At 43.6% G+C, this 71,405-nt stretch overlaps 4 protein-coding genes, 1 long non-coding RNA gene and 6 other non-coding genes across 13 annotated transcripts in view; 9 read left to right on the forward strand and 2 right to left on the reverse strand.

Annotated features, from left to right (window-relative positions):
- Positions 1-1,248, forward strand: part of LOC123189732 (diphthine methyltransferase) — a 1,901-nt gene extending 653 nt beyond the window's left edge. The window contains exon 2 of the mRNA XM_044602208.1: positions 321-1,248. Coding sequence (XP_044458143.1) covers positions 321-1,045 — 725 coding nt within the window. The 3' untranslated portion in view covers positions 1,046-1,248. The remainder of the gene's footprint in view (positions 1-320) is intronic.
- Positions 1,249-13,216: 11,968 nt separating this feature from the next.
- LOC123185690 (uncharacterized) lies at positions 13,217-25,968 on the reverse strand. Of its 3 annotated transcripts, XR_006493463.1 has the most exons (6): positions 25,904-25,968; positions 25,767-25,802; positions 24,942-25,211; positions 24,624-24,740; positions 14,195-14,318; positions 13,223-14,065 (listed from the first exon to the last, which is right to left on the reverse strand). It is a non-coding gene; the product is annotated as an uncharacterized lncRNA (long non-coding RNA). The 3 variants fall into 3 exon arrangements; XR_006493462.1 differs by having other exon boundaries at positions 13,217-14,065; positions 24,624-25,211; XR_006493464.1 differs by lacking the exon at positions 24,624-24,740 and having other exon boundaries at positions 13,226-14,065.
- Positions 25,969-26,823: 855 nt separating this feature from the next.
- On the forward strand, positions 26,824-29,668 carry LOC123189734 (uncharacterized). Its single transcript, XM_044602212.1, has 3 exons — positions 26,824-28,320; positions 28,484-28,713; positions 28,818-29,668. The coding sequence occupies exons 1-3, from the start codon at positions 26,976-26,978 to the stop codon at positions 29,466-29,468; spliced, it is 2,226 nt and encodes a 741-aa protein (XP_044458147.1). The 5' UTR covers positions 26,824-26,975; the 3' UTR covers positions 29,469-29,668.
- A 148-nt stretch (positions 29,669-29,816) lies between these two features.
- Positions 29,817-32,793, reverse strand: LOC123185692 (protein trichome birefringence-like 2). Its single transcript, XM_044597532.1, has 5 exons — positions 31,272-32,793; positions 30,963-31,155; positions 30,639-30,835; positions 30,378-30,536; positions 29,817-30,289 (listed from the first exon to the last, which is right to left on the reverse strand). Exons 1-5 carry the CDS (start codon positions 32,720-32,722, stop codon positions 29,944-29,946), a joined length of 2,346 nt encoding a protein of 781 aa, XP_044453467.1. The 5' UTR covers positions 32,723-32,793; the 3' UTR covers positions 29,817-29,943.
- Positions 32,794-33,023: 230 nt separating this feature from the next.
- LOC123185693 (uncharacterized) lies at positions 33,024-36,780 on the forward strand. Its single transcript, XM_044597533.1, has 4 exons — positions 33,024-33,162; positions 35,883-35,944; positions 36,304-36,362; positions 36,446-36,780. The coding sequence occupies exons 1-4, from the start codon at positions 33,077-33,079 to the stop codon at positions 36,458-36,460; spliced, it is 222 nt and encodes a 73-aa protein (XP_044453468.1). The 5' UTR covers positions 33,024-33,076; the 3' UTR covers positions 36,461-36,780.
- Positions 33,525-33,612, forward strand: LOC123038400 (small nucleolar RNA SNORD25). The gene has a single exon (XR_006417844.1). It is a non-coding gene; the product is annotated as a small nucleolar RNA SNORD25 (small nucleolar RNA).
- Positions 33,723-33,810, forward strand: LOC123038399 (small nucleolar RNA SNORD25). Its single transcript, XR_006417843.1, has one exon. It is a non-coding gene; the product is annotated as a small nucleolar RNA SNORD25 (small nucleolar RNA).
- LOC123038405 (small nucleolar RNA SNORD25) lies at positions 33,939-34,027 on the forward strand. The gene has a single exon (XR_006417850.1). It is a non-coding gene; the product is annotated as a small nucleolar RNA SNORD25 (small nucleolar RNA).
- Positions 34,544-34,636, forward strand: LOC123038448 (small nucleolar RNA snR60/Z15/Z230/Z193/J17). The gene has a single exon (XR_006417884.1). It is a non-coding gene; the product is annotated as a small nucleolar RNA snR60/Z15/Z230/Z193/J17 (small nucleolar RNA).
- LOC123038531 (small nucleolar RNA U31b) lies at positions 34,850-34,936 on the forward strand. The gene has a single exon (XR_006417914.1). It is a non-coding gene; the product is annotated as a small nucleolar RNA U31b (small nucleolar RNA).
- LOC123038533 (small nucleolar RNA U31b) lies at positions 35,539-35,621 on the forward strand. Its single transcript, XR_006417916.1, has one exon. It is a non-coding gene; the product is annotated as a small nucleolar RNA U31b (small nucleolar RNA).
- Positions 36,781-71,405: the final 34,625 nt, after the last annotated feature.

Here is a 71,405-nt window from a genome sequence, read left to right on the forward strand (position 1 = left end):
TGGATTCAGAACAAGCTGTTTGTAGGCTGCGATATTCTGGGAAGATTGCCATTACTTTGTTGACAACTAGGGTATTGCTGCTGATTGATGATCAGAGTAAAGTTGGGTTGCTCTGCTAGTCTTCCTGAAATGCATTGCTCATATTTTTCATAATATCGTTGTTCGATTAAAAAGTTAGCCTTGTGAATTCCACACTGATGCCGGGAACTGATGTATAGTTGTAAAGTATAACAAACATTTCATATATGTAATATCTTGATCATGTCTAAAAGTACATCCTGAGGGCTGATACAAGTGCTTTGTATGACCAAATTACACAGGTGTTGTTCTCACAGACGTGGTTGCTGGAAACATTTCTTCATCAATGTGCTTGTATGTGGACTGGAACCAAAATGCCGATTCCCTTGCCGTTGCATTATCAGATGGTTCACTGTCTGTGGTTCCCATGAGAGAGGACCGCCTGGAGGTATCAGAACAATGGACTGCTCATCAGTATGAAGTTTGGACATGTTATTTCGATCGTGCAAGACCACACTTGTTGTACAGTGGATCGGATGACTGCTCTTTCGGTTGCTGGGATTTGCGGGAAAGCCCATCGAATGCTGTGTTTCGGAATAAGAAGACTCATACTATGGGTGTATGTTGCATTGCTCAGAACCCATTGGAGGAGAATATGCTACTCACTGGAAGCTATGATGAATTTCTCAGAGTTTGGGACATGAGATCAATGATGAAACCTGTGGACGAGAAGTCCCTAAATTTAGGAGGTGGTGTATGGAGGTTGAAATATCATCCTAATATTCCAGATATCGTATTGGCTGCATGCATGCACAACGGTTTTGCCATTGTTAAAGCAGGGGCTGGAGATGCTACCATAATGGAAACATATTGCAAGCATGAGTCCTTAGCATATGGTGCAGATTGGCAGACAAGTGAAGCAGCGGAACATAACACAGATTCTTCAGTTATCGCTACTTGTTCATTTTATGACCGCCTTCTCCGTGTGTGGCAACCAGAGAACCTAGTCAACCACCCAACCTCTTAAGGCATAAAACATCATTATGCCCAGTTGAAGTATCAATATGGCATGGACCAACCTATTCCCTGAATGAACCAAATTGATTTCATTCAGGTAGCTCTTTGAATTTATGTTAATTTATTTCAAATGATGAGCTTATAGTAGTATGATGTCTAATTTATAGCTAGGCATTCACAGTCAATCAGTATTTGTTGTAAGCTTCCACAAAACTTTGAAGCTATCTGTTCATGTTATTTGAGCACAAACTGTTTTGAAGTTCATCTGGTGACTGGTGCATAGAAGTGATGATTCAGCACCAATCTAGACATCTACCTGGAAGAGCCTCTGACTGAGCTTTTCGCTGGTCATAAACTAATAATTCTGTCTGAAAACTTACAGTATGCTGTATGCAGTGCTTTCTTATTTTTCTTTTTGATCACATTCTGATAACGGCTGGAATGGTTACCGATTTTACTTTTCCAGTGCATGCACTGTTGCTTATATTAACCTACTGCACAGTATGGTCAACATGCTAATCACGATTCTTAAAAGTGTTGGATCATTGTTTTTCTTGGATGAAATTTGAGGTGTTGGGTAGTTGCCACAGCCTCAGCGGGCCAAAACAAGGAAAAAAGTTGTTAGTTACTTTTCTGATAAGTTAAAAATATATTGCGGTCTAGTGGATCTTACTAAGTTACTAGTGACTCATGAAGCAATACTCAAACCACGCTTCAGTACAGCTACTTTATTCTTTATCGTTTGCATTTTCCCAGAAAGTTCTGAGTCCTGCCTTTGTGCTAATCACACATGGCTCAGAAGGCAGGACGCAGATCAGATCAACTGGTCCAGTTTACAGAACTGTTCTGCTCCTATCGGTGAAAATAATGAAGACATGAATCAATTTTGACATGTACATGACAGTGGTAATAACTATGGGTAATATTTGAAGATAACTTCAAAGGATGCTTCAATTTGTTTGTGACTTGTTCTGAATTCATTAGAGGCAAATCATCTACAGTAGAATGAGATACCTTGGTAATAATGGACAAGATGTGATCTGTGTCACTTTGAATAAGCGGGAATGCTGGTTGGCAAGTCAGAGAGATAGAATAATGAGAATCATATGGTTTGCTTGGGATGATAAGTGAAGAAAGCTCTAAGGTTTCCCTTCCTGCATCCTTCTATCTGACACCACTAAGTACTAACTGTGCACTAATAAGAATTATCTGTTTCTACATCAGGTCACCAAGAATAGCTGTATTCTGAATATGAACAATAAAGATAGTGATGTGTTCAGTCTTATGTAGCTAAGTAACCTTTGATGTTTTCTGACCTTTTTCCTTAAAAAGGATTCAATAGCAACTGTTTGTTTAGGTTAGCTACCAAGGGGACTTGAATTTTATTATGCTAGAATGGCTTACACTAGCCGGTTTAGTTGTGCTCTTAGGCCTTCACCTGATGGCTGACATGCAGTGGGTATGTTAATCTACCCTTTAGCTGAGCCTTATAGAGTTGTATTGGATTCATCCCACTGATACACGAGGCATCTAGACCCAAGACGAGGCTATGTGACAACCTATTGCTTGAATTTTCATTGTAGAGAATCTGATTTACTGTCTGACATAAAATCTCTAGTTTGATCCTACTCATCTTTGCAGCCCTGTTGTATTGAATTGACAATATAGTTGACTTTCCAGACCTTATCTGCTGATGTCATGGCCTCCTTTGGTTTCATCATTAATGGCTAGGGGATTTCTTTGACGTGAAGGGGTTCACCCCTACATGGCTAAACCTAATTTATGGATTAGTCTGGTAAGAATACTGTATCTATGTTCCAGACTTTAACTTTCTAAGTAAACACGGGCTGTTTATACATCTGTTTTACTCTCCTTAAGCATGAGAAACCTAATTTCCAACCCTGAACATGATATATATTTTTTGAACGGAAAATTATAGGGGGGGGGGGGGGGTCGACAGTACAAATTTAGTAAAACAAGTACTCCCTCCGATCCATATTACTTGTCGCTGGTTTAGTACAAAGTTGTACGTAGTAATATTTGCAAGAGAGGGCTGTACAGGGGGAGGGGGAGAAGAACTGCTAATCTGGTAAGCCTGCTCATCCTTCATTCTGTAAGAGAGAAGGAAAAGGTCTCTTTTAATGAGGAAAGGCCAGGAGGCTAAACTAGGAGGAACATTATTGAAAAATTCTAGCATTTCTTTGTTTCCAAATGTTCCAAGCTGCTACAAGAAAGGCTTCTCTTGAGAGAGGTTTGCTGAGAGGAAGGAGCAAGGTGAAGATTAATTGAGGCCCAGCAGCCCCTGCTGAAGGAGCAGTTCCAGAAAATATGATCATGAGTTTCAAGGGTCCCCGAGGTACGTAACGCAGCTGGAACCGCCATTCGTATGGAAGTTATGCCTTTCAAGCATATCTTGAGTATTTAGTCTGTCATTAAAGAGTAAACAGACAAAAGCTTTGAGTTTGGCTGAGCATTTGGATTTCCACATCCACGAGGAGATGCTGTATATTTGGTGGCATAATAGCCATTCCCCAATTAGTCAGCTCTACAGCAGCTATATGAATTACCCACATAACCATTGGTAAAAAGTAACTAACTTGGTTAAAAACATAAATCTAGTATCTACTCCCTGTCTGCCTGCCTGCCTGGATTTGATAGAATCAACCAGGTACAGCATGTTCCGTGGCCATCGCCAGTGGTAACCAACCAATCACTACGGTGGGAACCACAAACCTTGGTTCTTGTCTCTGACGTCACTGATTAGTGCATTTCTGCGGGGGCACTCACTATGTGCATCCCTCAGCCATCTACTAAAAGAACGAACATTCAGAAAGTTCGTTCGATTGCTCCACTTGATTGCAGCCAACAATTAAACCCCACTTTGGTGGAGCAGTGGAGCCCCACGATTGGTGGTAGTGATTTCCTCGCTGTCGTACTGGGAGCACTTGTCCACTGATTATCCAGGGATGGCCCAGCTGGGACTCGAGAGTGCTAATCTTACTTGGAAGTTGGAACTGAGATCTGGTGATCATGTCAACTTTAACAGCATCGAGATGGGAGATGATTTAATTAGATAGAGGACTTTCTAATCTACACTCCAGGGTTGGGAAATGCAACACTTCGGATAAGCATGAAGTATTGGCTGAATAGGAAGGCCACATTGCTCTAGCTCCATATTCTTAAAGGCATAGCTTTAGAGGTGGAGTGTGCTTCTTCAGCTTTTTGTAAAGGCTTAGGCTACCTTTATATTTTATGGTAGATTCAGCCCACATGATCAGTTCCTGAATTTTATATTTGTTGGTAAATATCTCTTGCTGAAAGCACTGCTCTGCGAGGAAGGACCTACATAACTGACATTTTTATGAGAAAACACAACTGGTAAATTAGAGGTGCTATTGGATAAAACTGAAAAGGCTAATGTCAATGGAATTATGGGACAAGGAGCGAAGACCAAATGACAAATCAAGGAGATAATGAGGTAAAAATCTGTACCTTGTGAAAAGAGATGCTCACGAAGTTTACCGGTCTAGATGCCCTGGAATTGGATGTTGATTGCAACTGCTGCCTTACCTTTCTTACAATATAGGTTTAACATTGTTCTCGTGAGTAAATAAATTGTTTTGATAACAGTGGGTCTGGGAGTGGAATGGGAATTTCTCTAGAGAGAATGTATGATGAAATTGACATGTAGGGAGGCAACAACGACATCATTGTGAATTCCAGCAATTGAGCACTCGACACAGTAAAGTTTAGTTTACTCTCATTGTCCTTTCTCCAATAATGCATTGTACGCTGGCCAATTTAAAATGCCACCTTGCAGATTCTTGGTCCTTGCACTATGATTTACCTGGCAAAGCACTTGCAGACATCAGCAGCCTCACGAGCATATAAGGCAACCCTTCCCTCTCCTCTTGTCCACAGCCCCTACCGAGTATGGAAGGCACATGGCTCGAGCATCTACATGGCTCTTGAGAGCGGAAGTAGGGTCGGGATGAAGCGCAAAGCTGAGCTCTCCTGCGCAGGAAGTGCTTCAGCTTTGCGGTGCCTCTCCTGACCTCCCAGGTGGTCGCCTGAGGTACGCAAGAATCGGCAAGTCACAAAACGGCAATGGTGAACTCCGGCAGGAGTCCACCCCCTTTTTATCCTTTTCTCTCCATTCAGTTGTATCAGGTGGAAGTCGAATAATCGGAAGTCTGTGTGTGTGGTGAATCCATGGATGCTTCAAGTCCATGTTTTTCCCTCTTCCTTTATGTGTACTCTGGAAACACTACTATAAATGGCTGATGTTCATCTAGCGAAACCACTTTATGGTGTCTTGTTTGATTCGCTTGTGTGTAGTCTTACTGGTTAGCAGGTTGTTACATATGCTGCTTTGAAACAAATTGGTGTATGCTGGTTGTGCAGAATAGGGTGCATATTTTGAACTCTATGTCTCTTTTAAATACGTTTTTTTTTTTGCGGGTAAAATCTTTGCATTACTCAAATCTCAATGTCCATACAATCAGCCTCGGCTAGCTCTAAAGAAACTGATGGGCCTGACCCAACCCAGGTCATTGTTCTGCCCTCTTGTCTAGCAAACTTTGCTAAGCTATCGCTAACCTTATTTTGCGTACGATTTATATGAGTAATACAAGAATCACGAAGAGACATCAGGTGTCTAATTTCTTTAACTAAAGAAGAGTAGATCGATCTATCAATATCCATCGCTTGAATCAGCTTGACTGCAATAATGGAGTCCATCTCAATAATGATCGGCAAGTCGCTTCTCTGAATTGCAAAAGACAGGCCTTCCATGCAAGCACACAACTCAGCTTCAAGAATTTCTCGGCATGAAAAAAGCTCCCTGCAAGCTGAGTAGATGACATTACCTTTGTCATCTCGCAGCACCATCCCCGCACCAGCCGTACCATTTACTGCAAAGGACCCATCAGTATTCAGTTTCACCCAACCCGCCATAGGGGGACACCATTTGACAGGAGTGCTCTCAACTATTCGAACATGTGGATTTTTAAGTGGCCTGTCGTATGTAACTAAGGACTTCCCTTTGCTCGGATCAGAAGATAGATCAATTTTAAGACCAACCAAGGAATCAAGGTAACTCACCAAATACCTCCTGGACGCTTCCATTGGGGGCGCAGGTTTATGGTGTAACACTTCATTACGGATGTGCCAAATCCTCCACAAAGTCATAAGAAGCATGCACCTCTCGATTTCTGGCAATGGGTCAAGGACATGAAGCAGCCATTCCTTACCTGTATTTCTAATAGCAGCCAAGTCAGGTAAGGACCAAACCTCCGACATTGTTGACCATAATTCTCTAGCAAAAGTGCAGCGACAGAGGGGATGGAAGTTATCTTCCGGCTCAACAGCACAAATTGGACAAAGGTCATTAACCTCCAGACTCCTACTGTGCTTCTTCTGCCATGTCGGCAAAGCATTAGTAGCGACTTTCCAAGCAAAGTTTCGAACTGTAGGAGGAACATCGCAAGACCAAATAAGGTTCCAACAAGAACGGCGACCATCCGGACTGGAACTAGATCCCGCTGCATTCATTCTGTGAGCTTCATCGAAGGCAAATTGATATGCACTCTTCACAGTAAAAATACCATATTTGCCTGGACCCCAAGCAAGTGTATCATCTTCCAACCGGGGCGAAGCTCGAATTTTAATAATTTCCAACACATCAGGCGGCAAAAAATACTCCTGTAGCAATCCTATATTCCAAGAACCATTAGCATTCAACAATTCAGACACAAAACGTATACGGCATCTGCCCTGAAGCGTGATAGGTTTGAATGAGAAAGGACGGGGTATCCAATTATCACGCCAGACTCGGATGCTCCTGCCATTCCCAACTCTCCAAACCAAACCTTTTTTCAAAAGCTCCAGCCCATAAGAAATAGCCTGCCAAGATGATGAGGCATTCCCAGAAAAAACAGTGTCCTCTAGTTTCCCTTCTGGATAGTACCTGGCCTTCAGAACTTGTGCACATAAGCTCTCTGGTCTAGTAATTAAACGCCAAGCCTGACGAGCTAATAACGCTTGATTAAACAGACGAAAATCCCGGAATCCAGCACCGCCTTTATTCTTTGGCTGTAACAAATCATCCCAAGCACGCCAATGAACCTTCCGTTTACCATTTGAGGAACCCCAATAGAAGCCCCTCACCATCCTAGTGAGCTCATCACATACAGAAAAGGGTAGTTTAAACACGCCCATAATGTAAGTGGGTAATGCTTGCGCTACAGATTTGATGAGTGTCTCTCGACCAGGCTGAGCGAGGAACCCGTCTCCCCACTGAATAAGACGTTTTGTGAGGCTCATTTGCAAATTTTGGAAACGTCCTTTAGACATACGGCCATCAGGAGTTGGAAGACCCAAATACTTTTCTTCAAAAATAGAACTAGAGACATTGAGAACCTCTCTAACTTCCTCTTGAACAGGAGCAGGACAAGAACTTCCAAAGAGAATGGAGCATTTATTAAAGTTCAGACTCTGTCCTGTAGCATTACTATACAAATCCAGAGCATGCTTAACCTTTTCAGCTTGAACACGTGATGCTTCAAAAAATAACATAGTATCATCTGCAAACAAAAGGTGTGAAATACCCGGAGCTCTTCTACATATTTTGATAGGAGTAATATCACCGGCAGCCACATTTTGTTTAAGAATAGCAGAAAGACCATCCGCCACCAAGAGGAACAAAAAGGGAGAAAGAGGGTCCCCTTGCCGAAGACCACGCGATGGTGCAAATGAATCCAAGAGGGTTCCATTTAATTTAACGGAATACCTCACCGATGTGACACAAGACATAATCCAGTCCACCCACCGACGAGAGAAACCCAGCTTTTGCATCACCTGCTTCAAGAACACCCAATCAACCCTGTCATATGCTTTGGACAAATCAAGCTTATACGCACAAAAACTCCTTGTTGGCTCCTTTTCCTGTTTAATATGATGGATGCATTCAAAGGCCACAAGAGCATTGTCTGTGATCATCCTCCCAGGAATAAATGCACTCTGCTCTAGAGAAATAATGTCATCCAATAGTGGCCTCAAACGATTAACAAGGCATTTGGAAATAACCTTGTAAATGACATTGCATAGACTAATGGGCCTGTAATCAGTCAGACTAGTAGGATTAGAATTTTTAGGAATCAGAACAATGGAAGTAGAATTTACCCCGTCTGGCATAATTCCAGTCCTGAAAAATTCCTTGACAGAACAAATCACGCTGTCCTTTAGAGTGCCCCAGTTCCGCTGAAAAAATCTAGCCGGAAAACCATCCGGACCTGGAGCCTTCAAAGGACCAATCTGAAATAATGCATCTGCAATTTCCTTGTCGCTGAAGGCTGCACACAGCCTCTCATTATCCTCCTCAGACACCCTAGCTTCCAAAAGATCGAGGACGGGGGTAGCATCAAGTGACGGGTCTGCCGAAAAAATTCCTTGGAAATACTCATTTGCCATGGTAGCCATCTCACCGAAATCGGAATGGACAATACCGATGCTGTCGGTCAGTGCACGGATTTTATTCTTTCGAGCTCTCCAAACAGCCTTACTCTGGAAATATTTCGTATTCCTATCACCCTCTTTCAACCATGTTATTCTTGATCTTTGCATCCACATCATTTCCTCCTGATATAATAGTTCATTCATTTTGTCAGTAATTGTACGTATGTCCTGTCTATCCGCATTCATATTCATAAGTTCCTCTAGCTGCGACCGGGATTTAGCTAACTCTCTGGAAACATTGCCAAATTTTTTATTACTCCATGCTCCCAGAGTAGCCATTGTCTTGGTCAAGGCCGATTGAAGTTGCTCTAAACTAGCAACCGACCCCACAGAAGCCCATGCTTCTTTTATCACATCCGGCAAAGCACCATCTCTTTCCCAAAAAACTTCATAACGACGTGTTTTTGGACCCACATGAGCAGTTTCAGGCTCCCCCTTCACCACTAAAGCAACATGATCAGAACATGGCGAAGCAACATGATGTACAGAATATAAAGGAAAAAGATTCCTCCAAGAATTAGTAGCTGTAGCTCTATCCAAACGTACTCTCACATTACTCGCAGCTGCACGCCTGTTATCGTATGTGAAGGGCAATCCACTGAATCCCAAGTCAACATTATCTTTTAAATACGTTGACCCTACAGCGATCTGTGCTGCTATAAAAATAATACTTCCTCCGTAAAGTAGTGATTTAAACGCTCGTATATTAATTTACAGAGGGAGTATGTATGATGTACTCCAAGTCAGACATTTTCCGGAATTTTTTGATAGCTAAGAACCATCTATATGAATGATGGCAATAAGATCTAAAACTGAAAAGAGAAGGGGAACAAGTGATGAAAAGGTTTCCCCCTTCGGGCTGTCTGGAACTTTAGCATATCTTGTGCACAAGTCCTGATTGGTATACTGAAAAAAAAAATCAGCCATGGCGCAAGCCAATGATCTTCATTTGTTCCTTAATGAGATTCTCCCGTTGTGTCTTTGAGAGCTAAACAATCAAAAACACTTTTATATTATAAGATTGAGGGAGTGTCAAAAATGCCCTTATATTATGAAACGGAAGGTGTAACAAACAAATCCATGCACAGAATATACAGGATACGAGCTCTGAACTTCCAGTATCCAACTTCACATGTTGCACCGGTTATTGTGGCCTCCTATTTACATGAACTACCGGGGAAAACATATCTAAAATGCCGCCGCCTTGTGATGATTATTAGCTGCTAACCGGGTCTGACTAACTGAATGCAAGATTTCCTGCTAGTTTATCCACCTCTAATCACAGAACTGAACTTCGTGAACTACCTGTAAACTCTATCTAACCCTTTTACAAGGAAAACAATCCTATTCAACCGACTAATTTCCACCGCTCCATCAGCCACCATTGGTGTCCGCCACGTGCCCCGGTGGTCCCGTCTCACTCCCCATGTCCCAACCTTATCTATCATCTTCACCGAGAATTTTCATCATCATCTCTTCCTCTCCTCTCTCTCTCGTGTACCCGCTGCCCCCGCACTCAACCAAAGACCCCGCCCCATCAGCCGTCTACCACGGCTGCTGATGCTTGCTGCAACTCCGGCCCACGTGCTCCCAGCCTGCTGCTTCTGCTTCTGCATCTATCGTTGCTTCAAGCGCAGTTGAGAAGCACAACAGGGGCCCCGCCTCCCGCTCTGCCGTTGTCGCAACATCCGCCAGTGCATCGCAGCTTCGCCGGAGTCGCCGGAGTCGCCGGAGTCGTTTCTGAAACAAAGCTATTGTTTTTTCACGCAGGTGTTCATGATTCAGAGTGGAACAGAGCTAGTATTTCAGAAACAAGAGTTCATCGAAGATTGTTGATGGGATTTGCTAGATGGAGCTTCAGGAAACAAGAGCATTGTTGCATGAAATCAGAGAAGACCAGATCTTGCAACAAGAGCATTGTTGCAGGAAATGCTCTTGTTGCAAAATTGTGCGGGGTGCAGATCTATCGAGGGCTGGAAGCAAGAGTGCTAATGTTTCTGCAACAGAGCGGTTGTTGCGGGAAATAACTAGTGGGCATGCGGGGCGCAGACAGTAGAACGGGCGGCTATTAGGTCGGGCATCCAACGGTCGTCAAGGCTGCGGATAAAATCAAGAAATCTGTCGGCGGACGCGTAGCGTCGCCTATTTTACAAGCTAAAGGGACAAAAAAATCATGTAACCACTCTAATCCTATCATAGTCTCCAGGAGCCTAAATGATAATTCTGTAATTCCGAAACTAGTAAAGGGCTCGTGGAAATTGTAAAAATAGGAAGGCCGTCATGAATAACAGCGTCCATGGTGGACTCTGTTGCTAATAGCATCCAGGTCTGGACGCTAGTATCGACGGCGTCCAGTCATGTCGTTCCATTGGTGCTCTGATTAGGCTCAATCGAGTCGTTTTGCACTTATAGATAGAGGTTTCATGAGTTATAAAACCTAATACGCATGCAGCCATCGTTTCCTTACCTCGCAGGGTTGTAAGCAAGCTATAGCGCGGGTATCACCCATCATCACAGGAGCAACATCGTCTCACTGGCCGCTCGTCATTAGGATCATCCACTCGACCTATGAATGGCGCATGTGAGTTGTTCCAAGTACTCGTTGAATCTTCTTCGTTTGCTATTCTATCTAATTTATTCAGTGGTTACAAGGGTACATTGTATAGATGACTTGGTTGTTACTCTTGGGTAATATAATTGGTAATTGGCTAGTTTATGAGAATAGATAAGTCGACCTTGAGTTGGCGGCCGCGCTTTTGCCTCTACATGTTGGTGCACCGCTGCCAGTACTTCTGGGAGCATGGCGTGCCGGCGCCGTAGCTCAATGTGAACCTACTGTAAGGGTGCCACCTCAACCTTGATAGGGTTCCGGTGCCAGCCCTGCCGGCCTCAGGTCACGCGTAGCTGACGAAGATCCACCGCCACCCGTGCTCTACTACCGCCGACCTTCGCCGCGACCCAATGTACGCGGTGGATTTGCCAAAGGGGGGTGCGTGGTTCGCCACCGAGAATGGCCAGCGTTGTCGGTAGTGCTTCGAGTGTGCGTACGATGCACCGCATGCACTCACCGCTCCACCACCACTGCCGGTCGTGGCAGGTGGAGCAGCAGCTGGCAGCCTTCTAACAGGCGTTTCCGTGGATGGTGGCGCCAATCTACATCAACCTGACCAAGGAGGAGGAGGACAACGACGATGCTGCCTATATCTACTGCCTGTAGCTGACTGTTTTATAGTTTTCATTTATTTTTTAGATTTTATTACTCCTGTTGGCTGTTTTATTTTTAAAATTTCCAAAAGCTAGCGCAAATGTGAAATGCTTCCGACCGTGTTGGACGCACCTACGAACCGGCAGACAAAAACGAACACTAGCGTCCACCTGACCAACTCAAATGAACAAAGAACGAAGCAAATCCGCGTCAGTTTGTGTCGCCTCGAAGTTTTCCTCGGACGGAGGCCAAGTTCAACACGTGGGACGTTGCTAACAATAACGTCCAGGTGTGGACGTGGTTTGCAACAGCGACCAGGTCTGGACGCTACTAATCATTGCGTCCTTCCTATTTTTCAAAATTTCAACTTATCGTTACTAGTTTTAGAATTACAGAATTATTATTTATTATTAATAAAAAATGGCCTGCCTAGGCACAGTCCTGCTTGGTCGCGGCCGCCGCCAGCAATCTTTTGTAACTAGATCGGCAACGCGCCTTAGCGCGAGGGTGCCGGTCCCAACGATATGGTCAAGCGTTGGAAGATCAAACGACATGATGCATTACTCCGAGGCAAGTTCAACACATGTAACAGGAGAACCAATTATCGAGTTCGGGGATAAGAAGAAACATTCACTCTGTACCAGAAGAGTAACATCATTAAGTTCAACTGTTCAACATGGCCACGACCACCTCGACCCGCCGCTCACTCTTGTGTTGCAGCAGGGTGCTGCATCCAAGGAGCATGCTGCAGGGGCTCCTCTCGACACTCGGAAGGATGCATCTAACACACATCCCGGCGATGGAGTCTCACTTCTGCACGAGATCATGGTCCTTTGATGCGGCCTAGTGGGGAGGCAACGATAGCGCCATCCGCCACTCTCTTCCCGAGGATGGCGAGAGGCAAGCTCGATGGGGAGTGTAGTGGCAGCGGCGAGCTCGGCGACGAAAGAGGAACGGCGAGGAGGGGTGGAAGCACGATGACGGTTGCACGATGGGGAGTGGCGGCTAGGGTTTTTTCCCAATCAGGTAAATGTGGACCAGGAAGAAGAGAAGAAGACGACCTCCTCACCCCTATCCATCTTGAAGCCATCCACACGACGCCACTTACCACCCAACACGCGAAATCACAACTCGATGGGCTTTGAGAATTACACGGGGTGGCTTCCTAGTTTGACACTATTTCAATCTACAATGCTCAACTTTGATCCTACGACCGAGGTCATCCAGGAGGTAGATCCGACGGCCGAGAACGCAGAAAAAAAAAGAATGTGCATAAAAAATACACCCAACAGCCAGGAATCGCTAAACTCCGAGGAGCGAAGGATTCTCCCATGAGTCTTGTGTGCGGCTTGCCACACCCCACCTGTGTCATCAATATCCAACCTACTAAGATATGTTTATATTCCGAAGGTTCGGAAAAAACTAAAAAGATCCAGAGCGCCAAAGCCCATTGCATGCAAGTGCTGCCCAAAGGATGAACGTTCGGTATGATATATTGAAAGAAAGCCATAATTGATAATTCATCTTACTATTATCTCCGGATGATGAGTCACTGGAATAAGAACATCCATCATAGCTACACATTATTCTGTCCTCATCCAGAATTGTATTCATTGGAATTTTACGACAAACTAAATATTTTCATCAAAAGAAACTGCATAAAATTCCAAACGATGGTCTTCAAAACTGCATATAATTCAAGGTGCATCCTTATTTTGATAAGGATGAAAAATAAATATACACTGGAACTCCTGTAAAATACAGATGACCAAAATTAAAAGATATCATAGCTACAAGTAATTCAGTCCTCACGACACAGATTGTGTTCAAAAAAATCTCTTCGATCTTGCAGCAAAATAGAATTTCATGCCATTATAAAACAAGGGAGGAAGAGAGACTAAAGTAACAAACCTAAAATATAGCAATATATTTGCATAGCAGTAACAACCCAAGCAATTAGAATTTCACACTACAGTAAGAAATCATAAGCAAAAAGAATTTTACAACAGAATAGGAGATTACATATAGGCAAAGCATGGCACCAACACATCCTGAGTGCAATAAGCAGGGGGCAAGGGCAAAGCACACAGACCTATCTGGCAGTGTGGTGTGGGGCGGCGGGGAGGGCGACGATGGCAACGGCGGTGGTGGAAACCAGGGAGGCCCCCATTGGTGTTGTTGCCGGCGGTGTTCTTCTTTTGGTCTATCTCGATGGCATGCTCCACACTGCAAAGTAGTTGCGCGAGTAGTGGCCTGCACAACCCTGTCGGTGATGGCAAGGAGAGAGCCGGTGAGGGACACAACAGCGTCCTGCAAACCAAGATAATGGGAGGACCAGTTAGAGGGACATCCCAAAATGAGGTAGAATTTGACAACACAAACTTTTGGAGCCCTTCAACTACACCAAATGGAAGCAAATGATAATGCTAAGCACCATACCATGATCAGGAACATGGTTCTGGTGTTGATGCACATTGTAGCAGAAGTCACCACTGCATAGGTGTAGACCAAAAAAAGCTCTTGCTTGGCCACTCGGAAACGTCACCACCCAACCAGGCTGCTCCTGAGGGAAGACACCCAAATCATAGATACATCAGTCGATATCACACAATGAGATAGTTTTAAGAGTACTCTAATTTTAATAGAAGTAGTGTTCATATAGACATTGTCACGCCCTAAAACATGGTTCGGATCGTAACAGCCGCCACGCATTTATAAACAAAAGATTATAAACGTGTGAGGCCTAAACTAAAACTTTTCACAATAATACACATAATAAGCATGTATTCTTTATTCTGGGGATACATAGTTCTTGCTGAAAATAAACTTCTAAAGTACTTCAATTTATTCCCTCCCGGCGCGTGCTACGCCTACTGCTCAAAGCCAAGCTCAGGATCATTACCACTTTGGGCTGCAAAAATAGAAATTAAGCAAGGGTGATGATTCATACCCAGCAAGTAGCATTTATTCAAGGGTACAAAAGGAGAAAGTGTTATGGATATCACAACGGTGTAATTGAGTTTCAAGGAAATGATACGATAGCAATGGACAGATTTAGCAGCGGAAAATAAAGTAGTGCAAAAGGCTGAATTAAAAGATGATATTAAACAGAGTTCAATGGAATACTGGAAATATTTATAGCGGTGTATAGGGAAAATTATTGGTATCACACGTGACCAGCAAGGTTCCCTACCCGGGACTCACAGGGGTGAATATTCACACTTTTACACTCTTAAGAGGGGTACTCCGACATCGACAGTCTCGACCAGAACCACGTGGGTTCTAGAAGAGCAGAGCCCTTCGACCCCCTGAGGCACGACAACTTGACTTACTAGTACGGGTCGTTCCCAAGGATCCATCACCGATACCCTGTTCGGAACAAGTGTTGCCCCCAGCGGAGAACTCAAACAGTCCCATACCTGAACCATGACCGGTACAATATGTTTGCGGTCGTGACATCAATATAGACAATATGTGAATATGGAAATAAGGAGGTCAGTGGTATGATGAAACTTATGTAGTAATCCTCATGTCTCCACGTAAGCCCAAATAATCATGACGATTACTTGCTCACCGGAACATATTTCTCTTCAACAGTACCGTGGCCAACGAACAGAGGACAGTTGCAGAAGAACTCATATATCACGGTACAGTGGCTAGCAAAATAAATACTAGCAGCAGTATATCTCTAGATCAGTGTAACAGTGTGCAAGTCGCAGGACCCAGCACAACAACGAAATATGAACAGAGGAACTGCTACTTGCCTGACAGCAGTACCCGTCTACCACGCGGTCGCTAGGAACAACACCAGCGAGAGCTCCAACTTCTTCTTCCAGCAGACAACTCTGACTAGTGTGTCAATGGTCCTACGCTACAGCACCTGGTCGCCTTATATACTGGTAACAAGTGAGTAGCTCCTTGTGAACACATTAATCGTCGTCTAGCTGCCGCCATAACTCCTGCTTGCTCCAAAGGATAAGCTAGTGCCCCTTTGCTTCACCTAATGGCTGGTTCAATGCACCTACTAGCTCATGCATGCATATGTTTCTAACCAGAGCAATGACACGTACATTCTATCTCTCAAGGAAAAGACACGTAGCCATGCAACAAGCCTTCTCATTGCTGCATGCAAAAATATCTACTGCCCTAGACGGTGGTACAGTGTAATCCAAGAGCTAGCTGGCATGTGAGAAGAAAATACAGCTAACCTTACTGAGCTAGTCGGCAGGCTACGTACATGCATTACGGCAACGGTGACTAGATGGATGCATGCAGTGCGTTGAGTACAGACCATGGATGTGGTGCATGCCATGCATTGATGCATGCATGTAAATGTACGTGGATTGCTCAAGCAAATGCAATACTCCACCATCTTCTAATACAAAGAAAATCTACTAATGATTGGGATGCACCTATTGGTCTTAAGATATTTATCTCCAAAATTATTTATAAATACTAGCATGCCTGAGTTATTAGAAAAATGATAGTTAAGCAAAATTTAATTCTAAATGACAAATCGATGCATTTTAATTATCCTTAAGTAACACACGGGTGTTACATCCTCCCCGCCTTATAAAAATTTCGTCCTCGAAATTCAATTACCGGTCGATAGAAGATGCGGAAAGTTTTTGTGAAGTTCGTCTTCTTTTTCCCATGTCGCCTCGTCCTCATTGTAGTTACTCCACTGGACTTTGACAAATCGGATAGTCCTTTTTCTCATTACTCGATCTTTGACATCTAGTATTCTCAGGGGGTACTCCTCGTATGATAGGTCTGGTCTCAGTTCCACGATTGGTAGTTGTGTTGCTTCTGGCAGTGTCTCGCATTTCTTCAGTGTGGATACATGAAAAACATTATGTACCCCTGACAAGTTTGGAGGCAGCTCTAATCGGTAGGCTACTGGTCCAACTCTGCCAATAATTTGAAAAGGTCCTACATACCTTGGACTCAACTTTCCTTTCAAACCAAAACGTCTCGTACCTTTTCGAGGTGAAACCTTTAGGTATACTAGTTCTCCCTCTTGAAATTCAACTTCCCTCCGTTTGGTGTCTGCTTGTTTCTTTTGACGGTTCTGTGCCGCCGTTAAATGCTCCCGAACTACTCGTAGTTTTTCCTCTGCCTGTTGAACTAATTCTGGGCCTATATACTTCCTCTCACCAATTTCTTCCCAGCATATAGGAGAACGAGATCTCTTACCATACAAAGCTTCATACGGAGCCATCTTTATATTGGATTGATAATTGTTGTTGTATGCAAATTTGACTAGAGGAAGGGACTCATCCCACTTTTCTTTGAAGTCCAACATGCTTGCTCGAAGCATATCTTCCAGTATTTGTATGACTTGCTCTGTTTGTCCATCAGACTGGGGATGATAGGCTGTACTAAAATTCAGTTTGGTCCCCAAGGTCTTATGTAAACTTCTCCAAAATCTTGAAACGAACCTTGGATCTCGATCTGAAGCAATATTTACAGGGACGCCATAGTTTGTAACTATCTCCCTAATATATAACCTTGTTAATTTTTCAATGGTCATTGTTTTCTTGACTGGTATGAATTGTGCCACCTTGGTCAATCTGTCTACTATAACCCATATAGAATCATATCCTGCGGAAGTTTTCGGCAATCCGGTAACAAAATCCATATTGATATCCTCCCATTTCCAACTAGGAATTCTTAGCGGTTGCAGGAGGCCTGGTGCTTTTTGATGGTCCACCTTTACCTGCTGGCATATTGGACATTCCAGGACGAATCTTGCTATTTCTCTCTTCATATTTGGCCACCAAAAATTTTCTTTAATATCCCGATACATCTTTGTGCTACCAGAATGTACAGTGTATGGAGTGGTGTGAGCTTCTTGCATGATCTCCAATTTCAACTCTGCATTTTTAGGTACACAAATAAGTTCTCTCAACCATATAGATCCATCCATCCGTATGTGAAATTCTGATGGCTTTCCTTGCTCTATGCTTTCTCGGAGACTGACAAGAAAAGGATCTTCCAGTTGCTTTATCCTAATTCTTTCTTGAAGATCAGGTTTGACCTGTAGTGCCATAATAGTGATCGATGGGTCACGTACATGCACCTCTATTCCCATCTTGTCTAAGTCCTCCAAAATCTTCCTTTGTGAGGTGATTAAAGATGCCACATTGCAATCAGCTTTTCTGCTTAGCGCGTCAACTACTGCGTTTGCTTTACCCGGATGGTAATTGATATTGACATCGTAGTCTTTAAATAGCTCGATCCATCTTCTCTGCCGCATATTTAATTCCTTTTGTGTGAAGATATATTTTAAACTCTTGTGGTCAGTAAAAATCTCATAGTGTTCTCCATACAAATAATGTCTCCATATTTTTAGAGCAAAGATTATAGCACCTAATTCCAGATTGTGTGTTGGATAATTTTTCTCATATGGTCTAAGTTGTCGAGAGGCATATGCGATTACCTTGTTGTTCTGCATGAGGACACAACCGAAACCAATTTTTGAAGCATCACAGAAAATAGTAAATCCAATCCCATTTATTGGTACTACGAGAACTGGGGCAGACACTAGTCGACGTTTTAATTCTTGAAAACTTTCTTCGCACTTCTCGGTCCAGTCGAACTTTACTCCTTTGCGAGTGAGCTATGTCAGTGGCGCTGCAAGCTGAGCAAAACCTTCAATAAATCTCCGGTAATATCCGGCTAACCCAAGAAAACTTCTTATCTCAGTAATCGTGGTTGGTCTGTACCAGTCCAACACTGCCTGAACTTTTGTTGGGTCTGCAGATATACCCTCTCCAGAAATAATGTGGCCTAGGAATGATACTTTGTCTAACCAAAAGTCGCACTTCTTGAGTTTAGCGTATAACCGGTGTTTCCTCAATGTTTGAAGTACTGCTCTCAAATATTCGGCGTGTTCCTCTTCTGTCTTTGAATATATTAAAATATCATCAATAAATACCACAACAAACTGGTCCATGAATGGTCTGAATACACGATTCATTAAATCCATAAAAGCTGCGGGTGCATTTGTTAATCCAAACGACATGACTATATATTCGTAGTGTCCGTATCTGGTGTGAAAAGCTGTCTTTGGAATATCTCCTTCTTTAATTTTTAGCTGGTGATACCCCGATTGCAAATCTATCTTTGAAAATACCCGCGAGCCTTGTAGCTGATCAAATAAATCATCGATCCTAGGCAAGGGATATTTATTCTTAATAGTTACCTTATTCAGCTCCCGATAATCAATACATAATCGCCAACTGCCATCTTTCTTCTTTACAAATAATACTGGAGCGCCCCATGGTGACATGCTTGGACGAATAAATCCCTTTTCTTCTAACTCTTTGATCTGTTGCTTGAGTTCTTTTAGTTCTGCTGGAGCCATTCTGTATGGGGTCTTTGAAATAGGATTAGTACCAGGGACCAGGTTTATGCTGAACTCAATCTCTCGGTCCGGTGGAATTCCAGGTAACTCTTTAGGAAATACATCAGGAAATTCTCTAACCACAGGAATATCCTCTATACGTTTCTCCTTTATTTCCAAGTTCCTAACTTGTGCGTACCTTGTTTTCTTGTGGCTCCCTTGGTACACTATTTTCTGTTGACCAGGTACTTGAAGTATCACTTTCTTCCCATGGCAATCAATAGTTGCATGATTTTCAATCAACCAATCCATGCCTAGTATTATATCAAAATCATGCATATCTAGTACTATCAAATCTGCCCGAAGTTCATGTCCCCTTATAATAACCGGACAATTAGTGCATACCCTTCGAGTTATCATCTCAGCCATTGGAGACTCTACCACGATTTTTTTCTTTATAGGTGTACTTTCTATTCCATGGGTACCAATAAATTTAGAAGATATAAAAGAGTGGGTAGCACCAGAGTCAAACAAAACAACCGCATTATGAGAACATACTCGGAACGTACCTGTAACCACATTGCTATCATTGTCCACCTCATTTTGGGTCAAATGATTTACTTTAGCACGAACAGGCTGTTGCTTCCTTCCAGGATTGTTCGTGTACCGAGGAGCAATATTCGCCTTAGGAGGCGGTGCAGGTAGGTACAATGGTGTTTTTGGTGCAGGCAAAGCAAATGACTGATTATGAGTAAAATTCTTGTTCCGGCACTGACTGATAACATGTCCCTCCTTGCCGCATCCGAAGCATTTTCCCTGTCGCTGCTCACACTGGGAAGCCATATGATCTCCATGACAAATAACACATTTATTAACTATGGGCTGATATGTTGCTCGATTATTTGGGCGCCAATTTTGATGTGCCTTCCTTTGCATGTTTCCTTGACCACGGTCGTCGAACCTCATCTTTTTGTTTGGTTTCTCAACTTCAGCACGTTCTTCAAGGTATGCTTGTTCCACTGTAAGAGCCTTGTTAGCTATGTCACGAAATGATTTTAATTCAAATACCTCCACGCGCGCCTTGATGGGTTGACGTAAGCCTTGAGCGAACCTTCGCGCCTTTACTTCATCATTTTCAACGTACGCCATCGCATAACGGGCAAGTCTAGAAAAATTAATTTCATATTCTGCCACGCTTTTATCACCTTGCTTTAGCTGTAGAAATTCAAGCTCCATTTTCCTCTGAACACTTTCAGGAAAATATTTTCTTTGAAATTCTTGCCTAAATATCGCCCAAGTAACCAAATAATTTTCTGGATATTTCTTTTTGTGCACATTCCACCAATCAAAAGCTCCACCTTGTAACATAAACGTAGCTAGTGTCACCTTCTCTTGCTCTGGACAGTGCCTTGCTTCAAATATTTTTTCTATCTCAGTTAACCAGTCATCTGCGTCCATAGGATTAGCACTGCCAAGAAAGGCAGGCGGCTTCAGTCGCATGAATTGGCGCAAGCTGTCCTGTGTCCCACCCTCATGAGAGTTCTCTCCTCGGGGTGACTGTTGTACTAACTGCTCCAAGATTACAGTCTGTCGCATTTGAGTTTGTTCCTGGCGGTTCAAAATCTCCAAGAGCAAATTACTTGGAGGAAGTTGATCTTCTGCGGTCCTTTGAGATCCACCGCTACCTCCAGCGTGGGTAGTAGAAAAATCTCCATGATCGTGGTTAGCCATCTATACAATCATGAAGGATGGAGAGCAAAATAAATAAATAAACTGCCACTCTTCATAGCATGCATCAGTACATAAAAGTTGATTTTACTATATAAGAGGGGTTGACACGTACAACCAAAATTTGCACAGCCTCACCTGACAGGAGTGCTAGTGTCAACATCAAGCTACATGCAAAGGCTAGTAAAAGTGGAAGCAACCTACTACTACTAGGGTTGCTACAGGAGGCAGACATCACATGCGAACTGGATAGGTCACACCATTACACACTAGATACTAGTAGCTCTGCCACTTCATTTATTTAAGCTAGTACGTACGACCACTCAAGTTGTACTATCGCCTGCTAGCTAGTACGTTGCACGCCCTTAGTTCTTTCCTTTCTCATCCTTCATTGCTACAAGCTGCTGACGGAGGCACCAGTTCTCTGCCTTCAAATCCATCATCTCACTCTCCTGTTTGTTGTTGACGTCTTCCAGCTCATCTCTTTCTTGCTTCAGCTTCTTGGTCTTGTGTCCCTCCTCCTCGATCCAGCGATCGCGGTCCTCCACCTCTATTTCATGGTCATGCTTTATTTCATAAAGTTGGGCCTGATGCTCCTGCTCTAACTCGTCTAGTTCTTGCTTCCTACGAACCTCATGGTACTGCTGGAGTTGTGCAATCTCCTCCTGGTGTTGCTGCTCAGAACGTGCCAAGTCCAGCAAAGTCTCCCAGTACTCATAGCTGTGCAAGTCCACTAGGCCAAAGTTCAGACTAAAGTAGAGTGATTTAAGCGCTTCACGAGCCGCCGAGCACCCAGCTTCATGATCATCCTCGCCATAGCCATAGAAGGTAGTGTATGCACCAGGGTCATGTGGAGTGACCTGCACGTGCACAGCTCCCTGGATTCCTCCATCCGAAAGAGCACTAGTAGAGATCACTGGTGGCTCTAGGTGAAAATGATTGGCTACCTCCTCGAGGATTTGCACAAAGTTAAGGTGGAAGATGGTTGGGCCATCCATCCCTGATTCCAACCACACATATTAGCACTAACAAAATGCATGCATAAGAAGTGAAATACTAAATTTCATGACAGGACATATAATCAAATGAGCCACGTAAATGTTAGCTTCACATAAAATAAACACAAAAAAGAGCGTTTCTAACTTACACGCACAAAATAATACCCTGGTTATTCCCCATTAGTTGCAACAGTTTTTAATTTTATTTAACCTAAGCTCTGATACCACTTAAGGTGTCACGCCCCAAAACATGGTTCGGACGTGACAGCCGCCACGCGTTTATAAACAAAAGATTATAAATGTGTGAGGCCTAAACTAAAACTTTTCACAATAATACACATAATAAGCATGTATTCTTTATTCTGGGGATACATAGTTCTTGCTAAAAATAAACTTCTAAAGTACTTCAATTTATTCCCTCCCGGCGCGTGCTACGCCTACTACTCAAAGCCAAGCTCAGGATCATTACCACTTTGGGCTGCAAAAATAGAAATTAAGCAAGGGTGAGTATGATGATTCATACCCAGCAAGTAGCATTTATTCAAGGGTACAAAAGGAGAAAGTGTTATGGATATCACAAAGGTGTAATTCAGTTTCAAGGAAATGATACGATAGCAATGGACAGATTTAGCGGCGGAAAATAAAGTAGTGCAAAAGGCTGAATTAAAAGATGATATTAAACAGAGTTCAACGGAATACTAGAAATATTTATAGCGGTGTATAGGGAAAAATATTGGTATCACACGTGACCAGCAAGGTTCCCTACCCGGGACTCACAGGGGTGAATATTCACACTTTTACACTCTTAAGAGGGGTACTCCGACATCGACAGTCTCGACCAGAACCACGTGGGTTCTAGAAGAGCAGAGCCCTTCGACCCCCTGAGGCACGACAACTTGACTTACTAGTATGGGTCGTTCCCAAGGATCCATCACCGATACCCTGTTCGGAACAAGTGTCGCCCCCAGCGGAGAACTCAGACAGTCCCATACCTGAACCGTGACCGGTACAATATGTTTGCGGTCGTGACACCAATATAGACAATATGTGAATATGGAAATAAGGAGGTCAGTGGTATGATGAAACTTATGTAGTAATCCTCACGTCTCCACGTAAGCCCAAATAATCATGACGATTACTTGCTCACCGGAACATATTTCTCTTCAACAGTACCGTGGCCAACGAACAGAGGACAGTTGCAGAAGAACTCATATATCACGGTACAGTGGCTAGCAAAAGAAATACTAGCAGCAGTATATCTCTAGATCAGTGTAACAGTGTGCAAGTCGCAGGACCAAGCACAGCAACGAAATATGAACAGAGGAACTGCTACTTGCCTGACAGCAGTACCCGTCTACCACGCGGTCGCTAGGAACAACACCAGCGAGAGCTCCAACTTCTTCTTCCAGCAGACGACTCTAACTAGTGTGTCAATGGTCCTATGCTACAGCACCTGGTCGCCTTATATACTGGTAACAAGTGAGTAGCTCCTTGTGAACACATTAATCGTCGTCCAGCTGCCGCCGTAACTCCTGCTTGCTCCAAAGGATAAGCTAGTGCCCCTTTGCTTCACCTAATGGCTGGTTCGATGCACCTACTAGCTCATGCATGCATATGTTTCTAACCAGAGCAATGACACGTACATTCTATCTCTCAAGGAAAAGACACGTAGCCATGCAACAAGCCTTCTCATTGCTGCATGCAAAAATATCTACTGCCCTAGACGGTGGTACAGTGTAATCCAAGAGCTAGCTGGCCTGTGAGAAGAAAATACAGCTAACCTTACTGAGCTAGTCGGCAGGCTACGTACATGCATTACGGCAACGGTGACTAGATGGATGCATGCAGTGCGTTGAGTACAGACCATGGATATCGTGCATGCCATGCATTGATGCATACATGTAAGTGTACGTGGATTGCTCAAGCAAATGCAATACTCCACCATCTTCTAATACAAAGAAAATCTACTAATGATTGGGATGCACCTATTGGTCTTAAGATATTTATCTCCAAAATTATTTATAAATACTAGCATGCCTGAGTTATTAGAAAAATGATAGTTAAGCAAAATTTAATTCTAAATGACAATCGATGCATTTTAATTATCCTTAAGTAACACACGGGTGTTACAGACATATTCAACAACTCTTAATTTTAATAGAAGTGGTGCTCATATCTAAGTTACTTTTTATCATGGTCCAAATGAAACATCGATATAAACCATATAAGCAAAACCATTTCGTTTTCTAAGAGTTATAAAGACAAGGAAATGGCTACCCTGTTACAATCCATCATCTCATCATGGAACAAAGAATAAAACAAATTAGATGCCTACACCGGATAGTATGCACGTTGACTATACCAAATCATTAAAGACTATTTTTTTGAAAGGATGAATAAGAAAAACAATACACCAGTGTGAAAAACAGAACACATGTGTAGTTGGAGAAAATCTAGCGTTACATAATAATTGAATACTCCCTCTATAAACTAATAGAAGATCTTTTATAACACTAAAGTAGTCATCTAAATGATCTTATATTAGTTTACAGAGGAAGTAGTTGCTAAGAAGTTTCAGGTTTATTAATCACACAACTAAGCCTGCCTTCATAAATTGTCCTCCACCAAAATACTCTTGCTTTAGGAGATTAAAAAGGATAGATGTCAATCAGTGGTGATCCTGCCCGGACTGCAAGATACACTACCTAATTATTATGGTGCTAAGCTGATTTCCATGCAATGGTCTCAGTTCTTATAATCCTCTAATCTTCAAGTAAAAAATAATAATGCATACATAGTACTGATGTGAGCAAATGTCTCCGTGCTAGCGCCCTCCATGGGGATAATCTTGCACACGAGGTCACCTCAAGCAATGTATTGCCACCAACATAACTGAAGCACTTGTTCATAGCTTTAGTTATGAGATATGCCGTTAGCTGAGATAGAAATCACAAATAGGTCAGATCACAATCTAAAGAATATAATCTTATCCAAGAAAATAGTCATCAGCAGCAAAGCTTTATTTAGTTCTTTACTAAGAAAGCAAACTTACAAATTACAGCCCAAACAGATAAATAAATGGTTCAGAATAAGCAGAGGTCAAGGTACTTACAGTGAGTGGAGCACAACGAGCTAGACGTCGTTCCAGCGAGATTGACAGGGTCGGCAATTTTGATTTGCAAGTTTCGACCGAGGGGCTTTATGGCACAGAAGAAGGGCGAGCACTCTGTGACAGCAAGCTGCGTCAGTTCTCCAACCTGGCAAATCACAACTGCTACTCTGTTCTGCTGTTTGTGTTGGATGACGAAGGGGCGAAGACTCGGACGTGGTGGGCATGGACTGCAGCACAAATTCGACAGCCAACATTGATGGGACCACATCTCTGAAGTAAACAAATTCACAAGGTCAAGTTGTAACTCGACAGAAGTGAACATAAGAGCAAACAAAACATGTAGACATTAAAATTGATTAATTTGTATTCTGTCTTGTATCACTTTGGCCATCACTTTAAAACGATTTCCCTTCGACCATAGTAGTACTTGACTTCAAAGAACTAACACTAATACAATCGGATCTATGTAGTCTGGATGAACGCCAACACATTTAATTATTCGTTTAACATCTAATTGAGATAAATTTAATTTAGACCTAGAGATCAAATAAGATTAATTAGAGCGCCGAGTGCGCACAACACCAGCAATCCTCCTCCAAAACCATGACCCAAATGGTCAGAATTTTATTGCTTTTTCCTCCTCATTCTGGCAATCATTCAGATTTCTTTCAGAATTAATGATCACAGGGGATTCATTCAGAATTATTCATATTTCTTTCATAATTAATGACCCCAGGAGATCACAGAAGAAAAACATATGTACATCATTTCTGTAATATACATGAAAGGCAAAAGTTCAGAATGATACAGCTGTATCTTATTTACCTTGTAAGAAAATGGAGTATCAGCTCAAATAATACCCTGAAACCATTGCCATGTCAGGAATGGCAGTCCAGTAAGAATTAGAGCATTATGTATAGAAAGCTTTGAACATTGAATTGGGCCAGAAATGGCAAACTAACCAATATGCCCACGCAATGCCGCTCCGACCACGGCCTCTCCTGCCCCACATCCATGTTATGCTCCCCATTGTTTCTCTCCTTCCCCTGACTTTAGCGAGCCCGCCGAGATTGCCACGCTCATCATCTTGTGAATCATTTTGATCCAAGAATCAAGATCACAGATCAATTATCATAGACATTATATACGACATACCAAATGTTGCTATAAACCATCAGAAAGACCATAGAAATAAAGTACTATCTCAAGGGAAATATCTTTAAAACTGACTGGAAAATCTTTAAAACTGAACCGTACAAACAAACGAATATAGCTCCTCCGCACTTCATGGCAGAGAGGGGCTAGCACAAGGGACGGTCAGGAGGAGGAGGGAGGCGCAGAGGAGAATCGGCCGCTCGGGCCGGAGAGAAGGGGAGCGAGAGCGACAGCTACGCCAGAGATGCGAGGGAGAGAGAGAGACGTGGGGGAGGGTGAGAAAACCCTAGCCGTCTCACCCGATTGGGGATGAGGCTGCGAACCAGGGAAAGCCATCTGGCGTCGGGTACGCAAAAAGTCAAAAATGCCCTCGGCGGGAGACGAGTATTTCGGCGGTGGCACGGGATATTTTGCCTCTGGAGAACGCCGACGGGCCAGACAGAACACGCGCCAGCCACCGCAAATGACACTCTGGGCCCACCAGTGACAGACCCCACTCGTCAGCGGGAACCGGACAAAATAGCGGAGTAAGCAAAAGCGTGTGGGAAGCGAAACTATTCATTCTTATAGTGCTACTCCCAGATCCGACGGCAGAGTACGTCCGATGGCTTGATCCGGCGGCCGAAATGCCATCAAGCGAACGCAACGGACGGCCGGATTCGTCTGAGCTCTAAGGAGGCTTGTAGGAACATCTTTCTCTTATCTTTTGATGGAATGTGTTTGTGTTCCTTTCCAAAAAAAAAAACGTAAACGTCCGCCGCCCCCTCCCCCCGTGTTCGTTTAGTAGAAACCCTAACTTAAAGTGCGGCGGCGGCGGCGGCGAGCATACCAGGCGGCAGGCCTGGTTAGCAATCTCAGGCCCCCAAAAAGGAGAGATCGATGGCGGCTGGAGGCGAGGCGCTGACGCCTCGCGAGTCGGCGATGGAAGAGATGGATCCGCAGCCCGGCGTTTTTTCCGAAGCAGAGATCCTGAGGATGGAGATTGCGTCCCTGGTGAGCTTGCTCAGGGAGAAGCAGTCTGACGTTCTTTCGCTGGATCCTGAGACCGTGAGGAAACTCACGTCCCTGACGAGCGAGATGGCGTGCCAGAAGTCGGCAAGGGAGCGGCAAGCCTTGGTGGTTCCGGAGGTCAAACGCACAGCGCCGCGGAGCAAGATCTCCAGGAGTATATACGATTGTACCTGCAATGCTGGTAAACAGATGGCTGGCCAATGTGCTGAGGACCAGAGGACCAAGGAGTGTGTGGAGATGACTCATCAGGTGGAGCACCAGAGGAGCAAGGAAGAGGCGGATGAATCTGTGACAGATTTGGCAATGGACCTTTGCAAATCAAACATGGAGACGCACCACATGGCTGCTGATAGCCAGACGACAGATGACAAAGAGGAACATTTTGTGGCAGCAGATCTGATAAGTGGTCTTTCCGACCAGATGACTGTGCGCTGTTATGAGAACCAGAGTGCTGTGGAGTGCCTGGAGATGACTGATCTCACGGTGGGCAAAGGCCAATCAAGCACGGAGACGCCTGCGTTGAGGATGATGGACCAAGGAAAATCAAGCAGTGAAGGCGAATCAAGTAACGAAGGCAAATCAAGCACGGAGACGTGTGCCCTGGCGTCGAGGATGATGGACCAAGGCAACTCAAGTAGTGAAGGCCAATCAAGCACGGAGACGCGTGCGTTTAGGATGATGGACCATGGAAAATCAAGTAGTGAAGGCCAATCAAGCACGGAGATGCAAGTCCAATCAAGTAACGAAAGCAAATCAAGCACGGAGACGCATGCCTCGAGGATGATGGACCAAGGCAAAAAATCAAGCTTTAGGATGGTGCTGGATTGCGATGAGAATGGTATGCCCAACTGGTGCAAATATTACGAGATGCTCGAATGTGAGGATGTGGAGGAGGAAGATGAGGAGATGACTCCGGAGGGTGTAAGGATGTATAACAAATTCCGTAAGGAGCTATTAGAGATGGAAGCTGGCTTACGCAAGGACCGGGAACAGGATCAAAAGGACGCGCTGAGGTGGGAGCGGGATCAAATTGACACACCGAGCTGTTACACAATGGACCCGATCCCCTTCTCACTTCAGGACGAGGCGGAGGAGACGGAATTCACAAAATCAGACACGGAGGAGATGGAGATGGCGGACAAGTTGTTTGCTTTAGGGCGTAAAGGCTGGGAATCTGCATGGGGAGACGACTGCGGTAACTTCGAAGACAGCAGTAAGTAAAGATAAAATCCATCGATTCCTTCTCATCTTATTAGTCTTCCAAAACAATGGCAACACAGTCAGATTCGTCCCTTCCTATCTTCTTTCCTTGTATGAGTAAGTAAATAATTGATGTTACAACATGTCTTAACATTTGGATTAACTTGCTGCTGCAGCCGTATTGAGTCCTATGCACTTTACACATTGCACGCCGGGACTGATCCCGTACGCTGCTCGCACTGTGAGCACCTTGCAAATCTACTCCGTGAAGATTGTTGGAACAGATGGAAAGTTGAAGTTGCCACTCCATGTTTATGGGATTGTCGCTGCCCGAGATGCCGTGGACTACAACCGCAACATTCTCTTCTCCCGGCGAAGGGAAAACTGCCAAAAACTCACTCCAGAGGTATGTACCATATCACATAGTATTTCTCTTAATTTCCCCCTTTTCTTCCTGCATGTGCATTCGTTCATTCGATTCAACTATAATGATGATTATGATGCCTGCAGGATCATTTTTTGCGCTTGACTGGCCCGTCCCGTGCAATTGTGGCTGTGGACGATGTTGATTTCGAAGTCCAACTGAAAGTAAAGGGCTCATCAAGGTCTCGCGACAGAGCATTGATGAGTCACTGCTTTACTTACGCCGGTGGTTACCATGAAGGTTTACACACCACCTTCTCCAGCAACAGCTTTTGCACAGTAGAGTTTAGCTATGAGCGACTTACAGAAACAGTCCAGGCTACTATCTTGAGTGCGCGTGTTGTTGAAGGGGCGCCTTGGCCTTTTGAATATGGCGGGCGGATTATGTGCTCCTCGCCACCACGGAAAGTTACGGACTCCCTATCCAGGCAAGTTGTGTTGGTTGATTCTCGTCATTCTGATGGTGGCGGAGAAATGCCAATGGGCTTGGATGGTTTCCTTGATCTGTCAAGGCATGTTGTTTCTGTAGAACTTGAAGAAAGCCTGCAGATTGTCGTACAAGCATACTCACAGTCTGGTGATGCTATTGCTAGACAAGGCAGTGTCAGGTTCAGGACCAAATACTGCAACATAAGTCGAGCGATATGTGAGATTGGTGACTCTAAGGTGGAGATAACTGTCGCTTGGTCCCAACTTGCTAAGCACAAGAGAGATATCCTCTTAGAAGGACATGTTTGACGGCTCTTGTGCCGTGGATGTTGTGGACTGCAGAATTATTTGTCTTTGATTAGTAAATCTGTTATGTACCTGTTGCCCAATTTTATCTGTTTTTGTCTTGCATGTGGTTTGCAAAACTGCAGAATTATTTCTCTTCGATTAGTTATTAATCTGTCCAACTGTTTGTGAATCGACTAATGTTATCCGACTATTTGTGTCTACTATACCTTATTATGCTATGTGAAGTACTGCCTCTGTAAACTAGTATGAGACCTTTTAGATCACTAAAGTAGTGATCTAAAGTCTTATATTGATTTACAGAGGAAGTAGTATCTAAAATGCCGCCGCCTTTAAATCACAGAACCGAACTGAATGCATGATTTCCTGCAAGTTTATCCACCTCTAATCACAGAACCGAACTTTGTGAACTACCTGTAAGTCTTATCTACCCCTCGCAAGCTATAAAAAGGATAACAAAATTCATGTAACCATCCTATCATAGTCTCCAGGAACCTTTGCCTGCCTGGAGCAGCGAGGCATACAGCAGCTCATTCCACGTGTCCGGCACGCCCGGCAGGCACCAGTGGCTGCAGTCCTGCTTGGTCGCCGCCGCCGCCATCCGCTCCTCCTCCGTGTCGTAGCGCACCCGGTACACCGACGGGTGGCCGTCCTTCCGGTAGTCGGTGAGCCGGCTGATGTTGAGGTATATCACAGGGGTCTTCATCCGGCTCATGACCTTCTCCAGTACTCTCATCCTCTCGGGGTACTCGGTGAGGTACGTGTGGTTGAATATCGGCTCGGTCTCCCTATGGCATCTCCCTCCCGAGTTCCACTGCCCTCCCCTGCAGTGAAACGGATCGATCATGAGAGTAAGATTAATTGTACCGATGGCCTAATATATGGTTGTGGTGGCGGTCTCTTAATAATTACTTGAAGTGTGTTAGGGAGAGTCCTCTGAACACGATCTGAGTTCTTGTTGGGTCTATGTTCTTGTCGACCCATTTGGCCCATGTGGTCAGTGCTTTCCTGTATGCCTCCATCACCTCAAGGCTGTGGTGAACACGGTAGCCTTCTTGATAATAGTTGAGCCTGTCACAAGCATTTCACCAATCAGGATGTAAACAGATTGGCTAGCAGATCAGCTTAGCCTGCGGAGTTCTGGGGGAAGTGTTGCACTATACACATACAGACCCTTTTGACGTCTTTGGGTGAGTCCACCAGTGCCCGGTGTTGACGACGACGATGTCGGCGGTCTGGTACGCCGGAGTCGTTGCGTCTAGCTCATCCAACCTCAGCTTCTCGTCGAGTACGGTGCCGTTTGGGCTCTCGCGGACCGTCTCTTTGACCAGAAATGTCGATCTTATGAAATCCACAGAGCAATTGTAGTCCTGCAATCAAGTGCCAGTGAGTTGGACTGGCAAGATTCTACCAAGTTTCTCTTTCTCTCCTTTTGAATGTGAGATGAGAACAAAAAAATGTCAGTATTCACTATTCAGTGAGGCAGCCAGTACGTACTCTGAACTTGAAGGAATAGAATCCTCTGGTTTTGAACTGGTTCTTCCCGGACTTCTCGTACACGTTCTTCTTGTTCCTGACGCCATGGCGGAGAGTGCAGACCAGAGACTCCCACATGTTGCGGTTCAGCGAGTCTCCGACGAATATGATCCTCTGGCCTCGCAGCCTCTCCAGGAAATCAGTCACGTTCATCCTGGCCGACGCAACACAAGAGAAGATAACTTAAGTTTCGATCACAGAGTGTACTCTAATGGAATTGCTCGGAACATTTGCGATGACAAGAAGAAGCTAGTCAGAGGATGCATGCACCTGGGAATGTTGCAGCCGGTCGGCTGCCACCTCCAGTTGAGGAAGCCGGTGTCCTGCCGGCCGTTCTTGTGGCAGTTGAAGTCGCCGTCGATGTGGGGGCACGACCGCGGCGGGTAGAAGGCGTGGTTCTCCTCCCTCACCCACCTCCCGCTGAACAGGTCGCACTTGGCGAAGGTCACCAGGTCCTGCACGCCCGACGTCCACACCACCCGGTGGTTGCCGGGCCCGACGGCCACGCTGGTGTTCGCGCCTGCCGTGACGGTGCCAGTGCCGGTGTCATCGCTGTGGTCGGCGGAAGGCGTCCACTCCACCCGGTGGTTGACTGGGCCGACGGCAACGCTGGTGTTCGCGCCTGCCGTGACGGTGCCGGTGCCGGCGCCGTCGCTGTGGTCGGCGGCAGACGTCCACACCACCCGTTGGTTGCCTGACCCGCTGGCAACTCTGGTGTTCGCGCCTGCCGTGCCGGTGCCGGTACCGGTGCCGTCGCTGTTGTCGGCGGCAGCTACTTCCTGCATCGGGTGGACGAACTCCTTCCGTCGCCTGGTCGAGCGCTGCTTGTGCCTCGCCATGGACGCTCTCTTGCGCCTGCGTCTGTCCTCCTTTCGCTGATCCGGCGTTCTAGATGGCAGCGCTGCTCGCCGCGTCGAGTTCGGCGGTACATTGTCGACGCTGGCGTTCGCGTTTCGATCTTCCTTACTCGAAGGCACAGCCGTGTCGGTAGAGTTCCCGGTGGCGCCGTCGGAGTCCGAGGGCTCATCGGGAGCGCCGATGATGGGGTTTCCGGTGGAATTCGCTGCATCCGCTCTCCGCCACGGCGGCGTCGGCATTGCGGTTACATCTTGCGCTTTAGTGCCGTTGCCGACGACGGGCTCCTCGTCCGATCCGCTGATCGTGGCGTTTCCGGCGTCATAGAGGGGACCCTGCGCTTTCCCCATATCCTCCTCCGGCACCAATGCCGGCTGCCCCGAGCCATCGGCCGGCGCCCAGTAATCATCCGAGTTGTTGCTCTGCACTCGACGCGGCGCCACCACGGTTGCGTTGCCAGTGCTACTTACATTAGGAGAAATGGGTGGGTGGGGAGGAGGCGACTTCCTCGGCGACGTCGGCGTGGACGAGTTCGACGACAGCAGCGCGCCGGACGCCGCCGAGGAGCCCGTCGGGGTGGGGAAGGAGTCCTCGGCGGCGGGGCGACCGGTGATGGAGACGTAGAAGAAGGCGATCACGAGGACGACGGAGAAGCAGGCCAGCGCGGCCTTGGTGCTCACGTACGGCCCGCCGCCGTGCCTACCGCCGAGGCCGCTGCCTCGCTTGTGGGCGGTGACGAGGGAGGAGGAGGAGGAGGACGGGGAGAGGAGGCCGTTGAGGTGCGCCTGGAGGGAGCCGCTGCTGCCCCCGCCGCCGCCGCCGCCCCGGTCCAGCACGGACAGCCACGCCTTCCTCCAGCCGGCCATTGTGCCTGGTCAGCGATCGCCGATCACTCCCTCACTCACTCCAGTGCTCTACTGGTCAGTGTGACGGTTAGCAACTGCCGGCAGGAGCGGATCTCGATGGGCAGGCTCAGAGTTTATGGAGAAAAATCCGTTAAGGGCCAGTTGGGCCCAAATCCACGCGGACCGTTGCCGTAAGCTGGGCCTAGCCCACAAATAACCCGGCCCACCGGATCGCACGCTTCCTAGGGTTCGTTCGCCGCCCGCAATGGGCCACCCAGCCCGCGTATATATAGACGATCGTACCGATCCACCCGAATGTCGCATCACGTCGCCGTTCCAAATTGACCTCCGCCACCTTTCCGAAGTGTGTCCACCATGGCCTGCGGCGGCGGCGGCGGCATTTTCAGCCGGGCGCTGGGCTACGTCGTCAACGAGTTCCTCGTCCAGGGCCTCGCCAACAAGTAATGCTCGACCCCCCCTTCCCTCCATCCCTCTCCCCAGAACTTAGATTAGATCTACCCGTCGTCATCGCGCGAGGGTTTCGTCGTCGTTGATTTGATTGGTAGCGCTTCGTCATCTGGTCCTTGGGAGGATCGGTCCTCCGGTCGGTTCCCAGCGGGACTCGTTCCCTTGAAGCCACATCATCTCGTTGTATCATGGGCTTGCCCTCTCATGTGCTCTTCGTAGGGTTACCTATGGCGCAGGGCGCATCAAGCTCTTACATGTACATGCTACTGTTGTTGATTTGTTCTAGCATGTACTAGGAACAAGGTCAAACTTTATTTTGGGCCAAATCCCACAGATTCGTAGGGTTGTGCACGTACGTGACGGTGATGAGCCTTTACAGACCTGTAATGATTCTGGCGAGCATGATCGCTTGATTCAAAGAACATGTAAGGGACTGAGTCGTTGTAGTAAGCCAATGGGGCCGAGTTGAGGTGTCATGTGAATTCTGTTTCCGGAGCTATTGGCTGTGAGAGTCTTGTTATGTTTGATTGTCTAGTTGAAATGACGTTGGCATGGCAACAGTGATGAGTTCTTACAGACCTGTAATGATTCTTGCGGAAATGATCGCACAGTTCAAAGAACATCTAAGGGACTGAGTTGTTATGCAACGTTTGCATTACATGTGTGTGCTGTGTTTCCTTTCCTATTTGCACAACAGTTACTGTATGTGTTTGTGTCCTTTCTCTTGTTTGACTATGAGCTGGTATTCAGTTTGTTTTTTCATGGAAACAATGACTCAATGAGAGTTTTAGCAGACATGTAATTATTCTTGCGGGAATAATTGGAAGATTCAAATCACATCCAAGGGATTGAGTTATAATGGAGAATTTGCACTAGATTTCTCGTATAGTACTCCCTCCGTCCGAAAAAGTTTGTCCCAAGCTTGTCTCTCAAATGGATGTATCTAGCACTAACTTGATGCTAGATACATCCATTTGAGAGACAATTTTTTCGGACGGAGGGAGTACGTGTTTTCTGTCTGATTATATTTAAGGTTCTCAACAAAACCAGTATTTCGCTCATATCTGATCACCTTGGTCGCACCCCTTATCTCGATAATAAAGAACACATTATTTTGTTCTTTGTTGTTGAACGAAACTGTCTGAATTGCTACAGAGGATGGCGAAGATTTATATTTGGTCTCGTTTGTCGTAACTGGCATTTGTTTGCCTTGCCGACGACCTCATTATTGGTTTGCTGTTTTATTTTGTTCGTTTGGCCAATGATTAAACTAAACTAATAGACAAGCATGTGTCTCAACTCTCTTCATGTGGAAAGCATAATTATCAATGAGGTCAAACTCTGTTTGTCTTTGTACTTCCTTTTACCGGTCTGCAAGCTCGGGTGATGATTACAAGTGCATAGTTCAGATGACCATACTGTGATGACTTGAACAAAATAGTCTTTTGCTCCTAGCTGATGACCTTTGTCTGCCTGTTCAATTTTGATTGAAATTGCATTTGAGAAATCATAACCTAGCAAATTAAATTATTTTAACTCGATCAAGGATACTGAAGAGAACATGCTATGTGAACAAATCCATGCGAGCTGTGCCACATAGCCAATGATTTCATTTGGCTGAGTTGTCTTCCTACTTCTGATGCATATAAAGATGAGTTGGTGTCAGCAATGAATTTTCAAGAGGATGATGATTTCATATTTGTCGCCCCAGTCTTAGGGTCCGCTTTAGTGTATCTGTGCTGATTGACATACTTTTGAATCTGACTCTGTAAATGAATTTTTTATATTTATTTCTAAATTGTGATTGCCTTATTAGGTCCTCATTAACTGGTGTGAGTTTGTGTTCTGTACTTTGGATGAGGCGGAGCTTGATTGAGTTTTTCTTTCTTGTGATCTTATTAAATCTTACTCTGATGTTCAGGAACCAAACTCTTGCATGTGCCTTGTGAAGTATTTTTATCTGCTTTGTTTAGATACCATAGTTTCCTTGTTCTTGATTTCTGTTTATTTTTTTAACTGCCTTGTTGTGCTGTTGTTTCTGAGTAAGATGTTTTTTTAATCTTTTTTATTTACATACCACTCCTCTTGAACAAATCCACGCTTGCTATCTTGCAGTGAGTGGGAATAAGACGAGCTGTGGCACTTTGCCAATAATTCATTTGGCCGAACTGCTTTAAACTTCTGCTGCTTTTAATGATTGTACTAAAGATGCTTTAGACTTTGTTCGGTTACACCTCCTCACAGGGGGATTGGGGTGGATTGGAGGAGGTTTTGACTTGTAGAGGGTGTAATCCCTGCCAATCCCTGCCAAACCCCTCCATTTTCCCTGTCAACCGAACAGGCCCTTCGTGTCAGCATTGAATATCCAAGAGGATGATGATTTCATATTTGTCGCCCCAGTCTTAGGGTCTGCTTTGGTGTACCTGTGCTGATTGACTTCTGAATCTGACTCTGTAAATGAAAATTTTGATATTCCTTCAAAATTGTGATTGCTTTATGTCCTCATAAGCTGGTATGTGTTTGTGTCGTGTGCTTTGGACGAGGAGCTTGTTGAGATTTTCTTGTGTCATCTTGTTATATTTTACTCTGATGCCAAGGAAGCATTCTTACTATCTGCTTTGTTTAGCCACCTTAATTTCCCTTGATATCCGTTAGTTTTATTTTACTTGCCTTGCTGTTTGTTCTGAGTAAGATGATTTTTTTTACTGTGCAGCCGTACCTTCCAGAGGTTTGCTGTGAGGACCAACAAGACTTTCGAGAATCTCTCATCTAGAGGTAATGTTGCTCATTTAATGTTTCACCAATTTCGGTTGAATATCAGTTTGAGAATTTCTTGGCAGAATATTCGTATCACTGGTTTCTATAGTGAATTTGTATATGAAGTCATTTTCTCTGTGATAGGATATTTGTATACTAAATTAATTTCATTTTTTTCTCCCTTTGTAAAGAAATATAAGACCGTTTAGATCATTACTTTGTGTTTCATTTAAACGCTCTTATATTTCTTTACAGAGGGAGTATTTTTCATCGTTGTGGCATCACCAGTTCACCACATTATTTGAATATGTGGGTTCGATTTTAATGCCTTATTTGTGCTACCATTAATCTGGTAATTTTTGCTTCTCACTCGACAGTTAAACAAGTGAGGGAGGAGGTGTCAGAGCAAATTAGGGATCCTCATGGGCATGATAATGTGAGTTAAACCAAACCTTGACGTGGTTCACTGTTGTGGTTGTTTGAAATGCTGCAGGTGACTGAATAGATCTTTGTTTGCAGGGCTTCAAGCAGTGATGCTGACTCCTAGGCGTGCATCAAGTTGCTAGCTGTACAATCCTGCTATCAGCGTTCCCGGTCATATCCTAGTTTTCGATGCCATCCTCAAGTGGCCATTGTATAAAATCTGAATCCAAATGATCTTATTTTCTATTTAGAATGTTTTTCTTAGAAAGAACTAGACGCAGAGCATTATTCTACTCCTTGGCTGAGCCTCAGTTCTACAAATTTCTATGCTGGAACAAATTACTATGTAGCCTCCCGGAACAAATTCTACAGAGGGATTCTCCTTGGCTGAGCCTCAGTTCTACAAATTTATATGCTTTGTTTTATGACTAGTTTTTGCGGTCTGTCTGTTGTTATGTCCTTGGCTGCCAAATCTATATAACAATGACTATGTTGATATCCAGGAAATATCATCGTGTTCATTTTGGCATTTGTTCATCTGATCAGTTTAAATGTAGAAGCTTAGACATTTTTGGTTGGCGTACAAACAACTGGAAGCTATATTTTACTCCATCTGTATCAAAATTTAAGATGTTTTTTGACACTACAACAATGTTTAAAAAGGGTCCGAGGGAGTAATTCATTACCTAAATTCCATACATTTAAGTGGGATTCTTCTATGGTTTTTCTTTTGTTTGCGGTGTTCGCAACAGTTATGAAGGTCGCTGTTTGCAACCCGGATCAGCACTGCTAATTGTTCCGAAGAAATCCTCACCTGGTTTTGCTAACTCTACAATGGTGGCTCACGTGCCTTTCTTCGATATTTACAAATCCATTCTCTCCTCCCTTCCTTTCTCCTACAGTTTGGTGAGGTGAGGAAGGGGTACTCGTTCTCCTGTTTATTACTACTCCCTCTGTTCGGAATTACTTGTCTCGGATATGGATGTATCTAGAACTAAAATACATCTAGATACATCCATTTTTGCGACAAGTAATTCCGAACGGAGGGAGTACTTCGTTGCACAATGTTAGACATTTTTGCAAGCGATGTTAGCTTGTAAAAACATTTTATATTATGGGACGGAGGGAGTAGTAAAGTTAATTAGTACTTGTGTCCTTCACGACAGTTTTGGGGATTCCGCATTGGGTTGGAGGCATCGATATTAAATCAGTGTTGAACCTAGAGATGTCGTTAAGGATGGTATGGATACATTTAAGGATGGTATGGGTACACAAATACCATATCCATACACATGTTTCTCATGGGTGTAAAATCCTACTCATAACCTACCATCGAGTAAATATGACTCGCAAGGTGCGAGCCACTGAGAGATTTGCTTGTATATAAAGACTGGTAACTTAGGGTTTATTACACATGAGCCATCAGTGAGATAATCGGGTAGGGTCTAGACATACCCATGGACAAACAATCGTACCCATGCCTTATTCATGACTAGTCGGGTAGGGTTTGGGCACTATCCATGGGCACGAAAATGTGCCCATACCCAACCTAAGCGGGTCGGGTACCCAATGGTACCGGTGCCCATATGTAAAATTGCCATGCTTAGATGTTGTCTTCATCTTTTTCGTTGGCGTTTCTTCTCTTGGTTTGGCTTGCTTTCCCCTCTTTGAATAACCTCCCCTGATTGAGTCAATTGAATCATTCTTTGTGGGCAATTTGCAGCTATGTTAAAAAGGAAATATGAGAGAGGATCTCACTGTGTCACCCCTCTAAAGCTACAAAAAAGTCACCCCACTGAATCATTGATATTCACAATGAGTGTCCATGTTTTACCACATTACCAAACCACCCCATCCACGTATCATTAAACCTTCTTTGTCTCGTGCTATAGAATAAGAAATCCCAGTTAACCTTGTCATAAGCCTTCTCAAAAATCCATTTTTAGTATCTCATCTTGTTGATTTTTTAGATTCATGCAAGATCTCGTGAAGTGACATGACCCCATCTATAATGTTTCTTCCTTTGATAAATGTATTCAGACAAACATAAAATAGTTGATGCATAAAAGGCTTCATCCATAACTTTAGCAAAAAAAATTGAAGAGGAGATGTAACAAACAGATAGGCTTGTATTTCTGAACTATGTCAACACCAAGCCCTTTTGGTATAAGAGTGATTACTCCAAAGTTATTCTATCCAGGTCCATTCTCCCAACATGCAATTCAAAAGAATACATCATCAAATCATCCTTAATAAAAGGCCAACAAGCTTGGTAGAATTCAATAGGTTTTCATCTACACCTACTCGCAGATCTGTTTTTTCTCATACTATCAATTACACTCTTGATTTCCTCCTCACTATTTTTTTACAAAGCGCAACATTATCTTCCTCAGATAGACGTCGACTATATCTAGGGTGGGAGGAGAAGTAAGTAAGGAGAAAAATGTGATGCATAATGGAGTGGTCTAACGAGGACAAACAAGAATGAGAAGGGGTAGTGGATTAAGTTGCGGCAGGGATTGGGCAATATATTTTGCATTTTCTAGACAAAGAAAAATTACAGGGAAAGATGGAGTGGTGGGGTAGAGGTCACATAATATTGTGGCAAAGTCAAATTATTGGATTGGATTTAGGTATACCTAGATACATAATTATGCTCATGCCCTATACATTAGTAGTCGCGTCGGGTTCAAGCAGGCCTGGCCCGACCCATCCGTAAACATGCCTAGCAAGGCACAGCCTGTGGCGAGCCGCACTTCCAGGTTAAACGGGTCGCCCCGCGTGCTATTAGGTCTTTTGGGCTATTTTTGGCATTTTGGGCTGTTAAAAAAGTTATGTTGTGTCGGCACGTGTTGGAGATATGCCCTAGAGGTGATCATGTGATGATGATATTTTCCTATGTATTCATGAATCATATGTATTGTCCTTGAACACCAGCAATGATATGTATCGATAACCCACAAGTATAGGGGATCACAACAGTTTTCGAGGGTAGAGTATTCAACCCAAATTTATTGATTCGACACAAGGGAAGCCAAAGAATATTCTCAAATATATTAGCAGCTGAGTTGTCAATTCAACCATACCTGGAAACTTTAATATCTGCAGCAAAGTGTTTAGTAGCAAAGTAATATGATAATAGTGGTAACGGTAGCAAAAGGTAATGATAGAAAAAGTAATGTTTTTGGTATTTTGTAGTGATGATAGCAATAGCAACGGAAAAGTAAATAAGCGGAGAACAATATATGGAAAGCTCGTAGGCAATGGATCAGTGATGGAGAATTATGCCGGATATGGTTCATCATGTAACAGTCATAACCTAGGGTGACACAGAACTAGCTTCAATTCATCAATGTAATGTAGGCATGTATTTTGAATATAGTCATACGTGCTTATGGAAAAGAACTTGCATGACATCTTTTGTCCTACCCTCCCGTGGCAGTGGGGTCCTAATGGAAACTAAGGGATATTAAGGCCTCCTTTTAATAGAGTACCGGACCAAAGCATTAACACATAGTGAATACATGAACTCCTCAAACTACGGTCATCACCGGGAGTGGTCCCGATTATTGTCACTTCGGGGTTGCCGGATCATAACACATAGTAGGTGACTATAGACTTGCAAGATAAGATCAAGAACTCTCATATATTGATGAAAACATAATAGGTTCAGATCTGAAATCATGGCACTCGGGCCCTAGTGACAAGCATTAAGCATAGCAAAGTCATAGCAACATCAATCTCAGAACATAGTGGATACTAGGGATCAAACCCTAACAAAACTAACTCGATTACATGATAAATCTCATCCAACCCATTACCGTCCAGCAAGCCTACGATGGAATTACTCACGCACGACGATGAGCATCATGAAATTGGTGATGGAGGAAGGTTGATGATGACGATGGCGACGGATTCCCCTCTCCGGAGCTCCGAACAGACTCCAGATCAGCCCTCCCGAGAGGTTTTAGGGCTTGGCGGCGGCTCCATATCGTAAAACGCGATGAATCTTTCTCTCTGATTTTTTTCTCCCCGAAAGCAAATATATAGAGTTGGAGTTGAGGTCGGAGGAGCTCCAGGGGGCCCACGAGGTAGGGGGCGCGCCCTGGGGGGGGGGGGGCAGGCGCGCCCCCACCCTCGTGGCTAGGGTGTGGCCCCCTGGTCTTCATCTTTTGCAAGGATTTTTTATTATTTCCGAAAAGACGTTCCGTGAAGTTTCAGGTCATTCCGAGAACTTTTGCTTCTACACATAAATAACACCATGGTAATTCTACTGAAAACAGCGTCAGTCTGGGTTAGTTCCATTCAAATCATGCAAGTTAGAGTCCAAAACAAGGGCAAAAGTGTTTGGAAAAGTAGATACGACGGAGACGTATCAACTCCCCCAAGCTTAAACCTTTGCTTGTCCTCAAGCAATTTAGTTGATAAACTGAAAGTGATAAAGAAAAACTTTTACAAACCATGTTTGCTCTTGTTGTTGTAAATATGTAAAGCCAGCATTCATGTTTTCAGCAAAGATTATAAACTAACCATATTCACAATAATGCAAAGGTCTCATGTTTACTCATATCAATGGCATAATCAACTAGCGAGCAATAATAATAAATCTCGGATGACAACACTTTCTCAAAACAATCATAATATGATATAACAAGATGGTATCTCGCTAGCCCTTTCTGAGACCGCAAAACATAAATGCAGAGCACCTTTAACGATCTGACTAGACATTGTAATTCATGGTAAAAGAGATCCAGTCAAGTCATACTCAATGTAAACTAATAGTAATGAATGCAAATGACAGTGGAGCTCTCCAACTGGTGCTTTTTAATAAGAGGATGATGACTCAACATAAAAGTAAATAGATAGGCCCTTCACAGAGGGAAGCAGGGATTTGTAGAGGTGCCAGAGCTCGGTTTTGAAATAGAGGTGAATAATATTTTGAGCGGTATACTTTCATTGTCAACATAACAACCAAGAGATGGCAATATCTTCCATGCTACACACATTATAGGTGGTTCCCAAACAGAATGGTAAAGTTTATACTCCCCCTCCACCAACAAGCATCAATCCATTGCTTGCTCGAAACAATGAGTGCCTCCAACTAACAAGAGTCCCAGGGGGAGTTTTGTTTGCAATTATTTTGATTTAATTTGCATAAAGCATGGGACTGGGCATCCCGGTGACCAGCCATTTTCTCGTGAGTGAGGAGCGGAGTCCACTCCTCTTGAGAATAACCCGCCTAATATGGAAGATATGGACAACCCTAGTTGATACATGAGTTATTCGAGCATACAAAACAGGATATTTATTTGAAGGTTTAGAGTTTGGTACATACAAATTTACTTGGAACGGCAGGTAGATACCGTATATAGGTAGGTATGGTGGACTCATATGGAACAACTTTGGGGTTTATGGAGTTGGATGCACAAGCAGTATTCCCGCTTAGTACAGGTGAAGGCTAGAAAAAGACTGGGAAGCGACCAGCTAGAGAGCGACAATAGTCATGAACATGCATTAAAATTAATCAACACCAAATGCAAGCATGAGTAGGATATAATCCACCATGAACATAAATATCGTGAAGACTATGTTGATTTTGTTTTAACTACATGCGTGAGCATGCGCCAAGTCAAGTCACTTAAATTATTCAGAGGAGGATATCACCCTATCATACCACATCACAACTATTTTAATAGCATGTTGGCACTCAAGGTAAACCATTATAAGCTCCTAGCTAATCAAGCATGGCACAAGAAACTATGATATCTAGTTGTCATTGCAAACATGTTTATTCATAATAGGCTGAATCAGGAACGATGAACTAATCATATTTACAAAAACAAGAGAGGTCGAGTTCATACCAGCCTTTCTCATCTCAGTCAGTCCATCATATATCGTCATAATTGTCTTTCACTTGCACGACCGAACGATGTGGATAATAATAATAGTGCACGTGCATTGGACTAAGCTGGAATCTACAAGCATTCAATAAACAGGAGAAGACAAGGCAATATGGACTCTTTTGTCAGATCAACAATAATGCATATAAGAGCCACTTCAACAATTTAATTATGGTCTTCTCCTATCGACCCCCAAAGAAAAGAAAAGAAATAAAATTATTTACACGGGAAAGGTCCCAACAAGCAAAAAGAAGAACAGGAAATCTTTTTGGGTTTTCTTTTTAATTACTACTACAAGCATGGAAAGTAAACTAATTAAAAGCTACAACTGATTTTTTGGTTTTTCTTAAGGTTTATTAAACACACAAGAAGAAAGCATAAAAAGGAAAATAAACTAGCATGGATGATACAATGAAAAAGTATGAGCACCAGCATCTAGAAATGAGTGTGTGGACATGAATGTAATGTCGGTGAGAAATACGTACTCCCCCAAGCTTAGGCTTTTGGCCTAAGTTGGTCTATTGTAACACCCATGATGCGGCTATGTCTCCCACGTGTCGGAGCATGACTTAGAGGCATAATCGCATAGTAGGCATGTCGCAAGAGGGGTAATCTTTACACATCCCATGTACTGAATAAGAAAGGGATAAAGAGCTGGCTTACAATCGCCACTTCACACAATTCATAAAATATATCATACATCATCCAGAATACAACCAAGGTCCGACTACGGAACCAAATAAAGAAAGACAACCCCAAATGCTAGATCCTCGATCGCCCCGACTGGGCTCCACTACTGATCAACTGGAAACGAAACAACACAACGAACAAGATCTTCATCGAGCTCCCACTTGAGCTCAGTTGCGTCATCTGCACGGGCATCATCGACACCTGCAACTGTTTGGAAGTATCTGTGAGCCACGAGGACTCATCAATCTCACATCCGCGAGATCAAGACTATTTAAGCTTATGGGTAGGAAAAGGTAGTGAGGTGGAACTCCAGCAAGCACTAGCTTATATGGTGGCTAACTTATGCAAATGAGAGCGAGAAGAGAAGCAATGCACAGTCGTGAACTAGAAGTGATCAAGAAGTGATCCTGAAACTACTTACGTCCAAGCATAACACAAGAATCGTGTTCACTTCCCGGACTCCGCCGGAAAGAGACCATCACGGCTACACACGCGGTTGATGCATTTTAATTAAGTTAAGTGTCAAGTTCTCTACAACCGGACATTAACAAATTCTCATCTGCCCATAACCGCGGGCACGGCTTTCGAAAGTTCAAAACCCTGCAGGGTGTCCCAACTTAGCCCATCACAAGCTCTCACGGTCAACGAAGGATATTCCTTCTCCCAGGAAGACCCGATCAGACTCGGAATCCCGGTTACAAGACATTTTGACAATGGTAAAATAAGACCAGCAAAGCCACCCGACTGTGCCGACAAATCCCGATAGGAGCTGCACATATCTCATTCCCAGGGCACATCAGATTGTCCAAACTTCCGGTAGGCCAACCCAAAGTTGCCCCTGGTGGTCACCGGCGGCTGAAGGGTTGGACCAACACTCAGAGGAGCACATGCCTGGGGGTTTAAAATAAAGATGACCCTTGAGTCTGCAGAACCCAATGGAAAAAAAAGGCTAAGTGGCAAATGGTAAAACCAAGGTTGGGCCTTGCTGGAGGAGTTTTATTCAAGGCGAACTGTCAAGGGGTTCCCATTATAACCCAACCGCGTAAGGAATGCGAAATCAAGGAACATAACACCGGTATGACGGAAACTAGGGCGGCAAGAGTGGAACAAAACACCAGGCATAAGGCCGAGCCTTCCACCCTTTACCAAGTATATAGATGCATTAAAGTAAATAAGATATAATAATGATATCCCAACAAATATCCATGTTCCAACATGGAACAAAACTCCATCTTCACCTGCAGCTATCAATGCTATAAGAGGGGATGAGCAAAGCAGTAACATAGCCAAACAACGGTTTGCTAGGCAAGGTGGGTTAGAGGCTTGACATGGCAACATGTGAGGCATGATATAGCAAGTGGTAGGTATCGCGACATAGCAATAGAGAGAGCAACTAGCAAGCAAAGATAGAAGTGATTTTGAGGGTATGGTCATCTTGCCTGAGATCCCGCAAGGAAGAAGAATGAGTCCATGAAGAAGACAAACGGACGTAGTTCGAACGGATCCTCACAAACGTGACATTATCGGAACTAACCCGAAGAAGCAACATCAGAAAGAAGCAAACAACATAGTAAACAACCATCACATAAGCATGGCATGATGCGCAAACAAGTATGATGCATGTCCGGTTTAAAGAGGCATGGCATGGCAAAGTGCACAAACAAAACTACAAGTTAAGTGGAGCCCAATATGCAACGAGTTGCATATTGAAGAAACACCACATCAATTATTTAGTTCACTCCCGGTTATGTACCCAACAAAATTAAATGTTCTTAACATGGCAAGCGGTGAAACATGAGTAGAATACACAGTTAGGCATTTTAAATGAGGCCAGAAAAAACAAACAACAATTCCGGTAAATCCCCATATGCATTTAGCAATTTAAAGCAAACAACAATTCTAAACATTTAAATGTTATTATCATGATGTGAATGACATGTGCAAGTTTTATGCATTATTTATGAAAATGTTGACATGAGCATTATATTAAGCATTTGTCATCGTGGTGGAAACGAAAGGGGTGCCACGACAACTAATCCAAAAATGATGCCACGGCAACATGTCGGTTCCGGTAGCTCATGGAGATACCGGTGCAAAAGGAAATGTGACATGAGCGTGTCATGCAAGATGGTGGGGTGATCCTAGTAACCGGGTTCCCACGGGTTAGCGGCAAATGAGGAGGTCCGAGCAAGCAGCGACTCGACCATGGTGCAAACATGGGCATCTCATATAATACATCACATGCATATGGTCCACGGGCATCATTCCGGCGGTTATACCTTCCAAAAGTGCATTTACGGAGTGGTTCGAGTTTGGCAAAGGAAGTAGGCGTTCTCGCGACGGTAGTGGTACACAGACGTCGTGGAAGTGGTTGTTCACGGGTCGTTGTGGGAAGTTGTCCTTCTCGTGGTGACGGTAGCGGAAGTAGACGTTCTCGCCACGTTCGTAGTGGTAGTAGTTGTACTCATGATGTAGTGGAAGTAGTGGTACTAGCGGTCCCCGGCGATGGTAGTCGTTCACGTTTTTAGTCGCACAATTTTTCGTAGATGTTCGGGGTCACGGCGAGGAACTTGACGTCCATGGAGGCTTCGAGGGTCGATGGTATTGGTACTTGGCAAAATGCACGTCGACGGTAGTTGTTCTCGTATCATCGTGGAAGTAGTCGTACTCGGCGATAGTGGTACTTGGTGTTTCGTTCGGTACTCATTCGAGCATCCGTGTGGTCTTGTCGGTGATGTACTTGGCAAATTCCACGGAGGTGGTCTTGGCAGGCAACGAGCAACGACGTGGTGTACCGACGCAGCAACGCAGGCGGGTGCTCGAGCAAGACTTGGCGCCGATCGTCGTCCTCGCGTACTCGCACGACAGAAGCAGGGAACGGTGGCGGCGCCGGGCTTGAGGAAGCTGAGGTCAACGAGCAAGGGCTCATCTCCCTCGCAGAGAGACGAGGGCGATAGAAGCTTCGCTGGAACGGGGGAACGATGGAGGCACGGGAACGGCGGGACTCCGGCGTGGCAGGGAGCTCAGGTGGCTACGGCTGGATGGGTTCGAGCGCTGCTGCGGGTAAATCTGAGAAAAGTTTGATACCTGAACCATAACTCAACCAAACTCACGTGAGCTAGCTTGACACTTGAACCTAAACTAAACCCACGATAGCTCTCTTGCCACCCAACCAAAACCAAACTTGCTGGGAATTTTAACCAAACCAAACTGAACCAAGCCTTCAACCATGGGTTGAAACTGTTATCATAAATGGGTTTAGAACCGTTTGTAAATGGGTTAAGCACTATATTAGCAGTCAACCAAAAAACAACAAACACAGATTATGGAACGGAGGGAGTACAGACTAAGAGAGACAGACCAAAGGAAATTCAGATTATAGCAGAATGAGCAGAAGAAGAAAAGCATGGGCCACAGATCATAGAAAGAACGAGCAGAAATTCAGAATGTTTACACACAGACAGACATACTGAAAGGCAAAGAGAAATACAGATTGTAACAGAACTAGCAGGAAAAAGGAAGAGAAAAATGAGTTGCAGATTATAAAAGAGTGAGCAGAAATTCAGAACGTTCACATAACATAGCGCAATGATAGGGTGGCCAACAATAACTGTGTCCTGCACTTAAGACTTACAGTTCAACTCTAGGGGGTAGTGGATTTCAGTTAGTGTGTGGTTTAAACCAGACATGCAGGCAGACCGGGCATCCGGAGACGGGGTTCTAGTTGTACTCCTCGGACCTCTAAAGAAATGAAATTAACAAAGAAACAACACAAGTAACCAGAGCATCAGGAGTCCACATCATCTAAACAAAGATGGGCTATCAAATAGACAATATATGTAACAAGCTTGGCCATGGCTACGGCAGCCGCTAGTACTCGGCACAGAAGTTCACATCCTTTATGAAAAAGATCATCACGCTGGCCCTGACACAAGCACCTGAGAACATGAGAATGGCCATGACCTGCAAAATAACATGGGCATCATTTCACTTCGAAAACACTTGCTTATCACTGGAAGCCTAGAATATATATATATATATATATATATATATATATATATATATATATATATATATATATCAACGAAAAATAGTGTTGGCAACTCCTATTACAGGTTTTGGTGGATTTATTACGTGCTAGAGGAAATGAACACTCATTCCAAGAACAGAGGAAGAAATAGGGCAACAAGACCCGGCTGTGTTCCAGCCAACAAATTCAATGAACTTATGACATGCCTATGGACTAGCTGATTGATCACTCCTTTATTCATCACTCACTTCTTGTCAAGAGTGTCATATCAAACCAAAGTCCAATAGTTCTACAGACTAGTCTTGGCAATGTTTACTCGCTTAGCAACAGTGGTTTTGCTTGTCCAATCACTATAACGGAAAAAAGGAGCAAGGCAAAGGCAAATCGATGATCAGGATCATATTTTTACCTTTTCTTGGTTTCATGTTTTTAGCCGTGTGATTACTGTCCATCTCCTGCAAATGAAACAAAGGATTAATTTAATGGCATATGAACACTTCTATACTGCAAGTTTTATATATCCCATTCTACACAAGTAGTAGAACCAAAATGTAAGTAGTTAACTCACCCTCCTTTGGTTTGAACAACCAATCTTTAGCACAGACAAGAACTTCCAGCATATCAGGGTTCAAAGAGCTTCTCTTGTCGCCTAGTATCCTCTTACCACAACTGAAGGCTGATTCAGATGCCACTGTGCTCAAAGGAATTGCAAGAAAGTCACGGGCCATAGATGCCAATATAGGAAACTTTTCGCCATGCCTCTTCCACCAACCCAAGACATCAAAGTCATCACCGACCTTCTCGGATGCTTCTTCCAAGTATGAATCAAGCTCGGATTTGTGTACACGTGACCTCCGACGAGACTTGTGCTGGGCAAACTCTTCTTCCAACTTCCTTTTCCCTGCAACAGGTGATCCAATAATGGTATTGCCTTGACTAGAAGGTGTCGAGTGTGCAGTGCTTGTCGCTGCAAGTAGCTCATATTCCTTGACATACTTTCTCACCCATTCTAAAGCAATCTCCACTTGTTTTGTAATTTGCTCCCCGTCGGTAGACAACTTGCAATAGAAGAAATCCAAGTAATCTTCTTTCCTCCTTGGATCCAGGAATGTAGCAATGACAAGTGCATGGTTAAACTCAATGCCCTTGCTTTTTCTACGACGGTTAGGATCTGCATTCTCCTTCTCCTCGGGATCCCAATATTTATCAAGCTTCGTTTGCATCACTGCCGCCAATTCCTTCAACACATCAGAGGTCTGCCAACCTGGATCTTTCAATGCATGGCGAATAGAAAGCACAACTGGCAGAAACTTATGTGAAGTTGGCTTCCTATGAGCTGAAACAATCAAAGTAAGCTCTTCAAAAGCTTTTAGAAACTCACAAATAGCTTTTGCCTTCTCCCATTCCTCCTCACTTGGAGAATCTATCATCTTTCTGTTGGCATAACTAGTGAGAACAGATTTGTACGTCAATGCTTCTACAAGCATTTTCCAGGTTGAGTTCCATCTGGTTGGTGTATCAACAGAGATGCCTTTCTTTGCACGTAGACCCATCCCACTTGCAATTGTATTGAAATCTTGAAGTCTTGAAGGAGAAGAGTCAATATACTTCATCAGCTCACGTATCATGTCAATAGCTTCATGGATTATTTTCATTCCATCCTGAACCAAGATATTAAGAATGTGCGCACAACACCTGACATGCAAATGTTGACCTTCAAGGAGCAGCTCATGTTTGTGATATTTTATTAACTCCTCACATGCATTAGTATTATTGCTGGCATTATCTAGTGTCAAAGTGAATAATTTGCCTCTTATTCCCCATTCTGTTAAGCAACGAACTATTTCTTCCTCTATCGCATAGCCTGTGTGGGGATACTTCACTTCTGCGAAACTTATGGTCTTCTTCTTGTAGTTGAATTCTGCATTGATATAATGGGCGGTGATGCACATGTAGCCCAAGTCCTGTGATGATGTCCACATGTCAGATGTTAAGCAAATGCGAGAATCCAAATTTTGTAGCTCTATTTCGATATCTTTCTTCATTCCCTTATACATCTTCACTGCATCATCACGAATTGTGTGACGACCCTTGATTTGAAACGCTGGCTGCATTGAGTCAATCCATGGCTGAAGGTGGGGATCTTCAAACTTAAGAAAGGGGATCTCAGCATGGACGCAATACTTGACCATGCGTTCACGAAAAACATTATCATCAAACACAAACAGTCCTTCAGCTGTTTTTTTTCATGGTCAACAAAAACCTCTGTCTGCAAGCATCTTGGATTGATCGGCAAGCCTCTGCAATATGGGTCCTCAAACTGCTAGTCCCAAACTTGGTGTGAAGTTGCGCTCCACAGTATTTGCACACAGCCTTGAAATCGCCATCTACGAGAACCAAATCTACTTCATAATGCTCCCATACCTTGGACCTTCTAACATGTGGTATTTGACTCGTATCCTCATCCATGGAATCAGCAGTCTTCGAACCCTCTGACGTAGACATGCCTCAAATTTTATAGCACACTGCAGGGGGAAAATATGTGGAAACTTACTGTTAGAAAATGGTAGAATATAGAGCAAGAAGGTAGTGAAAGAAGAGAGAACCAGACAGTTATTTTAGTTCCTCTACCGACAGGGTAAAAAGATGTTGGGTTTAGTACAACGTATGTATGCCGACATTAAAATGCTATAGAGTATAGTGTACATAAAGAAGTTCACGCCTCATATCTCAACAATCATCCCAATCTTATTATGGCAAAATAACCATGATCAATATGAATTACACAGCAAATCATCATACAATTTGCTGCTGCCATGATCAACATGTGGAATTGCCTTATTTCACTAGTCTAATGAGTTTGCCAAATCGATTGCACTAGACGCATGGTAGCCGAGATCTGAGGCCACAGTGCCTACTCTACAGGTCAAATTTTGAACCAGTACTACTTGTGAAACATAGTAATTTTACTTGGTAGGTCTTGGTTATAGAAGTACAGAAATAATATTGAAGCAGCTAAAGTGTGTTAACAATGCTATATATACAGATCATTTAGGGGCTATCTATGTTTTCCTCAAAAAAAAGGGGGCTACCTAAAGCTAGAAAGCCATCATTCCTACATAATCTGTGACTGCAAAGTGTAACAAATGGAATACTCTGGATCTGTATATCCTGCATCATGAATCCAACTAATGCCCAAGCTGTGGAATCAACCTGGTTGCTATTATTGTTGTTGCAGACGAGGAGGGGACCAGCAGGAGCACCTTGCCGGCGTTGCCGCCGGAGCACCTTGTTGCGGGAGGAGCAGGACCTGGTCAACAGGAGGAGCCGGTCAGAGAGAGAGAGAAAGAGAGAAAAGAGAGAGAGGGAGGGAGAGAGAGAGAAAGGCGGGGGAGGGGGGTACCTGCCGGCGAAGGGAAGGTGGCGCGACGGAGGAGGGGGCGGCGCCGGAGGGTGACGGCGAGGCGGTGGCACAATGAAGAGACGGCGAGGCGGCGGCGCAAGGAGGGGGTGGCGCCCGAGGGTGACGGCAAGGCGGCAGTGCAAGGAGGGGGCGGCGTCGGAGGGTGACGGCGAGGCGGCGGCACAAGGAAGAGGCAGGGGAGCAGGGGCGGCGCAGGGGAAGAAACAGCTAGACAGGGGCAACACCGCATCAGGGCAGCGTGTGGGTAACTGGACGCAGCAAACCGGGTTGTACCCACGGTTTGTAGCCCATAATGCATCAAATGGTTTCAGCCCATAACCAACTATACCCAAACTGGTTCCTCTCAAAACTGAAACCAAACCAAACTTAAAAAAGGCTCAGCCCAATAAGACCTAAACCAATCAAGCCCATAATAAAAACCAACCCATTTAAACCAGTTTTTCTAAAACCACTCCCAGATTTAGTTGCGGGGAGCTCCTCTCCCGTATGGCGCGTCGCACGAGGCTGAGGCCACCAGAAGGAGGAGGTCAGGCGCTGCACGAAGCACCAAAGGGCGGCCATGGCGCTTGGAACTCCTATTGAAGGCAACGAAGAGAGGCGGTGGTGCTCTTGGCAGATGACGAAGAGGGGATGGCAGAGAATGGAGCGGCGACGGGGCGGCAAGGCGGTCGAAGGAGTCGCCGGAGCAGAGGCGGAGGAAGGGCTCCGGCGAAGGGGACGTCGGGGCCGGAGAAGCTCGGAGCAGGCAGAGGGGATCGAGGACGATCCCGATCGGGACGAGAGGGAGATGGCCGTGGGAACCGGGCGCGGCATGGATGGACGGCGCCGGGGATGAGGTGCATGAGAGGAGATGCGCTCGGGCATGGGAATCGGCCAGGCGCAGGTGCGAGGACTCCTGCTGGAGGAGGACGAGGGGGCCAAGCGGGACTCCTCCCTGGTGCGTGTGGGTGGCGGCAGTAGCGGGAGGATGAGAGGGAGCGGGCTCAGGAAGGCTAGGGTTAGGAAGGATGCTGGGCCTTAGAGGAAAATGGGCCTAGGTGCGGACTAGGGTTAGGTAGGCAGGGGCCAGCTGGGCCTTGGCCAAAAGGCTGCGGGGGTAGGATGGGCCGGCCGCTGGACCTGATTGGCCCGCTGGGCTAAGCTCTCTCTCCCCTTTCTCTCTAATTTCTTTAACAGAACAACACTAGAGATAAGGAAAATGAAGAGGGGGTTAGGGAAAGGAATTTGGGCAAGATGTTGATTTTCCCGGACTCGCAAAAATGTGTACGATCCAAGAAAAAGGGAGTGGGCATTTTTCAAAGTTTAAATTCAAATTCATTTGATTTAAATTCAAATGGTTCGAATAGGAAGTGAGGGTTAGGAAGGTCCAAAAATGTTTGGATTTTTGGCGGAGCTCCGGAAAATGATGAAAGAATAAATGGCAAGGTTAGAGAGTCAACACTTGAAGAAGAAAAGGCCAAGAGATTTAATATGCAAGTGTGTTAAGGTGAATTCCAAATTAAAGAAATATTTACTATAGCTCCCTAATATCGGGAGGATATGTTATAAAGAGAAGTCACCCTTCCCTCAATTTAAATGATCGAAGATCCATACGATTTATTTAAAAGAGTTTTGAAACGGTTGCAATATTAATGGCATGATGACATGATGCAATGCAAAATATGCAATGCAACACGCAAGCAAAAACAAATCACACAACGAACTCGGAAAACATGGAAGGTGTCTGAAGCTCTGGTCTTGGGCATCACATCTATGGCCACGGTTGGTCTGGCGGATATCCATAGTAATAGTTGGGGTCGTACTGCAAAGAAGAAGACTCTGATTGCCACTGGTTGACAATCGTCTCCGGATCCCAATGGTAGTTAGACTATCATGGGGGATCAACTTGTGGATCCGACTCTGGCTCTATGGCTAATGTGGGGTTCCAGTAGGCGTGAATAGCCTCTAACGGAACAAGGTACCGTCCTGCAGATAAATCAAACAAGGAAGGAGCAGGCAGGGTAATAGTCTCAGGATGATGTTTATGAAAGAACAATTTGTATTTAAGCTCCCCTTCCCTATTCTTAACAATAAAATCGTGTGCTACCATACTCTTATAATCTAAATAAACAGTGGGCAGCAATTTTTCTTCCTTCTCATAATGCCTAATAGGTATGTTAAAATGTGCAGCTAGGCGCGAAGCATAGATGCCTCCAAAGATGGGGCCCTTTGTACGGTTCAGACTTAACCATTTAGCAATAATGCCGCCCATACTAACAGAGTTATCACAGAATAAACCGTGGAACAAAATAATAATATCAGGAACACTAAGGTTTCCATAGTTTTCGCGACCAATTAAGCAACGACTAGCAAATATTGCAAAGTAGCATAAAACAGGAAAATGTATGCTAGTGATTCGTGCATCGAAACCTTCCTCGTTTCCCCTACAGTGATGGTATCAATAAACCCATCCACATCACCGCGGTGTGGTTCCTCTATTGTGCCCTCGAAAGGGATCAAACAAACCCGACAAAAATCATAAAGTGACATCTCCTTATGCTCATCATATAAATAAAACTCCACTGTAGGTGGTGAGCCCCTAGCATAGAAATGAAAGTTTTGCACAAAGATATTGGTGAGTAAGAGATACTGTTCGCGTTGGTCGTGGAGGAAGGCGGTGAGGCCTGCATTCTCAGCCAATTCATACAAATCATCATAAATCCCGGCTGCTCTCAAGAAATCATCGGAAGGCCATTCACACAGCCGAACCTCTGCGGTGCGAGGCAGATTATATTTGGTCCTCTCTGGTTTTCATTTTGCTTTTCCTTCGAGCTTCGGCTCGATGAGCCCCTCAAAAATCTCTTCATTATTTTTTGGAAAATTCTGAAATTTTTAGTAACTTCAAACAAAAGTGAACCAAGCTCAACAAAATTGATAGCAACAACTCCTACAACTGCCTAGAGCCTATATCATGCATTAGAACTACTTGGGACCATATAAATTTGACATGCAAGCTCAAGAACAGGGTCACCTAGGCAGCAAAAATTTGCAATGAATAAAGCACTAGAACAAAAACTAATTGGACCAATGGAGGAGTCACATACCAATGAACAATCTCCCCAAGCAGTTTTGTGAGAGGTGCTTTGAGCAAGGAGATCGAAAATCGCAGCAAAATGAGCTAGAACTCGTGCTTGAGCTGGATATTCGTGTTTGTGGGAGGAAGAAGGAGTGTGTGGGTGCAGGAATAAGTGGAGGAGGGCCACCGTGGGTCCACGAGGCAGGGGGCGCACCCTCCACCCTCGTGGCCAGGTGGATGCCCCCCGTGCTGTGTTCTCAGTGCCAAATATTCTCAAATATTCCAGAAAAAATCATATTTAAATTTCGGGGCATTTGGAGAACTTTTATTTTCGGGGTATTTTTATATTGCACGGATAATTCAGATAACAGACAGAAAATACTAGTTTTATTGTATTTAAAATAAATAACAGAAAGTAAAAGGAGGGTACAGAAGGTTGTGCCTTCTAGTTTCATCCATCTCATGCTCATCAAAACAAATCCGCTAACAAGGTTGATCAAGTCTTGTTAACGAACTCATTCCGGATAAGATGGAACCGGAGAAATTTTGAATAACACTATGTTACCTCAACGGGGATATGCACATCCCCAATAATAAGAATATCATGTTTCTTCTTGACAATAAGAAGAGGAAATTCAAAACCTCCAATAATAATCGATGGAATTTTTCCAATAGAGTTGATACTATGAACTTGAGGTTGTTTCCTCGGAAAGTGTACCGTATGCTCATTACCATTAACATGAAAAGTGGCATTGCCTTTGTTGCAATCAATAACAGTCCCTGCAGTATTCAAAAAGGGTCTTCCAAGAATAATAGACATACTATCGTCCTCGGGAATATCAAGAATAACAAAGTCCGTTAAAATAGTAACGTTTGCAACCACAATAGGCACATCCTCACAAATACCGACAGGTATAGAAGTTGATTTATCAGCCATTTGCAAAGATATTTCAGTAGGTGTCAACTTATTCAAATCAAGTCTACGATATAAAGAGATAGGCATAACACTAGCACCGGCTCCAAGATCACATAAAGCAGTTTTAACATAGTTTCTTTTAATGGAGCATGGTATAGTGGGTATTCCTGGATCTCCAAGTTTCTTTGGTATTCCACCCTTAAAAGTATAATTAGCAAGCATGGTGGAAATTTCAGCTTCTGGTATCTTTCTTTTATTAGTGACAATTTCTTTCATGTACTTAGCATAAGGATTCATTTTAAGCATATCAGTTAATCGCATACGCAAAAAGATAGGTCTAATCATTTCAGCAAAGCGCTCAAAATCCTCATCATCCTTTTTCTTGGATGGTTTGGGAGGAAAAGGCATGGGTTTCTGAACCCATGGTTCTCTTTCTTTACCATGTTTCCTAGCAACAAAGTCTTTCTTATCATAACATTGATTCTTCGATTGTGGGTTATCAAGATCAACAACAGGTTCTATTTCTATATCATTATCATTGCTAGGTTGAGCAACATCATGAACATTATCATTAGCATTATCACTAGTTTCAGGTTCATTACCAGAATGAGTTTCAACATCAGAAATAGAAATATCATTTTGTGGGGACCCCGACTCATAAGTCGTGATCACCGAATGCACGTGTACAGTGATCCCAGAGATCAATGCTCACCGAACACACAGAAGTTGAATAACAAGAGTCTTACATCCATACATATCGTCTTACACAAATTATGACCATTATGGTCAAGTCTTACATAGATAAAGCCACAAGGGCTGAATACCAAATAAACTTAAGCAGCGGAAATCTTCGTCGATAAGTAGAACCCATGCCATCTGCCTTAACCCTACAGGCATTCTGACTGGGAAATGTCCTAGTTCGCATGTTTATCTCCAAAGAACTCTTCATCGAACTCCTCTTCTTCCATGCCTGGCCAATTAAATAACCAGTGGCAAGCCAATGAGTACTTTGAATGTACTCACAAGCAACCCATGTTTTGGCTCAAGATACAACAATGCATGACATAGGTAAATTTTTGTAGAAAGCTAATTTTGTTGCGTTATGACATGTTCAATAACTGGTAAATCATGCATCGTATGAATTCAAGTAACCATAGGGACTGGTTACAGATATCAACATAAAGAGAGTGGGCTCCAACCCAACTCATCCATGTCAAGTCCTTTGACTTGACCCAAGTACTTCTTCCCACACACACTGGTTTGTAAACAAGTGGACATAGCCCAAGAGTGGTTACCAACTGTCCTTGACCGTGGACACGGCTATTCGAATAGTTTTACACTCTGCAGAGGTTGCACACTTTACCCACAAGATCCGGAGAACTTTTGTGTCATCCACGACCCGCGGTACCTCAAGTACCCGGGGTAAGCACCCGATCACTATCTTTCCCTAGACGACACTAAAATAGAGTCCAATCGATTGGTAGTAACCCCCGTGCCCAACATTTCACATCTTAAAAATCTGGTGCCATGCTCCCATATTCATCTCATACCACAAGCACGGGGTACCAACGGTGTGTCCGGTGCCCTATAAAAACAGTCATGGTCGCCCTACCTGGCACGACCCCGTCCCGAGAGAGCGCAACAACGACTCTCCCGTCACTAGTAATGCGGGCTCCAAGCTAGTATCGGCCTAGGTAATCAATAATGCCCTTTCCCATATAAGGGTAGAGTGGTTGCGCATGTAAGGTTGGAATAACGGTCGCAACTTAAACCAATCTATTTTGGAAAACAACACATACACTTGCCTCGGTACACCACTTCATCATCAAGTGGCTACCCAACTCATCATCTCCCTTGGGCATAAGTGGCACTCGATGGGGTTTTTGAGAAGTCTTTTGGAAATACTTTGTCTCCATCACCATGCATATTCCCATCCCTTTTTGCGTAGCAACTACTTTAGCATCCTACCTACTCCCATCGGCATAACCCTAATAGGAAGGTAGGGTCATGCATAATGCAAGTGTCAACAAAGAAGTAACAGAGGCAACCATCAAGGTGGTTACCACCTCATCATGATTCTGTTGCAACAATAATATGGTGCTATATGACATGCACAGAAAAAGGGTTTCATAGACATGGTCAAAGGGCTGCTTGCCTGGCTCAGCAAAGTCTTCTGGTCCAACTCCTTCGTCAACAACGCAATCTATCGTCGCAAAATAATAACGACAAAATAAGGCAATAATAAAACAGAAAAACCAAAGTGCTCAGAAAAATGTCAACTCATTTTTGTTAAATACTAGGGTTAAAACTAAGAAGGGGGGATTCTTATTTCTGGGTTTGGAGCTACAGAGATAGAGCAATGGATTTTCAAACAAGGATTTAATTGCTCAAATTTGAATTTAAATTTGAACAACACAGAAAAGTTGGTTGGGCATGTATGAAAGTTATACCATTAAATAGGTGGGATTTTTACAAGATTTTAGGAACTGGAATTATTGCATTTGGATGAATATTTAATCCTGTGGAATTTTTGCAAGTCTAATAGAAAAGAAAAAGGAAAAGGAGCACTGTGCATCTGGGCCAGAGCAGCCGCAGCACAGCAGGCCCAGTCCGAGAGGCGGCCCAGCGCACTGGTGCATGCACGCGCGCCAGGTTTAAACCTGACGGGCGGGGCCCAGGCGTCAACGAGAGAGAGAGAGAGAGGCGATGAAGGGGAGAGGCTGACAGGCGGGGTCGGGCGAGGGCACGGCTGGGCTCAGCGTCGTGTCGCTGTTCGCGTGGAGGTGGAGTTGGTCACCGGAGCAGCCTGGTTCGCCGGCGATGAGGTCACGCGGCGGAGGTGCTTCGGGCGTCAGTGGTTCCGGTCGTATCCGACTACAAAACGAGCGGGAAAGAGGGGGGAAACAGTTAGTAGAGTGCGGGGGTTCCAGATCGGGGCTTAGGAGCAGCGGGGAGAGCTTCTACCATGCGGACGACGGCGAGCCACCGCGGCAGAGCTCGAGCTCGAGCGCGGGGAGAGCTCCTTATGGAGAGGAGCGGGCGGTGTAGGGGGGTGACTAGGGGAGTGGGAGAGCGAGTGGTGAGGAGAGGAGGGCTCGGTGAGGCCCTTAAATAGGCGGGCGGCGGTCCACCGAGGAGGTGTGCGCTGGCGAGCCTATTGCGGTCGAAGCGGGTCACGGGGGCTCGTCGGGGCGTGTCTGAGGCGTTTGTGGGGTTGGTCCAGAGCGAGGGAGAGTAGAGATAGGGATCAGGGGGGCCAGAGGCTCCACGCGTGCGAGCGTGCTCACTCGGGCGCTCGGGCGGCCGGCGCGCGTGCGAGCTGGGGCAAGAGGAGGGAGAAGGAGGAGGGGGAAAGAGGCGTAGCGTGTCGCCTGATGTCTACAACACAACCTTCTTCTTGTAGACGTTGTTGGGTCTCCAAGTGTAGAGGTTTGTAGGACAGTAGCAAATTTTCCTCAAGTGGATGACCTAAGGTTTATCAATCCGTAGGAGGCGTAGGATGAAGATGGTCTCTCTCAAGCAACCCTGCAACCAAATAACAAAGAGTATCTTGTGTCCCCAACACACCCAATACAATGGTAAATTGTATAGGTGCACTAGTTCGGCGAAGAGATGGTGATACAAGTGGTATATGGATGATAGATAATGGTTTTTGTAATATGAAAATATAAAACAGCAAGGTAACTAATGGTAAAAGTGAGCGTAAACGGTATTGCAATGCTAGGAAACAAGGCCTAGGGTTCATACTTTCACTAGTGCAAGTCCTCTCAACAATAATAACATAATTGGATCATATAAATATCCCTCAACATGCAACAAAGAGTCACTCCAAAGTCACTAATATCGGAGAACGAACGAAGAGATTATGGTAGGGTACCAAACCACCTCAAAGTTCTTCTTTTCAATCAATCCGTTGGGCTATTCCTATAGGTGTCACAAACAGCCCTAGAGTTCGTACTAGAATAACACCTTAAGACACAAATCAACTAAAACCCTAATGTCACCTAGATACTCCAATATTACCTCAAGTATCTGTGGGTATGATTATACGATATGCATCACACAATCTCAGATTCATCTATTCAACCAACACATAGAACCTCAAAGAGTGCCCCAAAGTTCCTACCGTAGAATCACGATGAAAACATGTGCGAACCCCTATGCATAGGTTCATGGGCGGAACCCGCAAGTTGATCACCAAAACATACATCAAGTGAATCACGTGGTATCCCATTGTCACCACAGATACGCACGGCAAGACATACATCAAGTGTTCTCAAATCTTTAAAGACTCAATCCGATAAGATAACTTCAAAGGGGAAACTCAATCCATTACAAGAGAGTAGAGGGGGGAGAAAACATCATAGGATCCAACTATAATAGCAAAGCTCGCGATACATCAAGATCGTATCACCTCAAGAACACGAGAGAGAGAGAGAGAGAGAGATGAAACACATAGCTACTGGTACATACCCTCAGCCCCAAGGGAGAACTACTCCCTCCTCGTCATGGAGAGCACCGAGATGATGAAGATGGCCACCGGAGAAGGATTGCCCCCTCTGGCAGGGTGCCGGAACGGGTCTAGATTGGCCTTTGGTGGCTACGGAGGCTTCTGGCGGCGGAATTCCCGATCTATTGTGCCCCCGGATAGTTTTAGGGTACGTGGGTATATATGGGTAAAAGAGATACGTCAGGGGAGCCATGAGGGGCCCACGAGGGTGGAGGGCGCGCCCCCCTACCTCGTGGCCTCCTCAAAGCTTCCCATACGTGGACTCCAAGTCTTCTGGGCTTCTTCTGATCCAAAAATAAGTTCCGTGAAGTTTCAGGTCAATTGGACTCCGTTTGATTTTCCTTTTCTTCGAAACCCTAAAATAGGCAAAAAAAACAGAAATTGGCACTGGGCTCTGGGTTAATAGGTTAGTTCCAAAAATGATATAAAAGTGTATCATAAAGCCCATAAAACATCCAAAGTTGATAATATAATAGCATGGAACAATCAAAAATTATAGATACGTTGGAGACGTATCATGATCCCCAAACTTAATTCCTGCTCGTCCTCGAGTAGGTAAATGATAAAAACAGAATTTTTGATGTGGAATGCTACCTAATGAAGCACAAACTAGCGAGATGCTAATTCACGCGCATAGATGGCCCGATCTTTCACGACGATCCTTGATCAACTATTCTTCCACCTGGTCCCTCAACCTCCAATAATAAGATTCACCCGTGTACGAAAATACACGAACAAAAATAATGATCTCCTCGGATCAGCACGTAGGCATCGATGTGATGATCAACCCTCCGTCGCTAATAATTTCCTCGATGAGAAAATCACAGATAATACACATGATACGATTGCCAGCGACTCGAACGTTTTTCTGTATACTTCATAACTCCAAATACAAAACTGATCCCATACAATGGCCGTAGCCTGGCCGTTATATGGCCAATGCACGTCCCTTCCAGCAAGCCAAATAATTAACGTGAATATCTCAGGAAACCAAATCGTGCATGACTAGGACTAGGAAAGTAAATAGGAATCCTAACTAACCGAAGGGACATAACTAACACTAGGAAACTTCCTAATAGAAAATCATTTTTAATTACACATGCATGCATTTATCTATAGCATGTAACGTGCCTTCCTTTTCTTAATTCCATGGGAACTGAAACGACCCAATCTTGATTCCTTGCGGTGGAGTTCTGAACGTGGGGGTTATTTCCTCCGGTTCTGGTTCTCGGTTCTTTTTTGCTTGGACAATGCTATAGTAAAATGCTCTCTAATGTGTACATTTATTTTTATTCCTTATTTCTGGACCGCACAATACTCGTATTTTTTCGTCGGCTCCTCGATGAATTTTACGTGGCACTATATTGCATCTTCTTATGGCCTTATCATCCTCTCCCCCTTGAAGTGAAACCATCCCTGGTTTCGTGTCAATTTTCTGCTCCGCCTTCTCCGGAATTTGTAGCTCTATGTTGATTGCGTTGTCTGCCATTGGTTTCAGCATATACTTCCTTCCGTCATGCATAAATGTGTATGTGTTGGATCTTCCAGCATGAACTGCATCATGATCAAACTGCCATGGTCTTCCCAATAACAACTGACACACGTCCATCGGCACAACATCAGAGTCCACCTTATCAATATAATTTCCAACTGCAAACTTCACACGTACCTTATGTGTGATCTTTAATTTTCCGGAGTTGTATAGCCACTCCACGTGGTGCGGTTGCGGGTGGCGCCACATGGACAAACCCAATGTCTGCACAAGATCTTTGCTAATGACATTTGTAAAGCTACCACCATCAATTATCAACTTGCAAGCACGATTGCTGATCTTACACTATGTTTTGAAAACACTCCATCGCTGCCCCTTTGCATCACCATCCCCCTGAACCTTTTCCACCAAAAGATTTACACCCTTCATCGGTGCATCAACTTCTTCCTCTATTTCTTTTTGCTCTCCTCTCCTTTTCTGCAAACGGCCCGTCCAATCTGCCATGAACACATCCACTGGCATAGGAATAAAACAGATTTTTTGGCCCTTCCATGATACATAGTAAGTATTTTTCTTGGAATTCCGAATAGCCCCAACACGTTTGCACCATGGGTTCTCAAGCAGAAGATGGCACGACACCATGGGCACAGGACAAACGTGAAAAAAATTCCGCACAACAATATTTCCCCAAAGTATTAGCAAAATCTGATGTGTAATGTGGATTTCACCTTTGAACCACTTCAGTGTGTATGGTCTTTCAAGAGGTGTCATCTTCAGCCCCAATTTTTCCACCACCTCGACGCTAACCATGTTAACTGCAGTAGTCTCATCGATCGTCAGATTGACACGTCATTCATTCACAACGCAACGACTGTGAAAAAGAATGACCTCGCCAATGCCTTCCTCCTCCATCAATATGTTCTTGCTCAACATGGTGATGCTCATCTCCACAGACGATATTGCAAATTAAATCGCCATGACTAATCTTAGCTCTGAATACCACTTGATGAAGTACAAACTAGCGAGATGCTAATTCACGCGCGTAGATGGCCCGATCTTTCACGACGATCCTTCATCAACTATTCTTCCACCTGGTCCCTCAACCTCCAATAATAAGATTCATCCGTGTATGAAAATACACGAACAAAAATAATGATTCCTTCGGATCAGTACGTAGGCGTCGATGTGATAATCAACCCTTCGTCGCTAGTAATTTCCTCGATGAGAAAATCACAGATAATACACGCGATATGATCGCCCGCGACTCAGACGTTTTTCTGTATACTTCATAACTCCAAATACAAAACTGATCCCATACAATGGCCGTAGCCTGGCCGTTATATGGCCAATGCACGTCCCTTCCAGCAAGCAAATAACTAACGTGAATATCTCATGAAACCAAATCGTGCATGACTAGGACTAGGAAAGTAAATAGGAATCCTAACTAACCGAAGGGACATAACTAACACTAGGAAACTTCCTAATAGAAAATCATTTTTTAATTACACATGCATGCATTTATCTATAGCATGTAACGTGCCTTCCTTTTCTTAATTCCATGGGAACTGAAACAACCCAATCTTGATTCGATAATCCTAGACCTACGTAGCTTTACGAAACGTTCTACGTAACCTTCCCAATAACTCTCTCGCCCCCCTGATTTTTAGGTGGGTGGGGCCCCTTCCTCCCCCTTCTCCAATCACAATTGTCCATGTGGCAGGTTACGTAAAACACGTAGAACTCTTTACGTGGATGTAGCATTACTCATCTTGATTCCTTGCGGTGGAGTTCTGAACGTGGGGGTTATTTCCTCCGGTTCTGGTTCTCGGTTCTTTTTTGCTTGGACAATGCTATAGTAAACTACTCTCCCATCTGTACATTTATTTTTATCCCTTATTTCTGGACCGCACAATACTCGTATTTTTCCGTCGGCTCCTCGATGAATTTTACGTGGCACTGTATTGCATCTTCTTATGGCCTTATCACTACCTAACATATTCATCATGTACTTCTCTTTATTGTGGCAAGAATATTCAGATCCATAAGATTCAAGACAAAAGTTTAATATTGACATAAAATAATAATACTTCAAGCATACTAACTAAGCAATTATGTCTCTTCAAAATAACATGGCCAAAGAAAGCTATCCCTACAAAATCATATAGTCTGGCTATGCTCCATTTTCACCACACAAAGTATTTAAATCATGCACAACCCCAATGACAAGCCAAGCAATTGTTTCATACTTTTGATGTTCTCAAACTTTTTCAATCTTCACGCAATATATGAGCGTGAGCCATGGACATAGCACTATAGGTGGAATAGAATAGTGGTTGTGGAGAAGACAAAAAAAGGAGAAGATAGTCTCACATCAACTAGGCGTATCAACGGGCTATGGAGATGTCCATCAATAGATATCAATGTGAGTGAGTAGGGATTGCCATGCAACGGATGCACTAGAGCTATAAGTGTATGAAAACTCAACAAAAGAAACTAAGTGTGGTAAAAGGATAGTAGCATTGCCCCTTCTCTCTTTTTCTCTCATTTTTTTATTTGGGCCTTCTCTTTTTTATGGCCTCTTTTTTTGGGGGGGGGGGCTTCTTTGGCCTATTTTATTTATCTATTTTCGTCCGGAGTCTCATCCCGACTTGTGGGGGAATCATAGTCTCCATCATCCTTTCCTCACTCGGACAATGCTCTAATAATGATGATCATCACACTTTTATTTACTTACAACTCAAGAATTGCAACTCGATACTTAGAACAAGATATGACTCTATATGAATGCCTCCAGCGATGTACCAGGATGTGCAATGATGCATGAGTGACATGTATAAAAGAATTATGAACGGTGGCTTTACCACAAATACAATGTCAACTACATGATCATGCATAGCAATATGACAATGATGGAGCGTGTCATAATAAACGGAACGGTGGAAAGTTGCATGGCAATATATCTCGGAATGGCTATGGAAATGCCATAATAGGTAGGTATGGTGGCTGTTTTGAGGAAGGTATATGGTGGGTTTATGGTACCGGCGAAAGTTGCACGGTACTAGAGAGGCTAGCAATGGTGGAAGGGTGAGAGTGCGTATAATCCATGGACTCAACATTAGTCATAAAGAACTCACATACTTATTGCAAAAATCTATTAGTTATCGAAACAGAGTACTACGCGCATGCTCCTAGGGGGATAGATTGGTAGGAAAGGACCATCGCTCGTCCCCGACTGCCACTCATAAGGAAGACAATCAATAAATAAATCATGCTCCGACTTCATCACATAATGGTTCACCATACATGCATGCTACGGGAATCACAAACTTCAAGACAAGTATCTCTTAAATTCACAACTACTCAACTAGTATGACTCTAATATCACCATCTTCATATCTCAAAACAATTATCAAGTATCAAACTTCTCATAGTATTCAATGCACTTTATATGAAAGTTTTTATTATATCCCTCTTGGATGCCCATCATATTATGACTAGTTTCATAACCAAAGCAAACTATCATGCTGTTCTAAAGACTCTCAAAATAATATAATTGAAGCACGAGAGTTCATCTATTTCTTCAAAATAAAACCACCACCGTGCTCTAAAAAGATATAAGTGAAGCACTAGAGCAAATGACAAACTACTCCGAAAGATATAAGTGAAGATCAATGAGTAGTCGAATAATTATGAAACTATGTGAAGACTCTCTAACATTTAATAATTTCAGATCTTGGTATTTTATTCAAACAGAAAGCAAAACTAAATAAAATAAAATGACGCTCCAAGCAAAACACATATCATGTGGCGAATAAAAATATAGCTCCAAGTAAAGTTACCGATGAACGAAGACGAAAGAGGGGATGCCTTCCAGGGCATCCCCAAGCTTGGGCTCTTGGTTGTCCTTGAATATTACCTTGGGGTGCCTTGGGCATACCCAAGCTTAGGCTCTTTCCACTCCTTATTCCATAGTCCATCGAATCCTTACCCAAAACTTGAAAACTTCACAACACAAAACTTAACAGAAAACTCGTAAGCTCCGTTAGTATAAGAAAATAAATCACCACTTCAAGGTACTGTGATGAACTCATTCTTTATTTATATTGGTGTTAAAACTACTGTATTCCAACTTCTCTATGGTTTATAAACTATTTTACTAGCCATAGATTCATCAAAATAAGTAAACAACACATGAAAAACAGAATCTGTCAAAAACAGAACAGTCTGTAGTAATCTGGATCAAACGTATACTTCTGGAACTCATAAAATTCTAAAATAAATTTCTGGACCTGAGGAATTTATCTATTAATCATATTCAAAAAGAATTAACTAAATATCACTATCCAAATAAAAATGGCAGCAATTCTCGTGAGCGCTAAAGTTTCTGTTTTTTACAGCATGATCGCAAAGACTTTCCCCAAGTCTTCCCAAAGGTTCTACTTGTCACAAACACTAATTAAAAGCATAAAACCACATCTAAACAGAGGCTAGATGAATTATTTATTACTAAACAGGAACAAAATGCAAGGAAAAAAACAAAGTTGGGTTGCCTCCCAACAAGCGCTATCGTTTAATGCCCCTAGCTAGGCATGATGATTTCAATGATGCTCACATAAAGGATAAGAATTGAAACATAAAGAGAGCATCATGAAGAATATGAATAGCACATTTAAGCCTAGCCCACTTCTTATGAATAGGTATTTTGTGAACAAACAACTTATGGGAGCAATAATCAACTAGCATAGGAAGGCATAACAAGCATAACTTCAAAACTTTAAGCATATAGAGAGGAAACTTGATATTATTGCAATTCCTACAAGCATATATTCCTCCCTCATAATAATTTTCAGTAGCATCATGAATGAATTCAACAATATAACCAGCAACTAAAGCATTCTTTTCATGATCTACAAGCATAGAATTTTTATTACTCTTCACATAAACAAAATTATTCTCATTCGGAATAGTGGGAGTGTCATAAGAGACTTGAATACTATAAATTGTTTCCACATTAAAAGAGTAATGTTCAGAAAAAGGGTAATCATAATCATGACAAGTTTTATAAATATAATCATCACTACTTTTTATAGCATATGTATCATCACAATAATTAACATAAGTAGGAGGCATGCTATCATCATTATAAATTTGCATATCAAAACTTGGGAAATTAAAAATATCATCTTCATTAAGCGTAGCATCCCCAAGCTTGGGACAAACATTAATTGCAGCAAATATATTCTCAAAAACATCATCTTCATCAAACATAGCATCCCCAAGCTTGGGCCTTTTCATATCATAAGCATAATCACTCTCATCATTAGTAGTATAGATAGCACCAATAGTATAGCAATTATCATATTCTTCCAAGCAAGTGCCAAAAAGATTTTCAAGATCATAAGAAGTATCATTATCTTCCACAATTATATTTTCATGAGGCACAATAGTAATAGGAGCATCATTATTTGGGAGAGATGTCTTTTTACCTCTCTTCCTTTTTCTTTTCTTCTTCTTCACCACATCATGTGTGGGTTCAATCCTCTTTTTGGAGCTCCTTATTAATGAGATTGGTTGAATAGGAGGCTCCTCCTCGTTACCTGATTCATCACAAGAAATAATAGGAGGGTATTGGGAAGTCTCTTCCCTTTCATTAGTATTCTCTTCATCTAGATCAAAGACAAGAAGTAAATATAAGGATTGCTTATGGCATAAAATATGTGAATGATGAGCATGATTGCAATGTAATTGGAAATATAAGGATTTTCAATGCAATTCACCGCACAATACATATAAATTTCCTCTAGATCAAAGCTGAGAAGTTTGTAACGGGCAAATTCTGGAAGATGATTAGTTATACATTTCATTTCTTCGTAACCCATAAGCAAACTAAGTTCATTATGATGTGCAAGGGAAATCAAGTCATCACAATTTTTGGACACGATACAATCATGAAACAATTTGCATTGGGTACTGAAATGATCATGTTCATTCCAAAGATCACAAGTATGTCCAGGGTAATTTAAATTTTCAGCACATTCATCTAGCCTTTCTTGCAACAATTTAGTTTCTAAGTACTTATGTCTCTTGCAATATCTATCTTCCCTATTTGATGTGTACTTACAAACCCAATGTACTCCACAAAAATTGACATGTTTATAGGAGACATTTTCATCATAACTAGTGCAATCATCATTAGTAGCATGGATATTCAAAGAATTCATACTAACAACATTGCAATCATGCTCATCATTCACATATTTTATGCCAAGCATTCTATGTAATTCTTCTTCTAGTACTTAAGCACAATTTTCCTTCATCATACTCACAAAAGATATTAAAAAGATGAAGCGTATGTGGCAAACTTAATTCCATTTTTTATAGTTTTCTTTTATAAACTAAACTAGTGCTAAAACAAGAAACTAAAAGACTTGATTGTAAGATCTAAAGATATACCTTCAAGCGCTAACCTCCCCGGCAACGGCGCCAGAAAAGAGCTTGATGTCTACTACACAAACTTCTTCTTGTAGACGTTGTTGGGCCTCCAAGTGCAGAGGTTTGTAGGACAGTAGCAAATTTCCCTCAAGTGGATGACCTAAGGTTTATCAATCCATAGGAGGCGTAGGATGAAGATGGTCTCTCTCAAGCAACCCTGCAACCAAATAACAAAGAGTCTCTTGTGTCCCCAACACACCCAATACAATGGTAAATTGTATAGGTGCACTAGTTCGGCGAAGAGATGGTGATACAAGTGGTATATGGATGATAGATAAAGGTTTTTGTAATCTGAAAATATAAAAACAGCAAGGTAAGTAATGATAAAAGTGAGCATAAAAGGTATTGCAATGCTAGGAAACAAGGCCTAGGGTTCATACTTTCACTAGTGCAAGTCCTCTCAACAATAATAACATAATTGGATCATATAACTATCCCTCAACATGCAACAAAGAGTCACTCCAAAGTCACTAATAGTGGAGAACGAATGAAGAGATTATGGTAGGGTACGAAACCACCTCAAAGTTCTTCTTTCCAATCAATCCATTGGGCTATTCCTATAGGTGTCACAAACAGCCCTAGAGTTCGTACTAGAATAACACCTTAAGACACAAATCAACCAAAACCCTAATGTCACCTAGATACTCCAATGTCACATCAAGTATCCGTGGGTATGATTATACGATATGCATCACACAATCTCAGATTCATCTATTCAACCAACACATAGAACCTCAAAGAGTGCCCCCAAAGTTTCTACCGGAGAATCACAAGGAAAACATGTGCCAACCCCTATGCATAGGTTCATGGGCGGAACCCGCAAGTTGATCACCAAAACATACATCAAGTGACTCACGTGGTATCCCATTGTCACCACAGATACGCACGGCAAGACATACATCAAGTGTTCTCAAATCTTTAAAGACTCAATCCGATAAGATAACTTCAAAGGGGAAACTCAATCCATTACAAGAGAGTAGATGGGGGAGAAAACATCATAGGATCCAACTATAATAGCAAAGCTCGTGATACATCAAGATTGTATCACCTCAAGAACATGAGAGAGAGAGAGAGATCAAACACATAGCTACTGGTACATACCCTCAGACCCGAGGGAGAACTACTCCCTCCTCGTCATGGAGAGCACCGGGATGATGAAGATGGCCACCGTAGAAGGATTGACCCCTCCGGCAGGGCGCCGGAATGGGTCTAGATTGGCTTTCGGTGGCTATGGAGGCTTCTGGTGGCGGAACTCCCGATCTATTGTGCTCCCTGGTAGTTTTAGGGTACGTGGGTATATATGGGTGAAAGAGATACATCAGGGGAGCCATGAGGGGCCCACGAGGGTGGAGGGCGTGCCCTAGGGGGGTGGGCGCGCCCCCCTACCTCGTGGCCTCCTCGAAGCTTCACATACGTGGACTCCAAGTCTTCTGGGCTTCTTCTAATCCAAAAATAAGTTCCGTGAAGTTTCAGGTCAATTGGACTCCGTTTGATTTTCCTTTTCTTTGAAACCCAAAAATAGGCAAAAACAGAAACTGGCACTGGGCTCTGGGTTAATAGCTTAGTCCCAAAAATGATATAAAAGTGTATCATAAAGCCCATAAAACATCCAAAGTTGATAATATAATAGCATGGAACAATCAAAAATTATAGATACGTTGGAGACGTATCATCACAGACGTCGATTGATGACCCACAAGTATAGGGGATCTATCGTAGTCCTTTCGATAAGTAAGAGTGTCAAACCCAACGAGGAGCAGAAGGAAATGATAAGCGGTTTTCAGCAAGGTGTTCTCTGCAAGTACTGAAATAAGTGGTAATAGATAGTTTTGTGATAAGATAGATTGTAACTTGCAACAAGTAGCAAAAGTAAATAAAGTGCAGCAAGGTGGCCCAATCCTTTTGTAGCAAAGGACAAGCCGGAAAAACTCTTATAATAGGAAAAGCGCTCCCGAGGACACATGGGAATATCGTCAAGCTAGTTTTCATCACGTTCATATGATTCGTGTTCGATACTTTGATAATTTGATATGTGGGTGGACCGGTGCTTGGGTGTTGTTCTTACTTGAACAAGCATCCCACTTATGATTAACCTCTATTGCAAGCATCCGCAACTACAACAAAAGTATTAAGGTAAACCTAACCATAGCATGAAACATATGGATCCAAATCAGCCCCTTACGAAGCAACGCATAAACTAGGGTTTAAGCTTCTGTCACTCTAGCAACCCATCATCTACTTATTACTTCCCAATGCCTTCCTCTAGGCCCAAATAATGGTGAAGTGTTATGTAGTCGACGTTCACATAACACCACTAGAGGCTAGACAACATACATCTTATCAAAATATCAAACGAATACCAAATTCACATGACTACTCATAGCAAGACTTCTCCCTTGTCCTCAGGAACGAACGTAATTACTCACAAAGCATATTCATGTTCATAATCAGAGGGGTAATAATATGCATATAGGATCTGAACATATGATCTTCCACCAATTAAACCAACTAGCATCAACTACAAGGAGTAATCAACACTACTAGCAACCTACTAGCACCAATCCCGGACTTTGAGACAAGAATTGGATACAAGAGATGAACTAGGGTTTGGAGATGAGATGGTGCTGGTGAAGATGTTGATGGAGATTGCCCTCTCCCGATGAGAGGAGCGTTGGTGATGACGATGGTGATGATTTCCCCCTCCGGGAGGGAAGTATCCCCGGCAGAACAGCTCTGCCGGAGCTCTAGATTGGATCCGCCAAGGTTCCGCCTCGTGGCGGCGGAGTCTCGTCCCGAAAAGTTCCTTCTTATTTTTTTCTCATCGAAAGACCTCATATAGGAGAAGATGGGCATCGGAGAGCCACCAGGGGGCCCACGAGGTAGGGGGCGCGCCCTAGGGGGGCGCCCCCACCCTCGTGAGCAGGGTGTGGGCCCCCTGGCCTTCATCTTTGGCGTGGATTTTTCTTTATTTCTTTTAAGACGTTCCGTGGAGTTTCAGGACTTTTGGAGTTGCGCAGAATAGGTCTCTAATATTTGCTCCTTTTCCATACCAGAATTCCAGCTGTCGGCATTCTCCCTCTTTATGTAAACCTTGTAAAATAAGAGAGAATAGCCATAAGTATTGTGACATAAAGTGAAATAACAGTCCATAATGCGATAAATATCGATATAAAAGCATGATGCAAAATGGACGTATCAACTCCCCCAAGCTTAGACCTCGCTTGTCCTCAAGCGAAAAGCCGATAACAATAAATATGTCCTCATGTTTAGAGGTAGAGGCGTCGATAAAAATAAAATACGGACATGAAGGCATCATGATTATTCTCATAACAGCAACATATATAGATTTTGTCATATGATTACTTATGTTCAAGTGATGATCTATTCACAATGCAAAAGTATAAATCATAAACCTTATTGGGCTCCGACAAACTATAATCTCAGTCATTGAAGCAATTGCAATTTATCATAACATCGGAAAGAGTCTATGTCAGAGCTAAAAAGCAAGTCCACATACTCAACTATCATTTAGTCCTCCATAATTGCTAACACTCACGCGATACTTGTGGTTACGGAGTTTTAATCGGACACAGAGAAAGATAGGGGCTTATAGTTTTGCCCCACAACCTTTTACCTCAAGGGTAATGTCAACAATAATGGTTCATGCTCCCCTACATCCAATTAGATATATATATCATGTTCTTTCCAACATGCTGAGCTTGCCAAAGGATAAAATGAAAAAGAAAAGGTGAAGATCACCATGACTCTTGCATAAGGTAGAAGATAATAATAAAGGATAGGCCCTTCGCAGAGGGAAGCAGAGGTTGCCATGCGCTTTTATGGTTGGATATATAAAATCTCAATGCGAAAGAACGTCACTTTATATTGCCCCTTGTGATATGAACCTTTATTATGCAGTCCGTCGCTTTTATTACTTCCACATCACAAGATCGTATAAAGCTTATTTCTCCCACACCAATCAATCATACATATTTAGAGCAATTTTTATTGCTTTGCACCGATGACAACTTACTTGAAGGATCTTACTCAATCCATAGGTAGATATGGTGGACTCTCATGGCAAAACTGGTTTAAGGGTATTTGGAAGCACAAGTAGTATTTCTACTTGGTGCTGAGAATTTGGCTAGCATGAGGGGGAAAGGCAAGCTCAACAAGTTAGAGGATCCATGACAACATACTTTATCTCAGATATAAGAAAGACATAACTCATTACGTTGTCTTCCTTGTCCAACATCAACTCTTTAGCATGTCATATTTTAATGAGTGCTCCCAATCATAAAAGATGTCAATGATAATATATCTATATGTGAAAACCTCTCTTTCCTTATTACTTCCTATTAATTGCAACAATGACCAAAGCTATGTCTGCCAACTCCCAACAACTTTTAATCATCATACTCTTTCTATGTGAAGTCATTACTCTCAATAAGATCAATATGAACTTTTTGTTTCTTTTTATTCTTTTCTCTTTTCTTTTATTCACCCAAGATCATGGCAAAATAATCAAGCCCTTGACTCAACACTAA

The sequence above is a fragment of the Triticum aestivum genome, chromosome 2A (genome assembly GCF_018294505.1).
Source record: "Triticum aestivum cultivar Chinese Spring chromosome 2A, IWGSC CS RefSeq v2.1, whole genome shotgun sequence".
Classification (NCBI taxonomy): domain Eukaryota; kingdom Viridiplantae; phylum Streptophyta; class Magnoliopsida; order Poales; family Poaceae; genus Triticum; species Triticum aestivum.

Excerpts from the sequence above, each read along its gene's own strand:
- LOC123185693 (XM_044597533.1), top strand. The coding sequence starts at position 33,077 with ATGGCCTGCGGCGGCGGCGGCGGCATTTTCAGCCGGGCGCTGGGCTAC. Across the intron at positions 33,163-35,882 it reads GTCCAGGGCCTCGCCAACAA|CCGTACCTTCCAGAGGTTTG; the intron begins GTAATGCTCGAC and ends TTTACTGTGCAG. Across the intron at positions 35,945-36,303 it reads CGAGAATCTCTCATCTAGAG|TTAAACAAGTGAGGGAGGAG; the intron begins GTAATGTTGCTC and ends CTCACTCGACAG.
- LOC123185692 (XM_044597532.1), bottom strand. The coding sequence starts at position 32,722 with ATGGCCGGCTGGAGGAAGGCGTGGCTGTCCGTGCTGGACCGGGGCGGC. Across the intron at positions 30,836-30,962 it reads TCTATTCCTTCAAGTTCAGA|GACTACAATTGCTCTGTGGA; the intron begins GTACGTACTGGC and ends ACTTGATTGCAG. Across the intron at positions 30,537-30,638 it reads CACCCAAAGACGTCAAAAGG|GCTCAACTATTATCAAGAAG; the intron begins GTCTGTATGTGT and ends TGCTTGTGACAG.
- LOC123189734 (XM_044602212.1), top strand. The coding sequence starts at position 26,976 with ATGGCGGCTGGAGGCGAGGCGCTGACGCCTCGCGAGTCGGCGATGGAA. Across the intron at positions 28,321-28,483 it reads CGGTAACTTCGAAGACAGCA|CCGTATTGAGTCCTATGCAC; the intron begins GTAAGTAAAGAT and ends TTGCTGCTGCAG. Across the intron at positions 28,714-28,817 it reads GCCAAAAACTCACTCCAGAG|GATCATTTTTTGCGCTTGAC; the intron begins GTATGTACCATA and ends TGATGCCTGCAG.